The following is a 70,373-nucleotide window of genomic DNA, read 5'->3' as shown; positions in this document are numbered from 1 at the left end:
CCAACCCAACCCAACCCATCACATAAGTCTAACCCAACCCAACCCAACCCACATGGGTCGGGTTGGGTCGGGTTGAACTCATGGGTTTGAAATTTATTATTATTATTATTAAATTGAGTATAAAAAAAAAAATTAAAATATTAAAAAAACCTAAAGATTAGTATCAAGGTAACTCTTTAAAAGCAAACAACACTAATGACTAAACAACAATAGTAATTTATTAGGATTTGTGTAAACTAATTGGTTTTTATATAAGATAAGAAGAACTGACTATTTAAAAAAATTTATTAATTATATAATATATTATATATATATTAAATTAGTATTAGTAGAAGGAACTGAGGAAATACTATTCTACAACTGTTTTTTTTTTTAAATTATTAAATATATAATATATATTTAAATGTATATATATATATATATATATATAAAAGTTCCCTATAATTGATTTTAAAAATTTATTAAATATAAAAATATATTTTAAATATATATTATATATGGGTGGGTTGGGTTGGGTTTGGCGGGTTTGTAATTTTATGACCTAGACCCAACCCAACCTGCCATAAAAATTTTTTTTGTAACCCAACCCAACCCACCAAGCCTTAAAAACCGACCCAACCCGGTGGGTCGGGTTGGGTTGGGTCGGGTTTGGCGGGTCGGTGGGTTTTCTGCACACCCCTATGTCACATTATCAATGAATAGAAGACGGTGAGAGATTGGGCATACTTTCATTTCATAGTATGAAATATGTGAACACAATATAAATTAGTTGATTTTCATGGTCCCGTTACTCTTTTACTTTTATTTTTGGTTTCATGATTTAAAAAAAATAATAATCTTACCTTAAGAAGGCTACAGATATGTAGTGAAACTACTAAACTAATTTTTAATATCTCAAAATTTATATGTTCCTTTTCTCTAATTTAGTTTACTTTTTCTTTATAATATATGTACAACATTATCCAAAACCGTCTTAAATAAAATATCAAAATATTATTTGTGTGTCGCACGATCAACTTACTAGTTAAAGATAATTATAGACCCATTCAAAATTGTGTTTTTCCAAGAATATAACAATATCTCTAATCCATAGAATTCTAATCCCAATCTAAATTGAGTTCTTTCTAGAATATAACACTATCCCAATTGGGTTTAGGCTGGGTGGTCTAGTCCATCTGTGTTTCTTAGATTTTGGGTTGGGCTTTATAATTGATGAGGTGCAAACTTGCCAGTTACAGTAGGCAGATGGAACTCCCTGCTAGCGCCTGGTTCTCTCTAAGAAAGGTGGTCACCGGTGTGGTGCCTGCCACAATGTCTCCGATGCCAAAGTTAGAACAACCAAGCAATTCGCAGGACTAGAAAGTAAGAAGTATATTATCAAAATCTTAGAATCCGTACCTCTTGCTGCAAATGTGAGGGCTTTATAGATGTGAGCCTGACTGCTAGACGTTGGAGTGTAAATGCTCCTATTTCATAACGCTTCTAACCCAATTATGGGGCCTTTATTAGACTCCAACGGTCTGCTTTGCTGGTTATGTAACCGCCCAGATTACTTATTGGCACCATTGAATGACTTTCCTTTCCTCGTCGTTGATGGCTTGCTCGTCATCAAGGGGTCACCTCGTCACTACGTTGACCTCGTCAAGGTAACTTGTTCTCGTCAATCCCATCAATAATTATTAAACAACTAGTCCGAAATCTGTGCAACGCATGGAAACCTACCTGTAGGGTCACGTCCCGCAACGAACCGCAGTAGTGTTGGGTTCGCGCATGAATGGGCCCATACAATATCATTTGTAGAGAGTGGGTTCGAAAGGCTAGGCCTTGGTTACCCAGCGGTGGGTTTTTGTGGTGTTCATATGTGATTAAAGTGTCTTCACCCTTGGAGTCTTTCTCCTGGAGGTGGACTGGAAGCCCTTCCTTTTTGGCCAGTCTTCCCCGCCCCTTTTTCATATTACTTATTTTTTCTTTTATACTAGCCTGCGTTCACTTTCCTTCGTTCACGTGTAGGGTCAACATTTCCAACGCTGATACTTGTCCCGTCAGTCCAAGACCAAAGTCGTTGGGAGTGGTTGATAAAGCTAAAGCATACGGCTCTGTTAGGTGCAGAGCTAGGTATGGGGAAGGTAGTAAGGGCAGCCTTTCCTAGATATTTTAGATTTTCTTTCAAGTTTGTCCCTATACCGTTTTTGCCCCTCTTCTTGGTGGAGCTCTGGGCCAGCCGAGGACTGCACTGTCCTCGGCTGCTTCTCTAGGCCAATTTGTGCTTTACGTTATTGAGTTTGGACTATAACCTTCTTTGGCTTGGGCTTTAGGGCTCCCCATGAATAAGTGGGCCCGGCCCATAAATTGCTGGGCCCCACAATAGCCCCTCAAAACCCTGCTGTCCGACTTCCTGGTTGGAGAGGGGGGTTTTGGTAACACCGAGCCTTTATTATGGCTTATTTAATTCAGCCCTTGACTGACGCTGGCGACTCTTCACCTGCCCAGGGAATGTACCGGTCTACAAGATGTTCTCCTTGATTTGCGCACGATGCGTTTATGCCGTTTGGTTATCTAAAACGCGTCTTTAATATCTTCCCTTTACGAGACCTCCCAGGTTCAACGGTTTTTGATGGCGTGGGGGAATGAAACGGGCGTATTCATGTTTGCAGATTTCCTTGGAGATCTGAACTCATTAAGTACTCTTTTCTTCGTCCCCTATATAAAGAGAAGAAACAAGAGTTGTTTCTCCCACAGATGAATCCCTTTACTCCCCCCAAAATTTGAAACCCTTAGATTCCTTCCGGAGTTTACTTTTATTCTCCGGTTATACCTTAACCTGTAATACACTCACCGTAGTAATAAGCAATGAAAAAACTATTCCCCTCCCAGAAACACCATGTTCTAACGAAGCTCGAAATGGCTCGGTCAGGGCAAGGATGGCGGAGACTCAAGATTTGTCTCGCCTTTCTTTCAGCCAAAATCCGAAGCAGGGACTCGTCACGTCACATTTTTGGCGTGACTGAGCCGAGGACACACATCATCAGTACTACCCGCTCTCTCATGAGCATATCTAATATGGCACCAGTGTGTTAAGCGTCAGGACTGGGGCAGGGACTAAGTGCCCCTGCTTCTTCCTCTCTTCGTTCACTGGCGCCTCCTTTTGCCTCTCTTTCTTCCTTCTCATCTTTTCCCTCTTCTTCTCCTCCTTCTTTTACTCATGTCCTCCATCTTCCTCATTCATCTCCTCCATCTTCCTCATTCATCTCCTCCATCCTCTTCTTCCTTCTCCTTCATCTTCTTCTTCCTTCTCCTTCATCTTTTCTAAAGAAGGTTCTTCTCTCAATATGAGCAATACTAAGGCAGAGATTGGAGAGACTTTGAAGACGAGTTGAAAAGACATCTGACTGTTTACTTATCTGTATTGCGGATGTTATTGTTGCTTCGGCAGTTTACCTTTTGTATAGGCTTGTTTAAGCCCCTTTTTGTATGTTGTAATAATTTTTCATACTAATAAAAATTGTTGTTATTTTACTTCGCATGTTCTGTTTCTATGTTTTTACAATTTTACAAGCGCTGCTTGGCACAATAATATAGCATTTGAACCAATGACAACTAAGGCCAAAATACTTGCTAATAAAAAGATGTCACCATAACTTTAATAGAATTATTTGACACAGCAATGCCTATCTGTGAATAACGATACTTACCCAAAACAATGAAGAGATTAGAATTGGATGCTCTATGCGGTGTAGGAGATAATCATCCGAAGACATATCCCTCGCAAGAATGAACAGCCCCCATAGGCTACCAAATAGTGGGGTGTCTCGCCATCATCCTAACACTTTTATCGGCCTTAACATTTTACAGTATTTGAGCCGAAGGCTTTCCCCGTCCGAGTAGTGGGCGTCCCAATAGATTTGAGTCCGAGGACTTCGCAACGCCTTGGTTCTGTCCAAAACCTAGTTTTGTCATCTAGGTAGTTGGTTTCCCCATAGGCTTGAGTCCGAAGGCTGTAGTTCAGTTTCTCCTTTTCCTCAGGTATTTCGCGAGGTGCCGAGCAGGAGGTTGTCCTCGGCAACGGCTATTCCTCGACGTGGGCCATTGTCCCTGGGCCCCCATGCAGAACGGGCCTGGGCTGCGAATTCACTAGGCCCACAACTTAAAGGGTATTTCTGTAGTCTTTGGTCACGCGGTACTTTTTGGCGTCCCAGTGTTCGAGGTGCACCTTCCCGAGACTCCTTTAATCCCATGGTTGCAGGTGGCGTTGGAGATTGAGCCAGAGCCATCTTGTCTGTAGCGTTCCTTGGGACGCTGCATGAATTAAATGCCATCATCTTATCTTTTTAAATAAATAGGAGAGAAAGTTGCTTCACCTACGCACCAATTCTTCAGTTTCCTCCCAAATCACAACTCCCATATTCGGTGCTATCCCCCCTTAGCATAACATGTTTGAGGCGAGGGTTGGGGAGAAGAAACTCTCTCCGCCACAGAGGTGCCGTGTCCTCCTAAGACTCAGAATAGTGAGGTACGGGCAAAGGAAGCATAAATTCAAGAGAATACTCCGCTTCGACAGAGGGGAAAGGGTGTTTCTCCCTCTTTTAGTCAAAATCCGAAGCAGGTTCTGTTCATGCCAGAATTTTGGTGTGTCAGAAGAAAGATTCTCCGCCATCATCGCCTCTGCCCTGTCGCAGGCAAATTTTTGGTGAAGGCTCCTCAACTTCCGGCTCCCTGCACCTTTCCTTCAGCGGTGTGAGGCTCGAGTTGGGTTTCTTTTGCTGCCTGAGTTATGGGCATGTAAAAGCATTGAGGAAGAACAAGGTCTTGGAGCAGTAGCCAACCTCTCCTCTGATCCACTTCCTCGGCTTTATCTTATTCTCTTGTATTTTTCTTTCTTTTTGGTTATGTGGTTAGCTTTAGAAGCCAACCTCTTGTCTGTACTGCCTCTTCTGCTTTGTCTTATTCTCTTGTATCTTCCTTTTCAATTATACAGTGAGCTTTAACATAAGCTGATTCCAGCTTTTCATTGTACGCTGTACTATTTCTTTGTTTTAGTAAAAATGGAAATTTATTTACTTGTTTTGAATACTGTTCTTTTGGCAACACCACTTTGTGAATGGGTGTGCCCCAGGTGTGTGTTTCTCCTCAGCGATATTTAGAGCAAGAACCCTTGAAACACAATCCAACTAATTCTTATTTACCGACACTACCAGGCATAATAATAACAATTCATAGTAAGTTAAACTTAGGAAACTAACCGAGACAACGGTTGAACGTTCTGTAATAAGCGCGAGAATACTGTCCGAGAACGATAAATTCTAAATGATTCATCTGAGAGGGTGACCGAGCATTGAATGACTTCGATTATGCTTTTGGAAACATGTTGCTCCATGTAGTTCAGGAATCCATGGTGTCGAGGATCCGAGGGCAAACTAGAGAATCCATGTAGTTTAGGAATTAACCCAGTTGTTAATGGAGAGTTTTCCTCGGGGAGGTTCTAAGGTCTACGTTACGTAGTTTTACCTTTGTAAGTAGTTGGTTTCCCCAGAGGCTTGGGTCCGAGGACCATACAAGGCCTTGGTTCTGTCCAAAACTTGTATTCTCTTTGTAAGCAGTTGGTTTCCCCAGAGGCTTGGGTCCGAGGACCATATAAGGCCTTGATTCTGTCCAAAACTTGTATTCTCTTTGTAAGCAGTTGGTTTCCCCAGAGGCTTGGGTCCGAGGACCATACAAGGCCTTGGTTCTGTCCAAAACTTGTATTCTCTTTGTAAGCAGTTGGTTTCCCCAGAGGCTTGGGTCCGAAGACCATACAAGGCCTTGGTTCTGTCCAAAACTTGTATTTTTCTTGTAAGTAGTTGGTTTCCCCAGAGGCTTGAGTCCGAGGACCATACAAGGCCTTGGTTCTGTCCAAAACTTGTATTTTTCTTGTAAGTAGTTGGTTTCCCCAGAGGCTTGAGTCCGAGGACCATACAAGGCCTTGGTTCTGTCCAAAACTTGTATTTTTCTTGTAAGTAGTTGGTTTCCCCAGAGGCTTGAGTCCGAGGACCATACAAGGCCTTGGTTCTGTCCAAAGCTTGTATTTTTCTTGTAAGTAGTTGGTTTCCCCAGAGGCTTGGGTCCGAGGACCATACAAGGCCTTGGTTCTGTCCAAAACTTGTATTCTCTTTGTAAGCAGTTGGTTTCCCCAGAGGCTTGGGTCCGAGGACCATATAAGGCCTTGATTCTGTCCAAAACTTGTATTCTCTTTGTAAGCAGTTGGTTTCCCCAGAGGCTTGGGTCCGAGGACCATACAAGGCCTTGGTTCTGTCCAAAACTTGTATTCTCTTTGTAAGCAGTTGGTTTCCCCAGAGGCTTGGGTCCGAAGACCATACAAGGCCTTGGTTCTGTCCAAAACTTGTATTTTTCTTGTAAGTAGTTGGTTTCCCCAGAGGCTTGAGTCCGAGGACCATACAAGGCCTTGGTTCTGTCCAAAACTTGTATTTTTCTTGTAAGTAGTTGGTTTCCCCAGAGGCTTGAGTCCGAGGACCATACAAGGCCTTGGTTCTGTCCAAAACTTGTATTTTTCTTGTAAGTAGTTGGTTTCCCCAGAGGCTTGAGTCCGAGGACCATACAAGGCCTTGGTTCTGTCCAAAACTTGTATTTTTCTTTATTTATTTATTTTCCGAAGGTTAGCTCCTCGAACAAGGTGGAGGAAGCTAGCTTGATGTTTGAAGCCCCTAGACTTGCCCATGCCATTGACACTGCGAGGCGTAGCCCCTGGTGGGAACTTATGTTGGAATAACAACAATGTGTCGCCTGTCATAAAGGCATCCTCATAGACCCCCGCTAGACAAAAGCTTAACTCCACCGCCGCCTAAGCCAACGCGTAAGCCATCCCCACAGACAGCGCCAATTGTAGGGTCACGTCCCGCAACAAACCGCAGTAGTGTTGGGTTCGCGCATGAATGGGCCCATACAATATCATTTGTAGAGAGTGGGTTCGAAAGGCTAGGCCTTGGTTACCCAGCGGTGGGTTTTTGTGGTGTTCATATGTGATTAAAGTGTCTTCACCCTTGGAGTCTTTCTCCTGGAGGTGGACTGGAAGCCCTTCCTTTTTGGCCAGTCTTCCCCGCCCCCTTTTCATATTACTTATTTTTTCTTTTATACTAGCCTGCGTTCACTTTCCTTCGTCCACGTGTAGGGTCAACCTTTCCAACGCTGATACTTGTCCCGTCAGTCCAAGACCAAAGTCGTTGGGAGTGGTTGATAAAGCTAAAGCATATGACTCTGTTAGGTGCAGAGCTAGGTATGGGGAAGGTAGTAAGGGCAGCCTTTCCTAGATATTTTAGATTTTCTTTCAAGTTTGTCCCTATACCGTTTTTGCCCCTCTTCTTGGTGGAGCTCTGGGCCAGCCGAGGACTGCACTGTCCTCGGCTGCTTCTCTGGGCCAATTTGTGCTTTACGTTATTGAGTTTGGACTATAACCTTCTTTGGCTTGGGCCTTAGGGCTCCCCATGAATAAGTGGGCCCGGTCCAGAAATTGCTGGGCCCCACACTACCTATTTAGTAATAGACTAAGATAATATTATAAAATTTAGAATTGATTATGAAACTATAAATCTGCATGAATTGCACATTTCTTTTGAGTTACGATTTGATAAATAAGTCATTTTTTGAACGTGTAATGGCTTGCAAAAAATCTGGCAAACAATTTTAGATATTGCAAAAAAATAACTCAAAAATTTAGATGTTAAAACTTTTGGAAGGCCAAAAAATATTAAAGAATCAGAAGATTCTCTGGCACTACCGAAAAATTATTGAAACAAAACAAAATATATATGACTACTAGATAGAGAAATATAAGAAAAAGATGGGTTATCTTTAAGAGAATAATCCATTTTTATAACTGTTGAAATTTGCCAAACAATTCAAGATATTGCAAAAAAATGAACCCAATAATATAGATGTTCAAACTTCCAAAAGGCAATATAATTAAGGCAAAACTACATTATTAGTCCTTGAAGTTTACCCTGTGTGCGCAGTTGGTCTCTCAAGTTTCAAGTAAGTGCAAATTGTCCATCAAGTTTTCAAAATGAGCAATATAAGTCCTTCAGTTAACTTTTGTTAGTGGTGTTGCTTACGTAGCTAGACCCATTCCAATTCAAATCTTTATCCTAACCGCTACAAAAAATCTTCATTTACGGTGAAAGATCTAAATTGATGATTTTCAATGGAAGCACAAATTCATAAATTTATTTGCATTGTTTTGACTTGTAAGTTAACACTTGTATTATGAATTTTTTTTTTTTTTTTTGGCTGGGTTTGGACCCAAGAACCACTGCCACAGCTTACTTATTTATGGATGCAATGTGCATTGGAGAAAAAATCATTAACGATGAATACTGCTTTATACTAAAGATAGAGACGGGCAACAATTCGCGAGAATCAAAGAGGTCCAAACTATGAGATCATCCACCACACAATATGGGCTTTTTGATTCAATTCGAAGTCTCAAGGCTGCTTAGGATGAAAACTCAAACTGAAAAGGACGTGTTTTGGGAAACCAGCATTGAATCAATCATGGAGGTGGGTCAGTGGCTGTGCGAGAGAATGAGGGAGGTGGGTTAGTGGTTGTCAGTTGGAGAAGGATGTGTGAAGCAGGAGGCCACTGTCTCCAGCGGAGGGTGGCAGCGTCGCCAGCGACTAGGCCTTGGATCTGTTCATTGTCTCTCCCCTTTCTTTTGGTTTGTAAATCAGATTGGAAATGGAGATTTTTTTGTACCGGTTAGGATAAATATTTGAATTGAAATGGGTCTAGTTTCTTTCTTATGTGTAAATTTAATTTTGGAAATTTTTAATAAAAAAAATGCCACATCATTTAAAAAATGCAACATCATTTAAAAAATGCAAGGTCATTATTCCGTTAGACACGTAAGTAACACCACTAATGAAAGTTAGCCAAAGGATTTATATTGCTCATTTTGAAAACTTGAAGAACCAATTGCGCTTACTTGAAACTTGAGGGACCAATTGCGCACATAGGATAAACTTCAGGGACTAATAATGTAGTTTCGCCTAAAATTAAAAATCAAAAGATTCTGGGCCTACACATTATAAAAACAAAACAAAAAAATATGTGACTACACTGTTCATGACTCTAGTCATTGTTGCAAGACAGTTTCAATAAGGATGTAAAACTTTCTATAACTTTTTTTTACCCAATACTTCCTAAGTGATGAAAAAGTTGGTTCAGACATTTTGGAACACTTTGAAGGAGTAGATAATATAGGCTTCCAATGTAATCTTCAATTAATAAACAAAGAAGCATGACACCATAAGAGAAAATATAAGATAACATTTTGAACATATAGTGTATAGACCTTACCACAGCTGTGAAAAAACATCCACATAAAAAGAATTGAAGACCTTTACAACAAATGCAATAAGCTGCTTCTGATGTGAGACAGTCTAACATACGTCTCTATAATTTAAAGCTTAAGGTCATATAATCTAAAATAACATTGAATATAGCATCTTTAAACCACACAAAAGTTAGCAAACTTATTGCAGTACTCGTAGTTATACTATATAATGTAAAACACTACTCCATCACTTCTCCATAATGTAAAGCTAAAGGTCATAAAATCTAAAATAACATAGAATATAGCATCTTTGAACCACACAAAAAGTTAGCAAACTTACTGCAGTACTTGTAGTTATACTATAATGTAAAGTACTACTCCATCACCAACAAAAGTTATGTAAAATCTCATTGGGCCTGGAAGAACAATCAGCCGCAAGATCACCTCCAATAGACTTAGTTGAGAAGGGTTATGGAAAAACAAAAGCAAAAAAAAAAAAAAAAAAAATATATATATATATATATATATATATAAATAAATAAATTCACATAAAAGGGAACGAGCAAGAACAAGCGTACCAAAGAGTTTTTTCTTTCAACGGATAGAGGAGGCTACTTTAGGGTTTGGAGAAAGCAAAGAAGTGTACATGAAATAGAATATGGTGGTTTTCAAAGATTTGGTGTGGTTTTTAGTTAAAAATTAAAATGAAGTACAAAATTGTGGAGCTTCTAAAGTTTATGTGGCACGATATAAAGCAATATGAAAAGGTTAACAAAAAGTCAATAGACTTCGGTTTTATGAATCAAAATCATCTGTCCCACACTCTCTATTCCACCCCATGCTCCACAAATCAAAATGAGCCACATGTCTCTTAATTCCTAAAGCTATTTTATTTGACTTACCTAAAATAAATAAGAAAGATAAAACCCAGCAGATATTCATCCATAACCCTCCCACCACTAACCTCTGCCTAACGCCATTGACATAAATTTGCTAGTGCCGTTGACTCCATTTATAGCCACCGTACCACCACCAAGTCCAGGAAGAATTGCAGTCAATTTGAATACTCACCACCACCGTCATTGTTGACTTTGTTTGGTTCCCTTATTCTTATAATGATGAAGTGATGATTATATTCTTCCCTGTTGGTTCAACTCCAAAATTTCAAAATTTTGAATCATGATTAAGAAGGTTTCCAACTAATATATATTTTAAGGAGAATAAACATAGTTAGAAATTTCAAACATTCCAATCAAAATTAAGAAGAATAAGGGCCTGGGACCACCACCACTAGCATGTTCTATTTATCCGATCAAAGTCTTCTAAAGTGTTGTGTTCAGGTTGTGCTACTTGGGCATTTATTGCAAGAAGACGAGAAGTAGGCGAAGGTAGGGACAATGGTCTGGGAGCGAATAAGGGAGAAGGAAAAGTCAACAATGATGGTGGTGGTTATGGGCATTCAAATTGAATTTAGATCTATTTGGAGTCTTTGGACCTAGTGGCTATGACTAGAGTTTGTTAGGTTCTAAAGTTTAGGATTTTATGTATTTAGAACTCTAATTTGTATTGTTGGCAAACTATGATCAAAACAATGTGTTTAGAAGTGTTTAAAACTAGCTCAAAGTTGTATGTCAATGTAAAGTTGGAATCGAGTTTAAAGCAGGAAGCACTGTGGCTTTTGGCCTGGCTCGATTGATCGAAGCTTAGGCTCGATCGATCGAAGCTCGCGCAGAATGCTTTCTGCAGATTCATCCAACTCAGCCCTAGTTGTTTTAAAACGTTTTTAGGGTTTCTTATTTGTCCTAAGTATAAAAGGCAAACCCTAGCCACGTTTTAGTGTTGCTCATATTGCGGTTTGTGTAAATCTCTTGTGAGATCTAGAGGAGCTTTCCTTTACATAAACTTAGGGTTTTCAAGGAGGAGATATTTTCTATACCTTGATGATTAATTCAATTGCTGCCATTAAAGCTTAAAGAATACACAAGCGGGGGTGCTTGTAGCTGGTGGGAATCCAAGAAAGAAGGAGTCCGTGGATTCGGAGCTTGCACGTGGTCGTGTCAGTAAGTTCTACTGGTTGGTAGCATTAGGAAGTCAAGCGGGGGTGCTTGTAAGTCCTTTTGTATGAACTTCGATTCTTTCAAGATAGTGGATTCAAGTTTACCTTGAGGATAGCTAGGTCAAATCCTCCCCAGGTTTTTACCGGTTTGGTTTCCTGGGTGATCATATCTTGTGTTATTTATTTTCCGCTGCTTTGCATGATTTGATCTTTATTTTTGTGATAACCTAGACTTGTTTAATTGGACTAAGTAACAACTTGGCTAATTACCTAGGTTTAATCAATTGTTTAAGGGGTTTAAAAATTAACAGAGTTGACGGCGCTGGTGCACTTATGTCAATGACCTTGGGCGAAGGATGGTGGTGGGAAGGTTTGGGACGAATATGTGCTGGGTTTTTTCTTTCTAATTTATTTTAGGTAAGTTGAATAAAATAGCTTAAAATTAGGAATTAAGAGACATGTGGCTTATTTTGATAAGTAAGTCTAGTGCCACAATGATTTCCACTATTTTGACACAACCTGCTTACGTGACAAGTTATAAGTGGTGAAAATAAAATGGTGGGTCCATGATTCCACCACTTACGGGTTGTCATTTGGCAAAGTTGTGAAATTAATTGTAGTACCAAACTTACTCTATTTTGATTTGTGGATATATATATATATATATATATATATATTAAATTCAACATTTTTAAGCTATTATTTAACTTTTTGGGATAAATGGTGGTTTGCTATTATGGTATTAAGGTTTCGTTTGGGAGAAGGGAATAGAATGGAATGGAAAGGAATGAAAAAAATTATTTTAGAATATTCTTCCCTTCTCTTGTTTGGGAGTTTTAATGGAGGGAATGAAAAGCCCATTCCCTTGTTTGGGAGTTTAAGTAGGAGGGAATGGAATGGGTAGGAGGGAACACTCATTCCTCTCTATTCCCTTAAAACCTCAAATTTTCATTCCCCCCGAAATTGGGAGGGAATGAAATTAAACTTAATGATTTTTTTACTAAAACTCTCAAAATACTCCTGTATATTCAACTCTTTATTTTAAAATAGGGGTCTAATAGTAATATTGTCATAAAATGATTCCATTCCATTCCCTCTATGTTGCTCCCAAATAAGATTACTTACATTCTATTCATTTTCATTCCTTCCATTCCCTTATTATTATTCCCTTCCCTTCCCTTCCCTTTTGAACTCTCAAACGGAGCCTAAGTTTTTGGGGGATGGTTGGGTTCAATGTAGCTGTGCACTGGACATATAGAAATGTTGACACTTCACAATTATTTGACATGTGTCCATATTTCAATGGACCTAAGCCGGTTCCTATTATCCTCTCTCTCTCTCTCTCTCTCTCTCTCTCTCTCTCACACGCACGCACATACACACAAATACACACACACATATATATTGTTTGGGGAAGAAGAAAAAACAATGAAAGAAAATCTTTTGGATTTGAGATGTATACGACATTTTGTGAAGTTATCATCTTTTAATCACATTTCAACTTGTTTGTTTATTTGGATTAAAAATGAAATTAATTCTATATTTGTTTCGATATAAAACATTTTATGAAAAATATTTATTGTAACTTCTGTTATTTAGTATAGCTAAAGATGAAGTCATGATTTTAGTTGTTTTTTTGCGTGTGTGTAATAAACACTGCTCATACTATAATATAGTTCATTGTAATTAATAATTGAGCATACAGTAAAAACATAGTGACTATAGTTTTATCTCGTGGAAGTATTCTCTCTCGTTTTCTCATGCTTTTGATTCTCTACGATTCTTCTTTAATTTCAACAATTCTCTCAATTGCATTGCCTTTGCTATTTGTTTAGGTAATATATTAATGATATTACTTGACTTAGGATTTGATTTGGCAACGTTTAGTGAGTTTAAACAGTAGTAACAAATGCATTGATTTGGCACATGATGAAGTTTATGGAGTAAATTGGCTAAAATAAAAGTTTAGGGGGTTTACTAGCCACAACCTCGAAGTTTAGGAGGCCTCTTGACAATTTTCCATAAAAATGTATTATGAATATCTGCTTATGATAACTCAATACCAATGTTAAAAATAGAGAATAAAGCTTTTTTGGGAAAAATTGGCAAATAGCACTTATGTCCAAAATATTCAACAAAGTAGCACTATTTGTGAATTTTGTAGTAGAGTACCACCCTTTTGGAATTCAATTTTATGAAAATCGAGTTCCACATATAACTCGATTTTACATATATCGAGTTCCATGAGGATTTGGCCACGGTGACACCAGGTGATGTGTCATTTGTCCATAAAAATTCTTGCAAATTGAGTTCCTTGCAAATTTTTTGTAAAATTAAAGTAGAGCTCGGTATAACTGAACTTGAGTTCTTTGCAAATTTTTTAAAGTTGAACTTGATATTCAAAAATTTGAGTTCTTTACAAATTTAAAAGAAAAATAAAGTGGAATTCAAAATTTCTAACATCGAGTTCCATAGCAACTTAAACCTTGAAAACAATATGTTCTCATGTTTTATGAGTATCCTTCTCATTCAATCACTCTCCCTCTCCTTCACTCCTGTCCCTCGCTGATCTCCTTCACTTTCCTCACCATTGAAATCAAATCCATCTCTCTTTTCCTCTTCTCTCACTAGAAACCCAAGTCCTCCCCTCCACCCTCACTCAGTCCATAGCTCTTTTTCCAACAGAAAAATCCCAAATTTGATCCATTTGATCACCTCTCACATCCATTTTCTCGTCTCTCCATTTTGAGTAAATTGAATTTGATTTTTCAAACGTATGATTCTTAAACTAATTACTGTATTTTCTTTGCTAGTGGGTTTGTTTACCAAGTAGGTTGACTTTTTAAAACTTTTTAACATTGATGCTAATATGAAGCTGTAGCATACTAAATAAAAGAAATCATTGACATTGTATCGTTGTATTGTGGTTGAAAAATAATTTTTCATTTAATTTGGATGTATATTGTTAAAAATTGGATGTATATGGTTGAAAAATAATTTTTCATGTATTTTCTTTGCTTAATTTTATGTGTACTCGGTTGACTCCAAGGCTGCAGTTGTCCATGTTGCGCCTCAGCTTGGTAAGTGAGACATGGTGCTAATATGGACGTATATAAAGCATACGAATAATTATAATTTGCTGAAAATTTCGACCATCTGTGGTATTTGACCATTTTTGAGTCTCAACAATTCATATATAGATTTCTTATGCAATTCAAATTTCAAGGATAAATGTAAAACTAATGTCAAGCATGATAATCGTAACTTTGAAGATAAAGGAAATTTGGTGGTCATGGTGATGAAATTTGAATACAATTGCAAAATAATAACACATTGAATGTCCACAAGGTGGATGTTTTGTCCACCAATATCTTCTTGAATTCTTTCTAAGAAAGATGGAGATGCATAACCAATTTTTTATGGTGATGGTTTGATAATTAATTTTCCACGAGAACAGATACTACATGAATAGTCATTTGTTGAAAGATTTTTTTGATTCTTTAAGGAGTGTTCATGAGAGTTTTCAATGATTTGACATATCATTGTTGGTCCTAGATGTCCAAGACGATTATGCCAAAGCATAAAAATCTTTGGGTTAGAGCATTTTTGGTGCAATGCAACATTTGCTTCAATTGTTCTCATCGTAGTATAATATAACTCAGAAGAGAAAATATGCAGTTTCTCTAATACGAGCTTCTGGCTTGAAACTATTGAAGTAATATAAAGATATTCTTCACTGCCTTCATTATCAGTTTCAATATAATAACCATTATTATGTATATCTTTAAAGCTAAGTAAATTTCTTCTAGATTTAGAAGAACACAAAGCATCATCAATACAAAATTTTGTGCACTTAGGCAACATGAAATTTGCTCATCCAAAGCCTTCAATTATGTTTGATGAACTAGATATGGTATTGACCTTAACTTTGATTAATGTTAATTTTTGAAAATATTTCTTATCTTTAAGGATTGTATGCGTTGTTGCATTGTCTACTAGACAAAAATTTTCTCTAGTCATCTTGAAATTAAATCCATTAGTAAGATCCACGTCTCTTTCAAATATGCAAAAATATACACTGAATTATAATCTTTGAAAGAAAATAAACATATAATGAAGCAAATTTAAATCTATTATAGATAATAATCAGAATACAAAGTAGAATAATGGTATTGCACAATTAACATGTAGAGATACACAAAGATCATAAGGAGAATGGAAAGAAAAAAAAAAGAGAAAATCATATTGTTGATAGCAAATATATATCTTTGTCTTTTCTTTGGTTTCTGGTGTGTTTTACAATGGATGTATGCATATGTATATATAGAGGGAAGGGGGAAGGGGCTTAGCAGCTAAAAGCTTATCACTTATGGGACAAAATCCTTTAAATCTAAAGCAAAGGATCCCTTAGGATATTGCTTTTAGATTTTTGTCTCCTAGTGCAGTGAGTGGATGGCCGACAAGCCATTTGCATGAACAATGAATAGGTTTCTAGGTATGTTAAAATAATTCTTGATATTTTTTGAACCATAGGGTCTTCCTCGACTAATTAATTAATGAGATCATATGTTAAATGTAAATTGAACTTTATTAATTTAAATACAAACATAATTTACATAGGATAATGTGATGATATAATGAGAGGAAATATTTAATTTGTGTGATCATTTTGATCATCGATAAGATTCTCAACCTTGCAATTTATATTCTCAAAGAAGTCAGAAGCTTTAAGATGAGTTACATTTACTCCATTTCTTTCAAATGAAGCTCCATTCACTTTAGGGAATGGTGTGGAGTTAGTCAGGCATGACTGGTGATTTCTCAATAGAAACTCATTAATGTTTACTCAACAAATTAAATTAGTTCAGAATACTTCTTGAACTTAAATTCTCGATATTGACATTGCAGGAACATATTTGAGGCATGATATGTGTATCTTTTATAACATAATTTTAATTGTGAGTTGATTATTGCGACTTCAGGTGCAATTTCAAACTGTTGCAACTTTATGTGCACTTTCAATGATTGTAACTTCATGTACGCATCATATTGTGTTTTTAAAATGATCAAGTTCTTCTGGAACTTGTCTCAATCTATTTTTTGAAAAGCTTTATTTTATGATTCAATATGGGTTCTGTCAATTGTTTAACAATTCTTTCATATATTATTTCTGTTTTTAAAAATAATAAATGCCTGTTTTTCCTGTCAATTCTTTCCTTATCAATCTTTTTTATTATAGAAGTATTATTGAGTGAACAAATCTCTTTCGGGATAGGTGGTAAAATGAATCTAAAAAAATATGTCTTTTCCTAACACATTAGTTTTAATTCCTTCGTCTATTGTTAAAAAGGGGTAAAGTAAGGCCATAAAGGGATTTCCTAAAATGACTTCGGAAAAAAGGTTTTTTTATTAGAACAAAAATAGTTTCAAAACATATTCCGTCATTACAAATCTGAACATTAGGTAATTTATAATTAATTATCAACTTTTCTCCATTGGCCTGAGTTAATCTTTCAGATGATTTTTCATAATATTTTAGAGGTATTAATCCTTCTTGTATACAACTCATGTCAACTACAAAATCTATCAAAGCAACTTCTGTCAAAGAGAATTCTTTATTAATTACTAGAGTGACTTCTGTATGCCATTTTTGAAAAATAACTCTGTCAATTAAACTCAGAATGTTATGTTTATTATGATCAATTTCTTTATCATGTGAAATTTCTTTTTCTAAAGGAGAATCTGTCATTATTATGTCTGTTATAGGAAAGCCTGTCAAGTTAACTATTTCAGCAATATTTTGTTCATTTATATGTGTGTGAAATAATCCTCTTTAATTTCTTGTTTTACCATTTTTACTTCTGTCATTAAGTATTGTAGAGTTACTGGTTTTATATTTATTCGATCTTGTTTCTTTTTTGTCTTTCCTTTCTTAGTTTTTTTTTCTTCTTTTCCACAATCTATGACATGATATCCATATATTCTGCACCTAATACAAGCAATAGATGTGTCCATGAAATCTTTCAATTTTAGTAAATAATCTTTTTTGTTTTTTAAATGATTAGCTAGGTTGTCTATCAATTTCATTATTATGTCTTTTTGTTTTCTTTTCCTATTATTGACTTTAAGTGGTTTGGTTGATTTTAGTTCTTTCTTTTTGTCAACTTGATCTCTCTTTTTTATTAACATTAAATATTTCCATTAGTTTATTTATTATATCTTTTTCAAAATCTAATTTATTAATTTATTTAGCAATTTTATTATGTCTACAACATTGTTTTTTAGTGTGTCCATATTCTTTACATTTATGACAAATAATATTTCTAGTATGTCTATTTTTTTTTTTTTTGAGAGGTAGTATGTCTATTAGTCTTCTCATTTTTTGATGACTCAATAATATCTATTGTGGGGTCCAATAGTTTATGGGTCCGGCCCACACGCTTATGGGAAGCCCATCGGTCCTAAACTGAAGGAGGCCAGGGCCCAAACTCGAAACTAGGAAACATAAAAAGTGGCCCGAAGACACAGCCGAGGACGGTTTCGTCCTCAGCATGTCCAAAACCTCAGGGATAGGAATGGAACACGAGTAAGCTAGAAAGATCAGAAAATATCCTGGGGAAGTTGTCTTTAATACCCTTCCCTGACATGACACTGCCCCTAACAGAGCCGGGACCTTAGGCTTTATGGATCATCTCCAGCAATTTTGGGATTAGACTGATGGGACAGATATCTGTCCTGGAAAGATCGACCCTACACGTGGACGAAGGACAACGAACGTAAGCTAGTATAAAAGAGAATGTTATGTGACCAAAAGGGGAGGCTCTCCCATCTAGCTTCTTAAAAAAGACTTGATGAAAGAGAATGCCTGGAGAATATATGCCGGACACCACCTAAAAACCCGCCGACGGGTAACCGGGGACAGCACCATCGCTCCTCGGACATGATCCGAGGAGCCAAATCCTCCTAGATACAAAATTGAAGGGCCTGAATATCCAGCCCAAAGCTCTTTCTCATATTGGTTCACCTATAGTTCGGCCCGAAATGTCGCCCCGTGATCCAACGCTGGCCTTTTAAGCCCACTCTCTACAAATATTATTGTGAGGGACTTTCCGTGTCCGAGCCCAACATCGTTGTTGGGCCGTTAAAGATTTTGTGTCCTTACAATTGGCGCCGTCTGTGGGAAAGGCTTGCGCGTTGGCACGGATGGCGCATGAGTCAGCTCTCCAGCAAGCAGAGGTTCACGAGTTTTTCCCATCTCCGGCGAAGTACAGTTGTTGCTCCGCCATAAGCCTCTGCTAGGGGCTACGCCTTGCACTGCCAACGGAGCGGACAGCTCTAGGGGCTTGCGGCCTCGAGCCAACTCCTCCCTCCCTGGCCTAGGGGCTGACCTTCGAAAAATAAATCAGTATAGAGAAAAGACTACTCAAAAAGAGATCTTACAAGTAATGGACAGAACCAAGGCCTTGCATGGTCCTCGGACCCAAGCCTATGGGGAAACCAAGTACAAAAAAGAGATCTTACAAGTAATGGACAGAACCAAGGCCTTGCATGGTCCTCGGACCCAAGCCTATGGGGAAACCAAGTACAAAAAAGAGATCTTACAAGTAATGGACAGAACCAAGGCCTTGCATGGTCCTCGGACCCAAGCCTATGGGGAAACCAAGTACAAAAAAGAGATCTTACAAGTAATGGACAGAACCAAGGCCTTGCATGGTCCTCGGACCCAAGCCTATGGGGAAACCAAGTACAAAAAAGAGATCTTACAAGTAATGGACAGAACCAAGGCCTTGCATGGTCCTCGGACCCAAGCCTATGGGGAAACCAAGTACAAAAAAGATATCTTACAAGTAATGGACAGAACCAAGGCCTTGTATGGTCCTCGGACCCAAGCCTATGGGGAAACCAAGTACAAAAAAGATATCTTACAAGTAATGGATAGAACCAAGGCCTTGTATGGTCCTCGGACCCAAGCCTATGGGGAAACCAAGTACAAAAAAGAAATCTTACAAGTAATGGACAGAACCAAGGCTTTGCATAGTCCTCGGACTCAAGCCTATGGGGAAACCAAATACGCAAATGAAAAACCAGATACACAAAAGCATGATCGGAGTACCCTACTTCCCGTTCGATAGATCGGATGGATTGTGAGGAGGTCATCATTCTTGGGCGACATTTGCGCGTTTATCACAAGAGTAGTCAACTGCTACCCCGGTCAGTTTCCTAAGTTTGATTTATTACAAATTATCGATATAATGCCCGATAGTGCTGATAGATGAGAGTTGATTAGATTATGCTTCAAAGTAGCTTTGTTACAAATATTCTCAAAGCAACACATACATAGAGCACATTCGTTCACAAAGTTGTATTGCCCAGTAGATCAACGCTTAAAACATGTAAATCAATTTCCATTTTTATTACAACGAAGAAATAGTACAGTGTACAATGAAAAGCTGGAATCAGCCTACGTCAAAGCTTACTACATAAGCAAGAAAAAGAAAAATACAAGAAAGCTGGAGAAAGCCGAGGAGGTATGTCGGAGGAAAGGTTGGCTACAGCTCCGAGACCTTATTCTTCCCCCGCGCTCTTACATGCCCATAACTCAGGCAGCCAAAGAAACCCAACTTGAGCCTGGCACCGTTGAAGGAAAGGTGCAGGGAGTGGGAAACTGAGGAGCTTTCTCTAAATATTCGCCTGCTGCTAAGCAGAGGCGCTGATGGCGGAGAATCTTTCTTCTGACATACCAAAGTGCTGGCATGAACAGAGCCTGCTTCGGATTTTGACTAAAAGAGGGAGAGACGCCGTTCCCCCTCGGTGGAGCTGGAGTACTCTCCTGAACTTGTGCTTCCTGTGCCCATACCTTACTGTTATAAGCCTCATGAGGACACGGCGCTTCTGCGGCGGAGAAAGTTCTTTCTTCCCAACCCTCGCTTTCAACATGTTATGCCAAGAAAGGAGAACTCCGGATATGGGAAGCGTGATGTGAGAGAAAAATAAAAGGATGGGTGTATATATAAAGCAACCCCCTCTCCCTCCTATTTATTTGAAAAGACAAGATAATGGCAGTCAACTCACGCGGCGTCCCAAAGAGCACTACAGACAAAGTAGTCTTGGCTCAACTTCCAACGTCAACTGCAGCCAAGAGACTCAAGGGGCCTCGTAAAGGCGCGCCTCGATCCTTGGGGCGTCAGAGAAGTACTGCGTGGCCAGAGGTTGCAGAAATATCTCTTAATCCGCGGATTCATTGAATTCGCGACCCAAGCCCGCTTTGCGTGAAGGCCCAGGGACACCCTGTTTGGCACCTCGGGAAATGCTCAATGAAAGGGAAAACCAAGTACTGATGCAGACATTGGTCTTGGACAGAACCTAAGGCTTGCATGGTCCTCGGACTCAAGCTAAAAGGGAAAACCAAGTACTGATGCAGACATTGGTCTTGGACAGAACCTAAGGCTTGCATGGTCCTCGGACTCAAGCTAAAAGGGAAAACCAAGTACTGGTGTAGACATTGGTCTCGGACAGAACCTAAGGCTTGCATGGTCCTCGGACTCAAGCTAAAAGGGAAAACCAAGTACTGATGCAGACATTGGTCTTGGACAGAACCTAAGGCTTGCATGGTCCTCGGACTCAAGCTAAAAGGGAAAACCAAGTACTGATGCAGACATTGGTCTCGGACAGAACCTAAGGCTTGCATGGTCCTCGGACTCAAGCTAAAAGGGAAAACCAAGTACCGATAAAGACACAAGTCTCGGACTCAAGCCGAAGGGAAAAATCAAGTACATAAGATAAAACGCATAAGTCCTGAACAAAACCCAGGTTTTGCAAAGTCCTCGGACTCAGGCTTCTTGGGAAATCAACTGCCCGAATGAAGAAATTTCTCGGCTTAAACACTGGAAAAGGTTAAGGCTCGCGTATCATGGAGATGGCAGAATAACCTAATGATCGACAACTTAAGGAGGCCATTCATCCGGTGGGTAACATGTCCTCGGATAACTACTTCTTACACCTTATCGAGCATTTAACACCCATCACGGCTAATTTTAAGATAAGTCTCATTCCTTACTGGTCGGATTGTTATGTTGAATAATAATTTTGTTAAAGTTATCGTGGCATCTTTTTATCAACGATTACTTTGGCCTTAGTTATTATTGATTCAAATGCTATACTATTATGCCGAGCAGCGCTTTCACATTTGTTAGAATATATAAACAAGACATACGAAATAGAGTAACACTAACTTTTATTAATATGAAAAATTGTTACAACGTACAAGGAAGGGCTTAAACAAGCCTATACAAAAAATGAACTGCTAAAACAGTAACAACATCCGTAATACAAATAAGTAAACCATCAGGTGTCTTCTGAACTCGCCTTCAAAGTCTCTCTGAAATCTATGCCTCAGTACTGCTCATACCAGGAGAAGAACCTTATACAAAAATAATGAAGGAGAAGGAAGAAGAATTGAAAGACATGGAAGCACTTCAGCAAACTCTTGTCGCTGAAGAATGCAAGGGAAAAAGAAGATGGAGGACATGAGCGGGAAGGAGGAGAAGAAGAGGGAAGCAATGAAAAGAAAGTAAAAGGAGCAAAAGAGGGAAAAGGGGAGCCATATTAGGTATGCTCATGAGAGAGCAGATGGAGATGACAAGGGAGGTTTTCAACTCAGTCACACCAGAAATGGGGTATGACGAGTCCCTGCTTCGGATTTTGGCTAAAAGAATGGGGAGACAAATCTTAAGCCTCCGCCATCCTTGCCCCGACCGAGCCATCTCGAATTTTGTAAGGACATGGCGTTTCTGGGAAAGGAAGGATTTGTTCATGGTGGATTACTATGAGAGAGGTATTATTGAATAGGGAGTAACCGGATGGAGGAAGTGGACTCTGGGAAGAACGTGAGGGATTCGGATATGAAGAAGTCACCCTCTGTCTTCTCTCTTTATATAGGGGACGAAGAAGAGGGCATGTAACGCACTCAGATCCCCAGGGAAATCCAGAGTATAACGCGCCGCTTCGTTCTCCTACACCATCAGTAACCGTTGTATCTGGGAGGTCTCGTAAATGGGAAGATATTAAATACACGCTGCAGATAACCACGCGGCATAACGGCAACGTACTCAAATCCAGGAAAAACGGCTCGTAGACCGGTACATTCCTTGGGGAGGGGAAGAGTCGCCAGTGTTGATCAAGATCCGAAGAAAGTGAACGGCAATAAGGGCTTGACATCATCAAAATCCACCTGTCCTACCATGACGTTGGACAGCAGGATTTTGAGGGGCTAATGTGGGGTCCAATAGTTTATGGGTCCGGCCCACACGCTTATGGGAAGCCCATCGGTCCTAAACTGAAGGAGGCCAGGGCCCAAACTCGAAACTAGGAAACATAAAAAGTGGCCCGAAGACACAGCCGAGGACGGTTTCGTCCTCAGCAGGTCCAAAACCTCAGGGATAGGAATGGAACACGAGTAAGCTAGAAAGATCAGAAAATATCCTGGGGAAGTTGTCTTTAATACCCTTCCCTGACATGACACTGCTCCTAACAGAGCCGGGACCTTAGGCTTTATGGATCATCTCCAGCAATTTTGGGATTAGACTGATGGGACAGATATCTGTCCTGGAAAGATCGACCCTACACGTGGACGAAGGACAACGAACGTAAGCTAGTATAAAAGAGAATGTTATGTGACCAAAATGGGGGGCTCTCCCATCTAGCTTCTTAAAAAAGACTTGATGAAAGAGAATGCCTGGAGAATATATGCCGGACACCACCTAAAAACCCGCCGACGGGTAACCGGGGACAGCACCATCGCTCCTCGGACATGATCCGAAGAGCCAAATCCTCCTAGATACAAAATTGAAGGGCCTGAATATCCAGCCCAAAGCTCTTTCTCATATTGGTTCACCTATAGTCCGGCCCGAAATGTCGCCCCGTGATCCAACGCTGGCCTTTTAAGCCCACTCTCTACAAATATTATTGTGAGGGACTTTCCGTGTGCGAGCCCAACATCGTTGTTGGGCCGTTAAAGATTTTGTGTCCTTACATCTATCTTTTTAGTTAATTCTACTAAACTATTATCTTATTTTTTTCATAGATCTTTCAATTGATTTTAGTCTCTTATCAATTTCTTTCTTTAGTCTATCATTTTCTCTTGCACTATTATATCTCCATTCTTTATTGACTAAGTCTATTAGACTGTCTTTTTTTTCTTTCTTTTTCAATTTCTTTCATTATTATATCTTTTTCTCTTTCTATATTTATCATATCATCTTTTTCCCATATTGTTTGTATTGAACTAGTTTCTTTATTGGCTATCTTTAGAGTACTATTGTGTTGTCTTTCCATTCTTTCTATCACCACCTATTAAATAAGTAGAAAATTTGTAAGCATGGGTTAGTCTGATAGTAATTAAGTTATATGTTAAAATTAACAATTCTTAGGAGAAACTTAGGTTGTAATCTCACACAAATAACCTTTAATTTTCCTTAACAAAAAAAAAAAAAAACCTTTAATTTTCCTTGATAGAATGAGACCTGTTGTAAAATAAAGAGAATATAAAGACAAGAAGAGGAAATATGAAGGTGAAATTATATTTGAATTGCTGCTTTTATTATTGATATTGATACATTGTTATCTTTCACTTTACTATCTATTTCTCTCTATTTCACATTGTAAATTACAAAGAGATTACGTTTTATATATATATATATATATATATATATATTTCTTTTGACCAATAAGAGATTATTATTATTTTTTTTGGTTAAAACCAATAAGAGATTATGCTATATATAAAGGAAGGGGAAAGACTGAAAAGCGGACAAAGCCCAAAAAACAAGGCCTAATGTGTAGTGTGTACGGTGGGTGGCTTGTCAAGCGGCCCATGTGTACGAGCACACCCTTCACCAAATTAATTCATCATGACTGGCCTTAAAAGGTATAGCACCCCCAACTTTTACCGACAAAAGGATAAAAGAAAAAGAAAAAAGAAAAGGAGATGAAAGTGTACGTTTATATAAAAATAAAAATGAAACATGAAAAATAATTTATTATTCACCTTATTTTCAACATTATAATTTTTGTTATATTTTTTTTGATATTATTTATGAGTTTTATTATATTATTTTAATTAATTTTTTTACTTATTTACAATACTTTCAGTAATAATTTTTTTTAATTTTAGTAAAATAAACGATATTTAGTGTGAATTTAAATATCGTTTATTTTACTAAAAATTAAAAATTGAAAACTAAAAATAATAAAAAAATAATTTTTTAAATTGCTATTCACATCAAAAATACTATTTATATGCCTATTTGTATTGTTTATATCCCATAAACAATACAAATAAGAGCTGATTAAAAAAAAAAAAAAAAAAAAAGCAAAAACGTGTCGGCATGAAAACACAATCCAAACACTCTTTTTAGACCCTACACTTGACGCTACTTCCTAGCCAGTTATTCTCAATCACACAATCCCCAGATCTCAGTCTTGGCCGGTCATCTAACCTATTTCCTCTCTTTTTCCTCTTTCATTTTCACATTCACGAACAAACTCACACCCCTCTCCCAAACGTATGACCAAGATGGGAAAATACCTATTTTTTTGAAAATAATTTAGCAAAATATTTTTATATTTTTTAAAATTAGATTCTAATAATGAAATTCGATATTATTAATGTTAAGTTTTATTTAAAAGACCACGTAAAACTCGATTATGGGAATACCAAATTTTACACCAAACTCAATTTTGTTATGATAGTTTATTAAAATGGGGACATTTTATTAAATAATTTGAAAAAAAAAAAAAAGACAGATTGCTAAATTATTTTCTAGTGACGGTGGAGGCCAAGCTAATGAAGTTTTCAAATAAACAAATTTCATGACTAAAAAAAATACTTTATTTTACAAATTAATTTTTATATCAATGCATTAAACAAACCACTTAAGGTTAGAACTTAGAACATAACAACTTTAAATACAATTTTTATAGCATTATTTTTCGTTCTTTCTCTCTCTTCTTTTCCCCTCTGTTTCCTTTGCTGATGTTCTTCTTCTTCTTCTTCTTCTTTGTTTGCGCAGTAGCTTGGTAAACTCAGCAAGCTAGCTCCCTTGAGATCTGTTAGTTTTTCTCCATCATTTCGCGAAACCGACGCTGCAAATCTCTTCTTTGAATCTCCATCTTCGGAGACACCACGCGCCGTCACAGAGATCCCGTCGGCTAGTGGTTCACGAAGCCAACGCCACGGATCTCTTCGTCGGCCTCCGATGTGTAAAACCCATGAAGCCGGCGTCCGTCTTCAGCCTCACGTGCCTCCACGCGCGGCCTGAAGTTTCCCGTCGACCCACACGCTGTCGAAGACCGCCGTTGACTGCGTTGCTCCGATTCCGAAGAATCCATGCCTTCTTCCTGCACTTTTATCTCAAAAAAAAGGTTTGCTTTTGTTTCTATTTTTGAAAACACAAATGGCTAATTTCCTAACCGTTGGATCATTGTTTTTACACGTCACTCATCTTTAAAAAAAAAAAAAAAAAATCACTCATCTATTTTAAAAACTATGCGATTTTTTCAGAGTTTAATTTTGTTTTGAGATTTAGAAAAGATTTGGGTTTTTATTTGTTCTAATATTACAAATTGTTAACACTATTTTTTTTTTTTTTTAATGGAGTTTTTGGGTTGTTTTCTGAATGAACTTTAAGATTTGAGAACCGTAACATGTCTATATTTTTTGCCAAAATCCTAGGGTGCCAGTAAGTAAGTTGTTCTTAACTTTTGTGATTTTTTTTGTGTTAGTTATTAATACTCTTAAGTCTTAAGGGAATTTTTGAAAAGCCATGCCAATCTCAATGACCCACATTCTAATATCTTTGGGTTTTTATCCTATCTCATTAGGATTGCTCTTTGATGTTGTGGGTTTTCTTTTGGGGGTTGTTTTATTGTGTTTGTTTTTAATTTAATGAGGTGAAATGGAAGTATTGTTTGGCAATCATGTGAGTTAGGTTTCTTCATAAATAATATGGGTGGGTCTTTGCTATAGGATAGTCTAGTTAGACTCTAGGGCCTTGATCTCATCTTAGAGATCTTTTCAATTTATCAAGACAGTGTGACGGTAAACTTTGCGATGCGTCTTGTTATTGTCTTATTGATAGACTTGATCCTTGTGTTTTTAGGATCCGGGATTCGTAGTGATGGATGACTGGATTGGATAATTTTGTGGTGTCCGGTTGAGGTTACATTGGTTGGCTTTTTGAGGTAAGTGGCTTCTTTAACATTGAGAAAGGGGGGGGCGGGGGGTGGCAAGTTTAGTGTAAAGCTCATTGAATTTTATTGTGTTCATTAACATCATAATCTAATATTTGTTTGAAGATTTCTAGATATTAGGATATCAACACTAGAGGTTGTAAACAAATTAGTTTATTATTTTAATTTTTTTTCTTTTATAGAAATCAAACGTTGTAGTTGAATATTCCATGATCTACCAAACAAATAAAAGTCATTTTAATTATGGTTATTTTATGTTCCAACTTACTACTTACAACAACATAACAATTCAAATAATTTCTTGACTTATCCTATATAAAAATTAATTTTTCTTTCCATTAATTTTTATTGAGTTTTCATTCCATTATTTATTTCTTTTAAATTTAAGATACTTCATTATTTCTCCATCTTACAAATCTATTGTACCAAAAATTGGTCCCAAAAACTTCAGGTTAATAATTCATTAACAAACAGAAGTGTTACTCACCAGCTGGTAGGCAGGATCAGTAAACATACAATACCAATTTCAATTTTGGTATGTTCCCACTTTCCAATTACCCCCACTATGCAATATTCCATCCTTTGTAAGATCATTTACATCAGCTTAGGTAAAATTTTCTGTTTATTTTATTATAAGAACATACTTTTTCTATTTTACATACTTTTTAAAGCACCTCACATCAAATTATCTACCTTACACTACATTTTATTAAATATAATTTTTCTTGATTTTTAAAATTGTTTATCTTTTGTTATATACAACAACCATCATTCACTTTTTTTATTTATCATTGGGATACATAAAAAAAAAAAAAGAATAAAAAACTAAATGCAAAATGAATAGTATTAGTGTAAAATTTACATGGTTACGGTAGTAAATTTGTAAATTTATATAATTATACACTGACTGATGTGAATTATTTTAAAGCAAAATTGTGTAAATTTTATACATTTTTCTATTATACACCCCTTGATAGAGTCCTCTAACCATAACAGATAACCACATGTTTACCTGACCTTTATCTGGTAGCACTACTGTACCAATATTTATCTTTGTCACAATTAACATTAGTATCATTTAGCCAAGAAGCATTTTTATCATAGATTCACAATTCAAGAGAGGGGCGAGAGATTAGGGAGTGCCAAGATCTGGCTTTCATAAATTTAGAAGAGAGAGAGAGAGGGGCCTCACTCAACACATTGCAAAGACAGAGAGAGAGAGGGGATTGAGGAGAAATATTCTGAATTGAGAAGGGAGATCTATGTAATAAGCATGTATTTTTACACAACTTTGCATGGTCTAATGTGGATTAATTTTGGGCGTGCATGATTGGCTAAAATATGGTATTTTTATTATTATTAAACAAGCACTAATGCAAGTGCTCTTTATGATGAAATCAATGTAAAATTGTTGGAGAGGGGGGCCAAAACTTTTGGAAAAGGGAGCCAAATATAAAATTGTAGAGAATATATTTACTTATTTTTTATTATTTTTTGTTAGATATATATTAGTCCATTAACATAGGTCCAAGTCTAATTTTATTTTGTGTGTAAACCAAGTCTCCTACTTGTATTAGAAGTATATTAGTTTAGAGTTAAGTTTGTTATATATTTCCATGTTATGGTTCATTGTAACACAGGTTTTGTTTTACACTCTTATATAATAAAAATGTAGCCCTTATGGGTTTCTTCCTATTTTATACTTGTGTTCTTGTGTTTCTATTTTATAGTTTCCTTTTCCATATCTATTCAACCATGTTCAACATGTAATATATCATAATTAATATTTAAAAATTCTTAAGGCCAGGTTGGCACCTTTTGCTTATGTAATAAAATTTTGGATAGAGTTTCATTACTAGTCTCACTAAAACAATTGACATAAGTACATATTTTAAAAATCTAAATTGTTGGATTGCATGATCTTTTATGTTCTTAACATCAATGTCAAATTTCGTTCCAATAAGATTTTTTTTACTATTTAATTCATAAACTTATTTTTTATGCATAATTTTAGACTATAAAAATTTAAAATTTAAACATTTGTTCGATGACAACCACATTTGAAAATTGTCCTGGATATCAAAGAGAAGCCCCAAAAAAAAAGAAAAATCAGCCATACTATTTATTATACAAGTTTCCTGTCTAACTTTGTATGTTATTTTATACTCTACGGATCATGGTAGTCCAAAGGAGAGTACGTCCTTCTTAATGACTGAAGTGCATCATTAGGCGGATAAAAGAAAACTAAAGTAGTTACGCACTGCTTGTACCTTTCTTCAGCTACTTTACACACTGCATGCTTGAAATAAAAAATTCACATCAAATCATTTTTACTCATAATTTTTACTAACAGTTATAATTGAGTGTACTTTTTTTTTTTTTTTTTAATAATAAATTGATGTTCTAAGATTTACCAGGAGAGATTCAATGGCTTCCTCAAGAACCTCATCATCATCGCCATCTTCCTCATTTACACCTCAATGGACATATGATGTATTCATTAGTTTTAGAGGCCGGGACACCCGCAATGGTTTTACTGACCATTTATATACTGCTTTGAAACATAAAGGAATTTTCACTTTTAGAGATGATGAAAAAATTGAGAGAGGAAAATTAATTTCACCAGAAATATCGAAAGCAATTGAAGAATCGAGGTTTGCAATTGTCATTCTGTCAAAAAATTATGCATCTTCTACTTGGTGCCTAAATGAACTTGCAAAAATCATTAAATGTATAAAAGAGACGGGAATAACAGTTCTACCTGTTTTTTATTATGTGGATCCATCTGAGGTACGAAAACAAACAGGAACTTTTGCACAAGCTTTTGTCAAATACAAAAAAGATTTAAAGGAGCCTATAGAGAAGGTACAAACATGGAAAGATGCTCTAAGAGAAGTGGCCAATCTTTCGGGGTGGCATTTGCAAGATAGGTACTTTAATTTGATATACTATCTTTTTAAAATGTTTCAAAAAATTCTTCCTATATATGGCATGAACTATAACGGGAACAATACAATAGAATTTTGACTGAATATATATATAACCAAAATATGATTTGATGGTTTCCTCTTTTGACTACCAAAAAAGTTATAAATAAAAATTTAAAAGTAAAATTACAAAATTTGAAGTATAGAATATGATGAGTTTAAATTTGTCAAAAGAAAAAAAATATAGATTTTTTTTTAGAGAATTGATACAGAAAAATCTTAAATGTTGAATAGTGAGAAGAATAAAAAAGTTATATCCATAACATTTTCACAATACTGTACAATAAATCATCAGTAGTTTGTTGTTATTGGTTATAATTTAAATCTATCAATAAAATGATTTTTTTGTCTTACCAGTAACAACTCGTAACAACTTAGCACTTAGAATTTGTTGTAAAAGTATTGTAAAAATGTTGTGAACATAATATTTCTAAAAAAACAGAAGAGAAGGTGATTAACATATGGATATCTTTTAAAATTAAATTATCCTTAGCCCATACATATAAATTATAAAGTAGTGAAGTAGTTAATGATAATTATATAAATGAATTGAGAAAAATAAAATTTTATTGAAAAAAGAGCTTCAATTTAATTTGTTTACTAGCTTGTAAAGACACATTTAAGGATAAACTTAGATGCGTTTTAAATATCTCTACCTAATTTTAATAATACTATTGATGTTCATTCTAGAACTTTTGTCAATTCTTGAAATAATCTTGTAAGGATCACATTTTTGCTAGAGTATGTAAGTACTCATTATTATTTACTCTATTATAGTTTAAAAGAAAGTTTGCTGAATTATTTATATACTTAATTATTATGTCACAACGTAATTTTTGTTATTGTCATGTAAGTAATTTATTCAAAGATTTATATATTTTAAAAATTTATTAAAATTGGGTTATTACAAAGATATATTGAAAAGGAATATCAAAAATTTTGAATATATTAAAAATTTTCATTGAATTTTATACTTGAATTAATAATATTTTATGATATAGATAAGATAGGTTTTTTTTTTTTTTTTTTTTTTTTTTTTTTTTTTTTTTATAATTAAAAAAAAAACTTGTAATAGTTAAAATGAATTAGAAGGTATAATTTTCAGTGTGCTTCAAGTAGAATGTGTAGAAGTGGTTTTGATTAGGCTTGATGTAGTTCTAAACAGACTAGAGTAGTTTTAATTTTAGGAAAATTGCACATAATTAGAGCATATGAAATCTAATTAAAATGACATTTTACTCAAGTTTAGAACGATATTAGAATCTAATTTGAATTATTGTTGAACTTCCACTATAATATATTGTATACATAACTACATATATAGCGAGGATGGCCATAATGATAGTTGTAATACTTTGGCAAATGGCAAATATATATATATATATATATATTGAAAATATACAGATTTTACATTAAATTAAGGTGTAATGTTGTTAAGGAATGGAACGCTGAGAGCACTTGCATTAGTCAATGTATAATAGCATAATGATTAAATTTAGTATGTCTATCTCCAAAAATCACCCATATCAATAAGCTAAAATTGTGTAAATTTACATTATTGCTATAGTAATAGTGCAATTACTGTTTACATGTAAATCTATTTTTTTAATACTTTCTTTATTCATGCAGCGAGATAATTATTAATATATATATATATATATATATATTAATGAATTGTAATGTAAAGTAGATAATTTGATGTAGATGTTTTTGAGAGGTGATTATGTAAAATAGATAAAATAGGTTTTTATGTTAAAATAGATAGAAACTTTTGCATGAGCTGATATAAAGTATGTAAAACCCAGGAACCTTCAAACACAATTATCTGTGAAAATTAAGAAGTGGGCCAAGGAACAATCCATAATTGTATTGTTAAAATTAACTAAAACGCAACACTTATGAGGGTCAACACTTACGAGGGTAGTTCTTTAAATTTTAGCTTTAAGCATTCAATTACATATATGCGTCCCAGTTTCAGTTTTTACCAACTAAACTGAATTCCATATACCTACTAAATTATAATTTTGGATCCTGTCATGGCCGATTTAGAATCGCAGCTTATAATTGTTCTCTTTCTCTCTCCATTACAGGTCTGAGGCAGAATGTGTCCAAAACATTGTGAAAGTGATATTAAATAAGATGAAAACATTCTTATGGAAGTCTTGTGGAGATATTATACCATCGAAGAAGGCTCTGTTAAGAAGGAAAACAGTGGAAAACCCCAGCTCTAAGCCCTGCTGCAATACCAGTACTGAGGATGTTGTGCACGCTTGGTGGTCTTGTTTACAAGCGCAAGGCAGGGAGGTTTGGGAAAAGAGTAATATGCGAGATTCTCTTCTGGGGCGTCGTTTTGCAGATGAACCAGACCTGGTGTGGACTGGGCTTGAACAGAATCAAGATGAGGCTGAGTTTTTTGCTCGTCTACTGTGGCTGGTTTGGCTGAGGAGAAATAAAAAAATGGTTGGTGCTGAATTGGGGTCAATTGAAGTAGAGTTAGTATGGTTAAAGGACATGATATGGTTAATGGATATGTGGTTAAAGGCTCTGTTCAGGCGGAAAAAACTGGGAAGCCTCAGCTGTGAGCCCTGCAAATGCAAAACCACTCCACAACCACCAGGCAGGGAAGTTTGGCAAAAGAGTAATACGCTAGATTCTCTTTTGGGACGTCATTTTGGAGATGAACAAGAACTGGTGTGGATTGGACTTGAAAAGAATCAAGATGAGGCAGGGTTTTTTGCTAAGCTACTGTGGCTGGTTTGGCTGAGTAGAAGAAATAAGACAAGGGTGGGTACGGAAGTGGGGTCAATCAAAGCAGAGTTAGTGTGGTTAAATGATGGAAAACAGGGACAACCTCAACCACCAGTAGCAAGATGGACACCTCCGGAAACTGATGTCTTTAAAGTAAATTTTGAAGGAGCTGTATTTCCAGAATCTCAGAAAATAGGCGTTGGTATTGTTATTCGAGACAGTGAAGGGCAAATCATGGTGGCTTTGAGTGAGAAATTGAGAGGTCCTCGAATACAAAAACCGGAGGTTGTGGAGGCTATCGCAGCAAGAAGAGCTATAATTTTTGCCAGAGAACATTGCCGCCTGCATCAGGTGGTATTAGAAGGAGATTGTCAGATGTTAATGCAAGCTCTCCAGACGGGGGATTCTAATTCAGTGTTAATAGGGCATCTAGTTGCTGATGTGAGGCACCATACAGTAAGTTTCAAGAGGTGTAATTTCACGTTTGTAAGTAAAAGTTGTAATCGGGTGGCACATGCATTAGCTCAATATGCATGGAATGTTAAATCATTCCAAGTATGGATGGAGGATCTTCCTCCACCTGCTATACCACTAGCCCTAAAAGACGCACTAGTCCCTCTAATTGAGTTCTGAAGAAGATTTGCACTCCAGAACGATGTTCAAATTATAGGAGTTGGGGGATGGGCGGAATGGGTAAGACAACTCTTATTAGAGTTGTTTAGAATATGATGATATGATTCACCATATGCATGAACATTTTCCTAACTGCTTAAGATTTCTTTATTGGAGTCAGTACACTTCAAAATATTTTCCATCAAGTTTCCAACCAAATGAAATGAGCTTGTTAAACTCTTGGAATGACTTGAATTGTCAAAAGTTGGTGACTTGACATTAGCCAACAAGCCATTAAACGTTTGCATGCCCATGTAAGAAAGTGTGGCTTGATATTCAACCAAGCCCAAGATTGGCAATCCAACAAATAGCATGCGTGAAGAAATATCACAAGCTTGCATTAAATGTTGTAGATTTGTTGCATGGATTCTTGGCTGAAGTTGTCGACTTTCTTAGCAGTGGAAGTCTTGCCATTATTTTCACTTGCTTAATACCCGTGCTATGCACGGGGTACCATTCTATTCGAAGAAACCATCTCTATCTAGATGCTAAGAGTTGAATTTTTTTTCCCAATACACTAACATATTCCATAAAGTTTCAATTCCTATGAAAATCGAATGGCATTAAGGTTTGTCAGTGTTAGACTGCTATAACATTAACACAATAACATCCATCTATCAGAAATGAATAATACCAAAAACTGGAACACATATATAGCACATTAAAACACACACATACATAGTAGGAAAAAATAAAAAGGCTCATTTATTCAAAAACTGGATTTCAAAACCCTTGAACATGTAAAATTCTCCAAAAGAAACATCACAAATTAATGCTCATATAACTTTTTGAATCATCCAAATGCACAATATTAGAAGCAATTTTTAGGCTTCTTCCTACTCTCAGGGGCCTCCAAACAATTTTTTTTTTCCCTTATTCACAATCAACATGAATACATCTCATAAAGAACGAAGAACATATTTGTTAATAATCTGACTCTCAATCCAAAACAGTCCCAAGTTTACAACCAATATAGGCATCATAGCCATAACCGGAGACTGTAGCATCAAAAAATATAAAATCTATGCTTTTGTCTATAATATGAAATTCCCAGAGAGAGAGAGAGAGAGAGAGAGAGAGAGAGAGAGAGAGAGAGAGAGAGAGAGAGTCACCTGTGTAAGAAAGATTGTTTCCGCAAGACTGCAACTGTGTGGCCGTGTGGGAGAGATGAAGTTTCAAACTTTTCAATTTTTCTATTGTATACAAGTAAGCTCTGGATGTGTTGAGATGAAAATTAGAAATTTTTACCTTTTATTTGTTAAGGTAATTGTTAAAATACCTATGTGTTTATTTTAAAGTTGCTAAATGTGTAATTATTGTAATTTTTTGATATGTATTTGTGGATTGTATTTTATTTAAATAAAAATTGTTTTTATTTTATCAGGTATGGGGGGCCAAAATGGTAAAGATATTTAAGAAATTTCAAATTATTTAGGATATTTCCAAAATTTTTTACAAAAATTTTTGGGGGGGGGGGGGGGGGTTGTGCCAAGGCCCCCCCTCGATCCTCAAGTGGCTCTGCCACTAGATTGTGACAACTTTCATCTTGCTTACTCCAGACATGAATTATATTTATGGGTTGTGATGACCCTCATCTATAGATCAATTTTTTTTTTTTTTTTTTTGGTAGTTTTTTGTTTCTCTTCTTCTAAGAAAAACTAACAAAACTATGCATCTAATAGTTTCTTTGACCTAGGGTCTCTCGCAACCCTTGCCGTCTGTAGAATAAGTGCCTACTCCTTGAGTGAGGCTTTTGTTTTTTCTGTTTCCTTGTCGCAAGCTTAAACAAGATCACGTCTTTGTCCATCAGAGTGATTCTGCTATGGAGAGTGTTAGGATTACTGTGATCATTGTACATGTACTTTCTATAATTACCTTGTGTACTCCAATAGTTGTTGCCATAGTGTGATAGTTGCTGCCATAGAATTCTGTTGGAGTTAGTTACATTGATAGGTGATAGGAGTTAGTTAAGTAGGTTAGTGATAGTTGGTGATAGCTATGAGTAGTTAGTTAGTTATAGAGGGCAGAATTGAGAGAGTGGTATATGAATAACAACAACTTGTACAAAGAATTCAATCAAACAGTTTGAGTAAAAAATTGTAGCCATGGTCTTCTGATAAATCTTTGGTGGCTTTGAAGCGAATTCGGAAACACACTAATGTGAAGGGAGTGGAATTTGATAAAGCGTGCTTCTGGGTTTAGGTCTATGACTTTCCATTAGGCTGTTTGAACATGAGGGTGGCTAGCGATATTGCTTCGACGGCAGGCGAAGTGATTAATAGTGGTGTGGGTAGTGATGATTATGAGGGCAGCAATTTTATGTGGGTTAGGGTACAAGTTGATATTACAAAACCACTCACCAGGGGGAGGAAAATTGGTTTGAGCAATGGAAAGGAGAGTTGGGTTAGTTTTGAACACAAACGTTTTCCTAATTTGTGCTATTGGTGGGGCCGTATTACTCACCATGATAAAGATTGTTTAGTATGGCAGAAAAGGAAGGGGGCATTAAAGGAAGGTGATCAACAATTCAGGTCATGGCTAGGGGCATCCGCTCCGAATATCGCGAAGAAAACGTTGGTTCGTGTTGCTGGTTATGAGAAGGAAGTCATCAAGGAAACCGAGATGAACTCCGGGGGGGGGGGGGGGGGGCCATGGTGTGGAGTGGATTGGGTTGAGCACTAAAATAGTGAGCGCAGGGAGAGAAGAGCAGCGGGCCCCAACTGTTAACGGACTATAGGTAGTTCAGGAAACTTTTCCAAAGGAGCAGGTAGGGGCTGGTATGGGTTCTGAGGTCTCTTGTTCTCTGAATAATGTGGAGTTTATGCAACTTGCTATTTCCTCTTCTTAGGACTTTCAGGCACAGTTGGATGATATTGATAACGAGTTGACACGGTTTGATAATCTGGGGGAGGGCCGAGAGGGTGAGTCCTCAGTTCAGCAAGGTGGGATGGGGTCTAGGGTAGTTGGTTGAGCCTTTTTTCTGAAAAGTCTATTTACTCAGACAAAGCCATGCAAACAATCTCCATCAGTAACAAAGTTCACCAGGTTGTCGAGAACATTAAGTGTATCAAAAGAATTGAGGGAACCAATTTTATCCAAATGGAAAAGGCAGGATTTTGCCGAGGAGATGGAGGAAGAAAGTGGTAGTAGGAAGAAGCGGGTAGTTTCTTTTAATGATTTAATGGTGGAGGTTGATGATTAGCCCCACCGATAGCCATGAAACTCTTAGCTTGGAACTGCAGGGGGCTTGAGAATCCCTGTGTAGTTCAAAAGCTTGTCGATATAGTACAAGCATAAGATCCCTTGATTGTGTTTTTGTTTGAAACATGGTCAAACAAGGAGCATATGAAGTGGGTTCATGATAGGATTATGTTTAATGGTTGTTTCACAGTACCATATGAGGGTAGGGGAAAGGGTTTGGCCCTTCTTTGGAAAACAGGTCTTAATGTGTGGGTGGATAGTTTTTCAAATTACCATATTGATGCTATTGTTCATGGTGGTTCAGAAAATACATGGAGATTGACTTGGTTCTATGGCGAGCCTGATACAAGTTGTCGAAGCAAGGGATGGAATATATTAAGATTGTTGAGCTCAAAACCGAAACTCCCATGGTGTTGTTTTGGTGATTTTAATGAGTTGCTTGAGGTGTAAGATAAGCAAGGAGGGGTTCCTAGGGTTTATAATTTAATGCAAGATTTTTGTGAGGTTCTAAATCATTGTGGTTTTGTGGGTTTAGGGTACTTAAGGCCAGATTATACTTGGTATGGTTGGCGAATGGGGGAGTTGATTTGGGAGAGACTGGATAGGGGGTTGCAAACTATGAGTATATGTAGGGTTAAACATTTGAATTGCTTCACTTGAGATCATCGACCAATTCTGTTGTCTCTAAATGGAAATGGGGAGCACCAAAAATGGCATTGAAAACCTTTTCGCTTTGAGGCATCAAAAACCTGTTGACTAAATTTCTTATAGGTAGGGTAAAACATTTGAATTGCTTCACCTGAGATCATCGACCAATTCTGTTGTCTCTGAATGGAAATAGGGAGCACCAAAAATGGCATTGAAAACATTTTTGCTTTGAGGCTATGTGGGTATCTGAATCTGGGTGCAGGGAGGCTATCACTAAAGCTTGGGATTATTCTTTGGAGGAAACACCAATGTTTGTTGCTACAAAGAAGTTGAATAAGTGTAAGAAAAGTTTGGAGGTTTAGAGCCGAGTAAATTTTGGTAACGTGAAAAAGAATATTAAGTATGTAAAGGATTGTTTATGGAAGGCAGAGGTGGCTTCGGTCAGTACTGGTGATCATGAGGAAATGGTTTGGCTGAAGAAGGACTTGAATGACCTTTTGGATAAAGAAGAAAAGATGTGGCAGCAACGATCTCATATTCAGTGGTTAAAGAGTGGGAATTAGAATACTAGATTTTTCCATGGAACGGAAACTCAAAAGGAAGAGGAAGAATTTCATTAAGAGACTAAGTGATGGGGATGGGGTGTGGCAGGAGGATGAAGATGTATTTTCAGCCATGTTGACTGACTTCTATTCTCGGCTTTTTACTTCTTCAAACCCTTATGATCTTAATCGTATCTTGAAGGGGGTTCAGATAATGGTCACTGTAGAGATGAGAGTTGAACTTGGTAAACCCTATACTAGTGAGGAGGTAAGTACAGTAATCAGGGAGATGGCCCCTTTCAAAGCTCTAGGTCTGGATGGTATGCCTCCCTTATTTTTTCAGACTTACTGGATTGATGTTAGTATGGATATTACTCAGGCTGTTCTCTCTAGTTTAAATTCTAGTTCCATTTTGAAATCTATTAATCATACCTTCATTACTTTAATTCCTAAAGTTAATAATCCAGAAAAGGTATATGATTTTAGACCTATAGGCCTCTGTAATGTGATCTATAAGATTATTAGTAAGGTGATTGTTAACCGCCTCAAGCCTATGCTTAATTCTATTATCTCAGAGACCCAAAGTACTTTTATTGCAGATAAATTGATAATTGATAACATCTTAATTGCTTTTGAGTCTCTGCATCATATGAAGACTAGTTGCATAGGGAAGAAAGGGTTCATGGCTATGAAGTTGGATATGAACAAAGCTTATGATAGAGTAGAATGGTGTTTTCTTGAAAGAATTCTTCTCAAATTAGACTTTTAGGATTCGTGGGTGGATTTGATTATGGAGTGTATTACCATAGTGTCCTATTCTATCCTTGTCAATGGAGAACTGAAGGGTATGATCACACCTTCAAGAGGCCTAAGACAAGGGGATCCTCTCTCCCCTTATTTGTTCCTATTTTGTGCAGAATGGTTAAATGCTTTGCTATGCAATGCTGCTACAGGAGGTGAAATCTAGGGGTTTTCTTTATGTCGAAACAGACCCAAACTAACCCATTTATTTTTTGCAGATGATTATTTAATCCTGTGCGATCTACTTTGGATGAGTGTAATAAAATCAAGGAGTTGCTTATTATGAAGCTGCTTTGGGTTAGATGATAAATAAGGAAAAAAAAAAAACTCTAGTTTTTAGCAGAAATACAGATGAGGCTTTGTAGGAAGCTATCAAAGTGACACTTAATGTTTCGGCCATTAGGCATTATGAGAAATATTTGGGGCTTCCTTTATTTGTTGGCAAAAATAAGACTACATGTTTTATTCAAGTTAAAGAGAGGATTTGGGCTAGGATGCAGGGGTGGAAGGAAAAACTCTTATCTCAGGCGGGCAAATAAGTTATGATTAAGGCAGTGATTCAATCTATCCCTATTTATTCTATGAGTGTTTTTAAGCTCCTGGTTGGTCTTTGTAAAGATATTGAGGCAATGATCTGAAAGTTTTGGTGGGGTAATGGTGATTCAAAGAAAATTCATTGGGTTAATTGGAGTTCTCTTTGTTCTTCTAAATCTATTGGGGGTATGAGTTTTAGGGATTTCCAAAAGTTCAATAATGCTATATTGGCTAAATAGGTGTGGCGTCTTATTCATCACAAAGACACTTTACTTTATAGAGTGTTTAGTGCCAAGTTTTTCCCTAATGGTTGCATTTTGGAGGCTCCTGTTCATCCAAAGTGCTCTTATGTGTGGCAGAGTATCTTGCAGGCTCGTGAAGTCATCCATAAAGGTGCAATTTGGAGGGTTAGGAATGGTGAAAAAATTGATGTTTGGCATCATCGTTGGCTGCTTGATCCCGCAAATAGTAGAATTGTATCTCTGAAAATTGGTCCATCTGTTTCCCGGGTCAGTGATTTATTCTTCCCTAACTCTAGGATTTGGGATCCTAGAAAATTGGCTAGCTGTTTTCTCCCTTGGGAAACCGAGATGATTGGAAGGATTCATGTGAGTGAGGGCTGGGTTGAAGACATTTTGATATGGCCTTTAACTCCAGACGGTGTGTATAGTGTGAAGAGTGCCTATCGTATGCTAGTTGAAGTTGAAAACCTCTCTTTGCCGAGTTCTTCTTCACCAAGTAATGCGCAGCTGGTGTGGAAGAAAATTTGGAAGCTTAGAGTCCCAAATAAAATTTGACATTTTTTGTGGTGTGCTGCGAAAGATTCTCTCCCTACCAAGTTGAATTTGAAAACTTGGCATATTCCTATCAATGATTTTTGTGATGGTTGCGGTGATTACCAGGAATCCTTCATGCATTGCCTTTGGCTTTGTGATCAAGCCCGTTCAGTTTGGCTATCTGACCCGGGGTTTCTGTTCTTGGTTAAGAACGATTGCAGGTCATTCTTTGAGCTCTTGGAGGTTTTGTTTAGTGAAGGGTCTAGTTTTAGGTGTGCTCTGTTTGCTACGGTAGCACGGTGCTTATGGCAGAGGTGGAACAAACTAAGGGAGCAACAGCAAACCTGGCAGCTGCACGAGATTGGGGACAGAGCTAAGGTGCTTGTTCAGGAGTTCTGGGATGCTAATCATAGGGAGCAGCAGCTGCCTGCCCGTCGTCCTCCTGTTCACTGGTCCCCTCCACTTGAAGCTAGCTATAAAGCTAATTTTGACGCTGCCATTTTTGACGGAACGAGCTTTGTTGGGATAGGTGTGGTGTTTAGGGATCATTCAGGTAGCATTATTGCTGCCTTAAGTCAGAGGATTGAGTCCTTCATTTGGTTGAGTTGGTTGAAGCTTTGACTGCGAGGCGAGCTGTGATGCTGGCTAGGGAGCATAGTTTGTTTGATGTCATTTTTGAAGGTGACTGTCTCCGAGTGGTTCAAGCTCTAAAGGTGTTTTGGTCATTGCAATACATTGTTTGGGCAGGTTATTGAGGAGTCTAAGAGGCTCGGTTGTTCCTTACGACAGTGTCAATTTCAACATGTTCGCCGGGAAGGGAATAAGTTGACTCATGGTTTAGTTAGAAGAGCAGTTTCTACTGTAGATACTATTGTATGAGTAGAAGAGAACTACCTTGTGATTTGGAGTTTGTCTTCCAATCTGATTTAGTTTAATTTTTTTAATAAAATTTCGCTTACTTTCTTCTAAAATAACAAAACTATGTGTCTTGCTTGTGATATCTATTAATGGTTGAATGTAAAGCCAAAACAAGTATATATCTAAGTTTACAAAATCACCATAAGACTAAATTACGAAATAATTGATTATTAATATAACAAATACGAAACAGTACCCTTTAGTAAACAAGTATATATCTAATTTTTTCAATGGCATTGCTTTTGTACTAAGAATATCTGCCTATGATAACTTAATACCGATGTTAAAAATAGATTATAAAGCCCTTTTGTTTTAGTCATTAGATCCTTTCCACTGTACCCTTTAGTAACCAAGTAAAACAGATAAGAATGGCTTGCTACAAACGCAATAGACGTGGGGTTAATTTTTAAGGGTTAGTCTCGAATTTACTTGAACACTAATTTCAATAGAGGATCCTCTATTTACAATTATATAGATGGAACACTAATTTAAGATCACAAAACCAAACCCATTTTTGATTTTCGTCAAAACAATAAAACAATGAAACTAAATAACAAACAGATGCAATTTCCTAAACATATTCACTTCCCTACCCCAATTTTCTGGTTACTAACCATGTAAAGCATGAGATGATATAGGGTAAACAAAACAGGTTAGTTAAAAAATAATTTTATAAATATATTTGCAAGTCTTCATTGCTTCTATAGATCAGTTCCTCTATTGGGTTGTGACGACCTTCATCTTGATTACTCCAGACCTGAATTATATTTATGGATAGTGTTTGTGCTTTGGTTTCTCTTCTTCTAAGAAAAACTAACAAAACTATGCGTCTTGCCTGTGATATATATTAATTATTGAATGTAAAGCCAGAACAAGTATATATCTAAGTTTACAAAATCACCACAAGACTAAATTACGAAATAATTGATTACTAATATAACAAATACGAAACAGTAATTAAAAAAAAAAAAAAAAAAAAACAGAAAATACAATAGCATAGCATAATGTAAGCAAATCATAGCCTAAGATCGAAGTGGCAGAATAATTAGGCAGCCTTCTCATTCTTTTAAGGGAGAAGAAGGAATGGGGGTTGGCCAACAAGGAAGAACAAAGTTGAAGACGTTTACTGCCTTGTAAAACGGGGAAGGCCTCTGAAAATCACAAACCATTTCCACTGTTTTTCTCTTCAAGTTGAGTGATACAACCATAGTTGCAAGAATCAAATACACAACATCCCTGTCATACGGATGATAGCCTAGCAATGACTCTATAGATATATGTTTTAGGCATTCTGTTAGCCCAGGATTTTCCGCACCCATTTGGTTGAAATACACCTTGTGTTCTAAAGACCATTTACATTCTGTATCATGGTCCTTCAACTCCCAAACAAGTAATTCATCATCAGCATAAGGAGGACCTGCAAGTTGGCATATTCTCAAGGCACCATTACAAACACCAAGGCGCTGAATTCTACGGTTCGGTGCACAATCTTCGGGTTTGTAGATGACTCGACGGCATTTGCTGGTGTACGGATCAAACCCAACAAGGTGCCCATCCAAACTCCACCAGAAAAGCAAACCTTGATAGGGAACACCAGCGTAGGAATGCGCATAGTCAGAAAAGTGAAACCCTGGCGGACACGACACTACTGACTCACTCCATTTGCCTGTGTCGGACGAGAATATATCTACCTTGAATTCTGTTGATTCACACTCAAATTTAGGAATGTACATCACCCTATAACTGAATTGCTGCTGATCATGGTAGCTGCGGAAGATGAATCCAATCTTAGCATTGCTAGGACGACGTAGGGGAGGAAGCGTTATCGACTGCCTGGTAATTGGATTTAACACATAGTATACAGCATCGCAGACCACCGCACTGAACATTTTCAACTCCTTTTGGGTGCATAAAAGCAAGTCATGACACGAAGCGTGAACAATGTCAAGCGAAACTGAGCGGTTTTTAATGTAATATTGGTTTATTAAAGAGGCTAGAGATTTGAATTCGGGTTCCTCCGATGTCATGAGGACCTTCCTCACACCATCGGTGTAGTGGCTGATGAACAAGGTAGAGGGTCGTTGCAATATTGAAGAAGAGCGGAGCCTGTGAACAATGTAAGCGAAAGAAGGAGCAGAGATTAGAGAGCACCATCGGCGTGAGACGCACTTGCATTGAAATATAGATTTCAGAGGCAGCTGGGTCAAGATTTCAATCAACAAACAGTCGGGAAGATCATCTATTGACAGACGTTGAAGAAGAGAGGAAGAGCATCGCACAACATCCATGACTAATCACTTAGAAAGAGATAGAACCGTAGAGCAAGAGCAACAGTGTTTGCGTATATACTCAAAATAAATTAAGTCCAAGCAGATAATTATAGACCCAGTCGAAATTGCGTTTTTCCAAGAGTATAAACATTAGCTATTATTTAATTTTTTTGGGGATAAATGGTGGTTTATTATTATTATTATTATCATATTATCGTATTAAGTTTTTTTGGAAACGTTGGGTTCAATGCACTTGTGCATTAGACCTAATAAACTGCTTGTCGAAACTTCACAATTATTTGATGCGTGCCCAAATTTCAATGGACCCAAGTTGGTTCTTATTATTTTTATATTATTACATTATGTCATGTCTTATAATTGAGTTTAGAAGCTGTGATTGAGTGGCTGTACCAAATTGGAATAATTTTTAGATAAAAAAAATATTTTATTTGTTCTTATCATCAATTTCTTTAAATAAAATAATAATAAGTGTGTTTTAATAAAACATGTAACCTATAATAAGTGTTTTCTAAAATTTTAGAAAGAGATTAAATTTAGTTTTTTGGTGCAATATAACTACAACCTACAATTATGTCTATCTAAAATATTATCAACAAAGCCTAAAATTAATATGATAAAATTACTAAAAAAAAATAGAATTTAAATATAAAAAAATACATAAAAGCAAATAAGACAGAACATAGAATTTAAAAAGAAAAGAAAAGGTACGTGTAGAGTATGGGTATACTATACATTTTTTTTTTTTTAAATTTTAAATTTGCAACAAAAACACGGAAACATTTACCATAAAATTTATTGATATTAATACTATAATCTTCTTTGTATTATGACCTTTAACTTTTGCCCCAAGTGATATTTTATCCTTAGAACATCCTAATAAAATTAATTATTTTAGACTAATGCTAAGGTTATTACAAATTTCACTACATAGGTATTAATGTAACAATAATCAGAATTTTTTTTTTCAAACACTCATTTAGTATCGTGTTACAATCGCACAAATCTCATTCATTGGAACATCAACTTGTAAATTTTTAGTAGTAAATTAGCGATAGTTTTAGCATTTTTTTAAGTGACTAACAATATAATTATGGCATTAGGAACCATAAGGCACGTACTTACAGCAAGTTTCGTTTTTTGAAGCATACAACAACATTGCAAATTTGGGATTTTGTTTGGCAGCATTAGTTTTTAATTTTGGGTTTAAGATTTTAATTTTTTTATTAGAATGTTTAAATAAATAGATATTCTTTAGCAATACGTTTCAGTGTTTCACTATAATTTTTTTTTTAGAATGCACTATAAACTTTTCAGCTTGTGTTTTATAGCAATACGTTTTAGTTAGTGATTTACTTTATTTATTTATTTTTTTATAACAGTGTTTTACTTTATTGTTATAACTAATAAGATATGAGATATGTTCAAATATTTCTCAAAAAAGAAAAAGAAAAAGAAGAAGATATGTTCAAATATATGTGATAAGGCTTGACTATAGATTGGTTTTATATTTTTGTTATCTTATATCCATATTTGAGCATTCGAATGTTACGGTTTGTGCGTGTGTGTTTGTTTCTAAAAAAAAAAAAAAAAAAAAAAAAAAATGTTACGGTTTGTTTCTCAAAAGAGGAAGATGCAAGCAAGTAGAATGATAATTAGATGGTATCAGAGCACTATCCTCTAAGAGAGAAGGTATACGAGTAGGCCAACATGGGAGAACCAAAGTGAAAACATCATCAGCAGGGTGAGAAATGCTTCTTGTGAATTCTTCAGGAAAGATCACTTCTATTGTTTTTCTCCTCATGTTGCTTGATATGACCATTTGATATTGTTTGCAGATAAACTCATGATACCCCAATATTTAATTATCAAATAGATGATATCCCCATCGTTTGGATGAAAGGCTAGTGATAGCTTCGGAGGATGTGGTCTGTCTATGTATTGTTTGAGGTGAGAATATTTATCTTTCCGAAACCATCTTGTCAAAATGAACCTCGTGCTCCAAGCACCATTTCCCTCCCTCATCATCATCATAGTCCTTGAGCTCCCAAAGACGTAAAATCCTTTCTGGATTCTTAAAAATCTGACATACCCTCAAGAAACCGCGACACACTCCAACTTTTCAGGGTGCTCAAAGAAACGATAACGAGCATTGTTGTATATATGGATCAAACCCAATAAGGCGGCCATGCTTACTATCCCACCAGAAAAGCAAATTCTTATAGGAAACACCATGGCAATGAAATTTACCCTGACAAAACACCACCATTGACTTCCTCCATTCACCGGTTTCTGATATAAATATATCCAACTCAACTTTCTTTAACTTGCTATTGAATCCACAAATTAGCACCACCCTATAACTGAGCTGGTCAAGATTAATGTCATAACGGTATATAAACCCGCCAACCCAACCCTCACCCTCATATGAATCCAATATGAGTTGCCTAGTAATTGGATTTACTACATTGTAGTTGTGCATGGACTATGCTGCATAAGAGCAAGTCATTACTCGAAGCTTCAACCATTACTGGAATGAGCGAGGAAATGAATATATAGTTTCGGGTATGTAAGTGTTAAATATTAGCAACGCGATGTGTTATACCATGTTGTGTATGCTAGAGTAGATGCGGAAGAGGAAGCATAGAGGAGGAACATTGAGAACACGAGGATTACGTGGTTCAGCCTTACAGCCTACATCCACGGAGGAATCCCTTAAGGGCTACATCTTTATTGTATAAGAGTGTAGTACAATAATCTCCTATGTTACAATGAACCCTAACATGAGTATATATAGGCGACTAAACCCTAGACTACTAGTACAAGCAGGATTGGGCTTGGGCCTATTACATTGGGTTAATATATGTCTAATATATATCTCTAACACCCTCCCTCAAACTCAAGGCAGAAGCTCGATGAAGACTTGAGGTTGGATAAGCATGAGAAGATCACTTGGAGATGCCTTGTTATAATGCCTTTGAAGAAACCACAATGAAGAATGTGCCAATTGACCAATTTCGGAGTCTCAAATGCAGAAACGGAGCCCAAAATCGGAATCTACGCGAAAAACTGAGCAAGATAGGCCCTTTTGGAAATTTTGACTTTTGGTCAAAGGTCAACGCAAAAAGTCAAAGTCAACTGGTCCAGAGTCAAAGTCAACAGTCAAAGTGCTCACGGGTCAGATCCGGGTGGTCCGGGTCGGGTCGGTCCGGGTCAACGACGTGGTGTTGACAAGACGACACTGCTGACGTGGCTGATGACGTGTCTCTGATGACGTGGACTAGGGCATGCGTGGCATGCTGACGTGGATAGGTGACGTCATCCGGTGATGTCACACGCCATTATCAGTAGCTCTTCGGCGCGTGTTCTATTCCACCGGCGCGTGTTTGGATTTTCCGAAGGCGCGTGTAGGCGCGTGCAAGGGAGATTGATGCTCGGACTTCGGTGGTTTGGCAGATCGGCGAGGTATGAGGCCGTCATGGCGGTGCGTGTAACCATAGGAGAATCTGACCCTGTGAAATCGATGGCGGCGCGTGGAGAAGTCGCTAGAAACTGCGCTAGCGCGTGGTGGCGCGTGCAGAGTCGTATGACCACCAGATTCTCAGGCTAAGTAGATCGGTGGACGAAAAGGCCGTCTTGGCGGCGCGTGTGACTGAGATCTAGCCTGGGAGTCAAGAATCTTCGGCGGTGCGTGTGAGAGTTCCAGGAGCCATTGGTCGTGCGTGGTGGCGCGTGCGGCTGTCGTTGGAGGTCGGGTTTCTGGGTTTTGGTTGCGATATGCCGTGGAGCACGTTTGTGGTGTTGGCTTCGTCAGGCGAGGCTTGATTTGCGCAGATCTGATAAGTTAAGTCACGGCTTTGCTTGAGTTTGTGGATCTTGGACACAGCACTGCGCTACGGTGGTTGCGAGATGCCGTGGATTCTAGATCTAGCAGAGAAACATGTGTGACTTCAGATGGTGGTATGCATATGAGAATCTTCTTTGCTGTGTAGAGATGTTTGTTTGATGCCAAGAACGAAGTTTGGCTCTGATACCATGTTAAATATTAGCAACGCGATGTGTTATACCATGTTGTGTATGCTAGAGTAGATGCGGAAGAGGAAGCATAGAGGAGGAACACTGAGAACACGAGGGTTACGTGGTTCAGCCTTACGGCCTATATCCACGGAGGAATCCCTTAAGGGCTACATCTTTATTGTATAAGAGTGTAGTACAATAATCTCCTATGTTACAATGAACCCTAACATAAGTATATATAGGCGACTAAACCCTAGACTACTAGTACAAGCAGGATTGGGCTTGGGCCTATTACATTGGGTTAATATATGTCTAATATATATTTCTAACAGTAAGGATTTGAGTTCGGGTTCCTTGGGAGTTATGTAGCGTGTTTTTTTTTTTTTTTTTTTTTTTTTTTTTGAATATTTGCATGAGAAAGGTAAAGGGTGCATCCATGGAAGAGTGGTGGCTAACAAAGCGGTTAAGCAAAAGAAGAAGTAGAGATTAAAGACAACCAACGCTTCGATACGGACTTGCATTGAAACACAGATGTTAAAGGCAGTCGAAGTAGGATTTCCACCAATACCTCGTCATGAAAATCGTTCATAGTTCTTCTGCGTTTTCGTGACAGAATGGACCTTTGTTTGCGAGGAAGAGAACATATGGTAACAGATCCGCAGGTAACTCTTTGATCCTCCTCCGTGTGCGTTTCCATGAGCATAGCATCAAATCTATGGCAATATCAATAGAGACGATAGTAGAGCTTTAGTTTAGCCTTAGATGATAGAATACAATACTACTAGTTTGTTTATAAAAGGGAAAAGAGGATTTAGAGGTAAACTTAAGCCGCTAATCCTAATTGGGATTGGAATAATACTTCTCAAACTTGAATCGATTCAGCCCATAAGGGGCCACTGGGATTGGTTTGGCAATATTCTGCCTCATTGGATCACCCAACTAAGTGATAATAATCATAATATATCACATCTCTAAAAACAAAAGGTGATAATATAACAAACTTTAATCTAATTGAAACTCTAAGAGATTGGGGTTCAACACATCAAACGATAGCTTATATCTGTGGTTCAATTTTGACCTCTCTCCCATAGATTATGTACCTATCAAAACAATTTAAAAAAAATAAAATACAACATTATTTCAATTCAATCTCAATTATAAAATTTTTAAAATAAATTTACATAGAATTTCATAATAAATAAGTAGAATTTAAACCTAGCGTCGACTTTATGATGATTGCTCTTATCGTAAAGTTAAGACACCTGTTGAATGCTATGATGATTAATCTTATTATTAAGTTAATATATCAATTGATTTTTGGTGTAGGATTGTTTTTGAATTCTAGACATCTTATTGAGTGATTAGAGACTTTAACAATTGAACTAACTAGAGACTTTAAATAATATTCTTCTACCATTAAAGTGTGATCAAACTTGAATTACACTCTATTTGGATATACAAATTAAATATCCAATATTGGCGCTATATTGTTAGCCCATGTAGAGTTAATCATAATACGGTTCATTTCGTTGTAATTAACAATTGAGCATATAGTAAAAGTATAGTCGCTAGAGCTTTATTTGAGGAAATATCCTCTCTTTGTTCTCTCACACTTCCGATTCTCTCTTCAATTCTCCTGTAATTTCAACAATTTTTTCAATGGCTTTGCTTTTGTATTAAGAATATCTGCCTATGATAACTTAATATCAATGTTAAAAATAGATTATAAAGCCCTTTTGTTTTAGTCCATAGATCCTTTCCACTGTACCCTTTAGTAACCAAGTACTGTAAAAGTTAAAACTGATAGAATGGCTTACTACAAACGCAATAGACGTGGGGTTAATTTTTATGGGTTAGTCTCGAATTTACTTGAACACTAATTTCAATAGAGGATCCTCCATTTACAATAATATAGATGGAACACTAATTTAAGATCACAAAACCAAACCCATTTTTGATTTTCGTCAAAACATAAAACCAATGAAACTAAATAACAAACAGATACAATTTCCTAAACCAATGAAACTAAATAACAAACAGATGCAATTTCCTAAACATATTCAATTTCCTCTATTGGGTTGTGACGAAAAGCCTTCACGAAAGTCCTTCATCTTGATTACTCCAGACCTGAATTATATTTATGGATAGTGTTTGTGCTTTGGTTTCTCCTTCTAAGAAAAACTAACAAAACTACGCGTCTTGCCTTTGATATCTATTAATGGTTGAATGTAAAGCCAGAACAAGTATATATCAAAGTTTACAAAATCACCACAAGACTAAATTACGAAATAATTGATTATTAATATAACAAATACGAAACAGTAATTAAAAAAAAAAAAAAAAACAGAAAATACAATAGCATAGCATAATGTAAGCAAATCATAGCCTAAGATCGAAGTGTCAGAATAATTGGGCAGCCTTCTCATTCTTTCAAGGGAGAAGAAGGAATGGGAGTTGGCCAACAAGGAAGAGCAAAGTCGAAGACGTTTACAGCCTTGTAAAACGGGGAAGGCCTCTGAAAATCACAGACCATTTCCACTGTTTTTCTCCTCAAGTTGAGTGATACAACCATAGTTGCAAGAATCAAATACACAACATCCCTGTCATACGGATGATAGCCTAGCAGTGACTCTATAGATATATGTTTTAGGCATTCTGTTAGCCCAGGATTTTCCGCACCCATTTGGTTGAAATACACCTTGTGTTCTAAAGACCATTTACATTCTGTATCATGGTCCTTCAACTCCCAAACAAGTAATTCATCATCAGCATAAGGAGGACCTGCAAGTTGGCATATTCTCAAGGCACCATTACAAACACCAAGGCGCTGAATTCTACGGTTCGGTGCAAAATCTTCGGGTTTGTAGATGACTCGACGGCATTTGCTGGTGTACGGATCAAACCCAACAAGGTGCCCATCCAAACTCCACCAGAAAAGCAAACCTTGATAGGGAACACCAGCGCAGGAATGCGCAGAGTCAGTGAAGTGAAACCCCGGCGGACACGACACTATTGACTCACTCCATTTGCCTGTGTCGGACGAGAATATATCTACCTTGAATTCTGTTGATTCACACTCAAATTTAGGAATGCACATCACCCTATAACTGAATTGCTGCTGATCATGGTAGCAGCGGAAGATGAATCCAATCTTAGCATTGCTAGGACGACGTAGGGGAGGAAGCGTTATCGACTGCCTTGTAATTGGATTTAACACATAGTACACAGCATCGCAGACCACCGCACTGAACATTTTCAACTCCTTTTGGGTGCATAAAAGCAAGTCATGACACGAAGCGTGAACAATGTCAAGCGAAACTGAGCGGTTATTAATGTAATATTGGCTTATTAAAGAGGCTAGAGATTTGAATTCGGGTTCCTCCGATGTCATGAGGACCTTCCTCACACCATCGGTGTAGTGGCTGATGAGCAAGGTAGAGGGTCGTTGCAATATTGAAGAAGAGCGGAGTCTGTGAACAATGTAAGCGAAAGAAGGAGCAGAGATTAGAGAGCACCATCGGCGTGAGACGCACTTGCATTGAAATATAGATTTCAGAGGCAGCTGGGACAGGATTTCAATCAACAAACAGTCGGGAAGATCATCTATTGACAGACGTTGAAGAAGAGAGGAATAGCATCGCACAACATCCATGACTAATCACTCAGAAGGAGATAGAACCGTAGAGCAAGAGCAACAGTGTTTGCGTATATACTCAAAATTAAGTCCAAGCAGATAATTATAAACATTAGCTATTATATAATTTTTTTGGGGATAAATGTTGGTTTATTATTATTATATTATATTATGGTATTAAGTTTTTTTGGAAAGGTTGGGTTCAATGCACTTGTGTATTAGACCTAATAAAATGCTTGTCGAAACTTCACAATTATTTGATGCGTGTCTAAATTTTAATAGACCCAAATTGGTTCCTATTATTTTTATATTATCACATCATATCATATCTTATAATTGGGTTTAGAAGCTGTGGTTGAGTGGTTGTACCAAATTGGAATAATTTTTAGATAAAAACAATATTTTATTTGTTCTTATCATCAATTTCTTTAAATAAAATAACAATAAGTGGCCAATGGAGGCTTGGCTCAGCTGGGTATGGTTCGTTCGATTTGCCTAACACGCTCAGGTTTGATTCTCGCTACTAGCAGGAGTCCGTTGGTGGGCATCACATCCTTAAACGTGTGCACCCTCTTCAGGGGTTTAATATAACCATAAACACCCCTAATTTTTTTTTTCTCAAAAAAAAAAACAATAAGTGTTTTAATAAAACATGTAACCTATAATAAGTGTTTTCTAAAACTTTAGAAAGGGATTAAATTTAGTTTTTTGGTGCAATATAACTACAACCTACAATTATGTCTATCTAAAATATTATTAACAAAGCCTAAAATTAATACGATAAAATTACTATAAAAAAATAGAATTTAAATATAAAAAAATACATAAAAGCAAATAAGATAGAACATAGAATTAAAAAAGAAAAGAAAAGATACGCGTAGAGTATGGGTATACTATACATTTTTTTTTAAAATTTTAAATTTGCAACAAAAACACGGAAACATTTACCATAAAATTTATTGATATTAATACTATAATCTTCTTTGTATTATGACCTTTAACTTTTGCCAAGTGATATTTAATCCTTAGAACATCCTAATAAAATTAATTCTTTTAGACTAATGCTAAGGTTATTACAAATTTCACTACATAGGTTTTGATGTAACAATAATCAGAATTTTTTTTTTCAAACACTCATTTAGTATCGTGTTACAATCGCACAAATCTCATTCATTGGAACATCAACTTGTACATTTTTAGTAGTAAATTAGCGATAGTTTTAGCATTTTTTTAAGTGACTAACAATATAATTACGGCATTAGGAACCATAGGGCACGTACTTACAGCAAGTTTCGTTTTTTGAAATTTGAAGCATACAACAACATTGCAAATTTGGGATTTTGTTTGGCGGCATTAGTTTTTAATTTTGGGTTTAAGATTTTAATTTTTTTTATTAGAATGTTTAAATAAATAGATATTCTTTAGCAATACGTTTCAGTGTTTCACTATAATTTTTTTTTAGAATGCACTATAAACTTTTCAGTTTGTGTTTTATAGCAATACGTTTTAGTTAGTGATTTACTTTTATTTTTTTATTTTTTTAATAACAGTGTTTTACTTTATTGTTATAACTTATAAGATATGAGATATGTTCAAATATTTCTAAAAAAAGAAAAAAGAAGAAGATATGTTCAAATATATGTGATAAGGCTTGACTATAGATTGGTTTTATATTTTTGTTATCTTATACCCATATTTGAGCATTCGAATGTTACGGTTTGTGTGTGTGTTTGTTTCTCAAAAAAAAAAAAAAAAAAAAATGTTACTGTTTGTTTCTCAAAAGAGGAAGATGCAAGCAAGTAGAATGATAATTAGATGGTATCAGAACACTATCCTCTAAGAGAGAAGGTATACGAGTAGGCCAACATGGGAGAGCCAAAGTGAAAACATCATCAGCAGGGTGAGAAATGCTTCTTGTGAATTCTTCACGAAAGATCACTTCTAGTGTTTTTCTCCTCATGTTGCTTGATATGACCATTTGATATTGTTTGCAGATAAACTCATGATACCCCCCATATTTAATTATCAAATAGATGATATCCCCATCGTTTGGATGAAAGGCTAGTGGTAGCTTTGGAGGATGTGGTCTGTCTATGTATTGTTTGAGGTGAGAATATTTATCTTTCCGAAACCATCTTGTCAAAATGAACCTCATGCTCCAAGTACCATTTCCCTCCCTCATCATCATCATAGTCCTTGAGCTCCCAAAGACGTAAAATCCTTTCTGGATTCTTAAAAATCTGACATACCCTCAAGCAACCGCGACACACTCCAACTTTTCAGGGTGCTCAAAGAAACGATAACGAGCATTGTTGTATAAATGGATCAAACCCAATAAGACGGCCATGCTTTTACTATCCCACCAGAAAAGCAAATTCTTATAGGAAACACCACGGCAATGAAATTTACCCGGACAAAACACCACCATTAACTTCCTCCATTCACCGGTTTCTGATATAAATATATCCAACTCAACTTTCTTTAACTTGCTATTGAATCCACAAATTAGCACCACCCTATAACTGAGCTGGTCAAGATTAATGTCATAACGGTATATAAACCCGCCAACCCAACCCTCACCCTCATATGAATCGAATATGAGTTGCCTAGTAATTGGATTTAATATGCGGGGGAGAGTCACGCTTTGCTTAGTAATTGGATTTACTACATTGTATTTGTGCATGGACTATGCTGCATAAGAGCAAGTCATTACTGGAATGAGCGAGGAAATGAATATAGTTTCGGGTATGTAAGGATTTGAGTTCGGGTTCCTTGGGAGTTATGTAGGTTTTTTATTTTTTTTATTTTTTTATTTTTTTATAAATTTTGTATTTGTATTTGCATGAGAAAGGTAAAAGGTGCATCCATGGAAGAGTGGTGGCTAACAAAGCGGTTAAGCAAAATAATAAGTAGAGATTAAAGACAACCAACGCTTCGATACGGACTTGCATTGAAACACAGATGTTAAAGGCAGTCGAAGTAAGATTTCCACCAATACCTCGTCATGAAAATCGTTCATAGTTCTTCTGCGTTTTCGTGAAAGAATGGACCTTTGTTTGCGAGGAAGAGAATATATGGTAACAGATCCGCAGGTAACTCTTTGATCCTCCTCCGTGTGCGTTTCCATGAGCATAGCATCAAATCTATGTCAATATCAATAGAGACGACAGTAGAGCTTTAGTTTAGCCTTAGATGATAGAATACAATACTACTAGTTTGTTTATAAAAGGGAAAAGAGGATTTAGAGGTAAACCTAAGCCGCTAATCCTAATTGGGATTGGAATAATACTTCTCAAACTTGAATCGTTTCAGCCCATAAGGGGCCACTGGGATTGGTTTGGCAATATTCTGCCTCATTGGATCACCCAACTAAGTGATAATAATCATAATATATCACATCTCTAAAAACAAAAGGTGATAATATAACAAACTTTAATCTAATTGAAACTCAAGAGATTGGGGTTCAACACATCAAACGATAGCTTAAATCTGTGGTTCAATTTTGACCTCTCTCCCATCGATTATGTACCTATCAAAACAATTTAAAAAAAATAAAAAAAATAAAATGCAACATTATTTCAATTCAATCTCAATTATAAAAATTTTAAAATAAATTTACATAGAATTTCATAATTTATTTTAGATGATTTTTTCTTAATAAATAAGTAGAATTTAAACCTAGCGTCGACTTTATGATGATTGCTCTTATCGTGAAGTTAAGACACTTGTTGAATGCTATGATGATTACTCTTATTATTAAGTTAAGATATCAATTGATTTTTGGTGTATGATTGTTTTTGAATTCTAGACATCTTATTGAGTGACTAGAGACTTTAACAACTGAACTAACTAGAGACTTTAAATAATATTCTTCTACCATTAAAGTGTGATCAAACTTGAATTACACTCTATTTGGATATACAAATTAAATATCCAATATTGGCGCTATATTGTTAGCCCATGTAGAGTTAATCATAATAGGGTTCATTTCGTTGTAATTAACAATTGAGCATATAGTAAAAGTATAGTCGCTAGAGCTTTATCCGAGGAAATATCCTCTCTTTGTTCTCTCACACTTCCGATTCTCTCTTCAATTCTCCTCTAATTTCAACAATTTTTTCAATGGCATTGCTTTTGTATTAAGAATATCTGCCTATGATAACTTAATATCAATGTTAAAAATAGATTATAAAGCCCTTTTGTTTTAGTCCATAGATCCTTTCCACTGTACCCTTTAGTAACCAAGTACTGTAAAAGTTAAAACTGATAGAATGGCTTACTACAAACGCAATAGACGTGGGGTTAATTTTTATGGGTTAGTCTCGAATTTACTTGAACACTAATTTCAATAGAGGATCCTCTATTTACAATAATATAGATGGAACACTAATTTAAGATCACAAAACCAAACCCATTTTTGATTTTCGTCAAAACATAAAACCAATGAAACTAAATAACAAACAGATGCAATTTCCTAAACATATTCAATTTCCTCTATTGGGTTGTGACGAAAAGCCTTCTCGAAATTCCTTCATCTTGATTACTCCAGACCTGAATTATGTTTATGGATAGTGTTTGTGCTTTGGTTTCTCCTTCTAAGAAAAACAAACAAAACTACGCGTCTTGCCTGTGATATCTATTAATGGTTGAATGTAAAGCCAGAACAAGTATATATCAAAGTTTTACAAAATCACCACAAGACTAAATTACGAAATAATTGATTATTAATATAACAAATACGAAACAGTAATTAAAAAAAAAAAAAAAAAAAACAGAAAATACAATAGCATAGCATAATGTAAGCAAATCATAGCCTAAGATCGAAGTGGCAGAATAATTGGGCAGCCTTCTCATTCTTTTAAGGGAGAAGAAGGAATGGGAGTTGGCCAACAAGGAAGAACAAAGTCGAAGACGTTTACAGCCTTGTAAAATGGGGAAGGCCTCTGAAAATCACAGACCATTTCCACTGTTTTTCTCCTCAAGTTGAGTGATACAACCATAGTTGCAAGAATCAAATACACAACATCCCTGTCATACGGATGATAGCCTAGCAGTGACTCTATAGATATATGTTTTAGGCATTCTGTTAGCCCAGGATTTTCCGCACCCATTTGGTTGAAATACACCTTGTGTTCTAAAGACCATTTACATTCTGTATCATGGTCCTTCAACTCCCAAACAAGTAATTCATCATCAGCATAAGGAGGACCTGCAAGTTGGCATATTCTCAAGGCACCATTACAAACACCAAGGCGCTGAATTCTACGGTTCGGTGCAAAATCTTCGGGTTTGTAGATGACTCGACGGCATTTGCTGGTGTACGGATCAAACCCAACAAGGTGCCCATCCAAACTCCACCAGAAAAGCAAACCTTGATACGGAACACCAGCGCAGGAATGCGCAGAGTCAGTGAAGTGAAACCCTGGCGGACACGACACTATTGACTCACTCCATTTGCCCGTGTCGGACGAGAATATATCTACCTTGAATTCTGTTGATTCACACTCAAATTTAGGAATGCACATCACCCTATAACTGAATTGCTGCTGATCATGGTAGCAGCGGAAGATGAATCCAATCTTAGCATTGCTAGGACGACGTAGGGGAGGAAGCGTTATCGACTGCCTTGTAATTGGATTTAACACATAGTACACAGCATCGCAGACCACCGCACTGAACATTTTCAATTCCTTTTGGGTACATAAAAGCAAGTCATGACACGAAGCGTGAACAATGTCAAGCGAAACTGAGCGGTTATTAATGTAATATTGGTTTATTAAAGAGGCTAGAGATTTGAATTCGGGTTCCTCCGATGTCATGAGGACCTTCCTCACACCATCGGTGTAGTGGCTGATGAGCAAGGTAGAGGGTCGTTGCAATATTGAAGAAGAGCGGAGCCTGTGAACAATGTAAGCGAAAGAAGGAGCAGAGATTAGAGAGCACCATCGGCGTGAGACGCACTTGCATTGAAATATAGATTTCAGAGGCAGCTGGGACAGGATTTCAATCAACAAACAGTCGGGAAGATCATCTATTGACAGACGTTGAAGAAGAGAGGAAGAGCATCGCACAACATCCATGACTAATCACTCAGAAAGAGATAGAACCGTAGAGCAAGAGCAACAGTGTTTGCGTATATACTCAAAATTAAGCCCAAAGCAGATAATTATAGACCCAGTCGAAATTGTGTTTTTCCAAGAATATAAACATTAGCTATTATTTATTTTTATTTTTTGGGATAAATGGTGGTTTATTATTATTATTATTATTATGGTATTAAGTTTTTTTGGAAAGGTTGGGTTCAATGCACTTTGCATTAGACCTAATGAAATGTTGATCGAAGCTTCACAATTATTTGATGCGTTTTCAAATTCTAATGGACTCAAGTTGGTTCCTATTATCCTTATATTATCACATCATATCATATATTATAATTAGGCTTAGAAGCAGTGGTTGAGTAGTTGTACCAAATTGGAATAATTTTCAGATAAAAACAATATTTTATTTGTTCTTTTCAATTTCTTTAGATAAATTAACAATAAATGTTTTAAACAAAACATACAACCTATAATAAATGTTTTCTAAAATTTTTAGAAAAAGATTAAATTTATTTGTTTGGTGCGATATAACTATAACTTACAATTGTGTCTATCTAAAATATTATTAACAAAGCTTAAAATCAATAAGATAGATTTACCTATAAAAAGAATAGAATTTAAATATAAAAAAATAAAAGCAAATAATTATTTGCTTTTAAAAAAAGATACGTGTGTAGAGTATGGGTATACATTTTTTTAAAAAATTTTAAATTTGTAACAAAAATACGGAAACATTTACCATAAAATTTATTGATATTAATACTATAATCTTCTTTGTATTATGACCTTTAACTTTTGCCAAGTGATATTTAATCCTTAGAACATCCTAATAAAATTAATTCTTTTAGACTAATGCTAAGGTTATTACAAATTTCACTACATAGGTATTGATGTATCAATAATCATAAAAAAATTTTTCAAACACTCATTTAGTATCGTGTTACATTTGCACAAATCTCATTCATTAGAACATCAACTTGTAAATTTTTAGTAGTAAATTAGTGATAGTTTTAGCATTTTTTAAAGTGACTAACAATGATAATTACGGCATTAGGAACCATAAGGCACATACTTACAGCAAGTTTCTTTTTTTGAAGCATACAAAAACATTGCAAATTTGGGATTTTTGTTTGGCAGCATTAGTTTTTAATTTTGGGATTAAGATTTTAATTTTTTTATTAGAATGTTTAAAATTTTAATTAATTAATAAATAAATATTCTTTAGCAATACGTTTCAGTGTTTCACTATAAATTTTTTTTTTTGAATGCACTATAAACTTTTCAGTTTGTGTTATAAAGCAATACGTTTTTTTTTTTTTTTTTGAAAACATAAAGCAATACATTTTAGTTAGTGTTTTACTTTATTTATTTTTTTATAACAGTGTTTTACTTTATTGTTATAACTTATAAGATATGAGATATGTTCAAATATATGTGATAAGGCTTGACTTTAGATTGGTTTTATATTTTTGTTATCTTATATCCATATTTGAGCATTCGAATGTTACCGTTTGTGATTATTACGGGCTGTGATTATCACAGAATTTTAACTTTTAGATTGTGATTATTATAGAATTTTAACTTTTAGGTTGAAAATAATGCGTTTATTACTATATCTTTGGAAATAGAAGGATAAAATGGTTTCAAAAAAAAGAAAAAAAGAAATAGAAGGATAAAATTAAACGAGTTATTTTAATTGTTATGTATGTATTAGCATAGTTAGTAATATATGGTACGTGTAAGATACGGTAATTATACGAATGGGTATAACTTAGCAAGTAATTCTACCGTACCCCCTCCTTTTTTTGGGGGTACGATATCCACTAGTAGGCAATCTGCTATACTAGGTTACCAAATCCTCACATTTGACGGTTTCATCCTCACATTATGTAGTTCCAATATCACATGTGACAGTTCTTTTGTCACATTTGGTGGTTCCCATAATTTTTCTCATATTTGACGGTTTCATCCTCACATTGTGCAGTTCTAACATCACATTTGACAGTACTTTTGTCACATTTGGTGGTTCCCATAATTTTTCTTATATTTGACGGTTTCATCCTCACATTGTGCAGTTCTAACATCATATTTGATAGTACTTTTGTCACATTTGGTGGTTCCCTTATTTTTTTCTCACATTTGACAGTTCCATCCTCACATTATATATTTCCAATATCACATATAACAGTTCTTTTGTCACATTTGGTAGTTCCCTTATTTTTTCTCACATTTGACGATTCCATCCTCACATTATGCAGTTCCAACATCACATTTAATAGTACTTTTGTCACATTTGGTGGTTCCCTTATTTTTTCTCATATTTGACGGTTTTATCCTCACATTGTATAGTTTCAACATCACATTTGACAATACCTTTGTCACATTTGTTGGTTCTCTTATTTTTTTTTCTCACATTTGACAGTTTCATCCTCACATTATATAGTTTCAACATCACATGTGACAGTTCTTTTGTCACATTTGGTAGTTCCCTTATTTTTTCTCATATTTGACTATTTCATCCTCATATTGTGCAGTTCCAACATCACATTTAATAGTACTTTTGTCACATTTGGTGGTTCCCTTATTTTTTTTTTCTCACATTTGACTATTCCATCCTCACATTGTGCAATACTAATATCACATATGACTGTACTTTTGTCACATTTAGTGGTTTTTTAATTTTTTCTCACATTTGACTGTTCCATCATCACATTGCGCAGTTCCAACATCATATGTGATTGTTCTTTGTCACATTTGATGGTTCTCTTATTTTTTTTTTCCTCACATTTGATGATTCCATTGTCATATTTAGCAATACCAACATCACATTTGACCAAGGTTGTCAAAATCGGGATCTTACGTAAGATCGTGAGAGGTAGGCTGAATCGTAAGATCCTACATATTTTTAGATTTAAAGCAAAAAACACATTGATAATGACTTTGTATGTTGAATAATCACGTAAATTGTGAATTTATCCATAAAAAAAAACAAAGATTTGCATCATAAGATACAATTTACATGTCATACATAGCTATGTCTATACTAACGAAACAAATATATTTAAATTTTGACCTAATGTATCTAAAAATTTAAATAAATGTTTAATTAGCAACCAAATACCAAAATATTTATCAACACATACGGAAATATTTTCCAAGTTCCAAGTTTAAAATCTAAAATAAGTTATCAAATGGAAACTAGCTAAGTAAAATATGAAATCCAAAAGCAAGATGAATATTAAGGTGAAGTGAATATTTGATTATTCCCATTCTGGAGTTCTTATAACCACTGTCCTAATCATCATCATCCATTTCATTATCTATGTAGACATTGTATATTTGTATACTAAAACTGCAAAAGAGATCAAAATAAAACTTCACACTCAACTATTTAAGTTATACCACTCAGCAACAATTATAGAACATGCTAAAAAAAATCAATCAATCAATATACAAATACAAGCATACTAATAAAATTATATATAAGAAAAACAATTTAGTAATATTAAAACACAAATTAGTGTATTGATCACACAAATTTAACAATATTATAGCTTAAAAGATAGCAAAGCCATATAAATTCTTCATTTGGAAATGATAAAGCATTCATTTATTTTGATTACAAGTGAACTAGAAACTACAAAACATTTGCTTAGGTTCACATAATTATATAAAAATAAATAAAAGTCATACCATCACAACATAGAAAAATAAAGACCCTTAAAACTTCATCAAAACCAAAAATTTATCCCATAAAAAAAAAATTGATGTTTTGGTAGGACTGGTAGAATCAGTAGGATCCCATATGATCCTACCATTTTTACGATCCTAATACAATTTTAAACATTTTGGTGAGATGGGATCGTAAAATCGTGCGATCCTACAATCTAGATCGTGATTTTGACAACCATGCATTTGACAGATCTTTTGTCACCTTTAGTGGTTACCATAATTTTTTTTCTCACATTTGACAGTTCCATTGTCACATTGGGTAGTACTAATATCACACAATATTTTTACATTTGTGCCCACCACTGAAGTCCCTTTTATACTTACTTATTTCTTTATATATATGCTTGTAGCAAAAAATGATTGATGAAGATGGCAATCCCACACTGGAATGGTTTGAAAATACATATAGGGACGATGATAAGTATATGTTATAATTGATGTTTTGTGAACGTGTAATTTTACTCAACACACTTGTGTATTTTACATTAACACATACTAATACATTGTTTATTTGTACTTGTAGAGTTATATCCCTATGAATGACAATAATAGTCACTAGTACTTATGTGTCATTGACTTTAGTTCAGAAAGATGTATACATATATTGGACTTTTTGCCAAGCACAACTGGGCAAGACATGTGAAAAAAAACGTGATAATAGTGGTATTGTTTCTTTCTCTTTGTGCTTAATAATAATTTTGATTTATGATTTTGTTAAGTTTTGTACTTAATAATTTCTTTTTGCCAAGCACAACTAGTTAAAAAGTTTGCGATACAAGTTTGCATCAAATCTAGTGCTTTCAAAAGAAAATGAACGTTCCAAAATTATAGAAAATGCTAAAAAAATTCCACTACATGATTATTTTCGGTTACCAAAATGACAATGATTTGTATAAAATGATGACTGAGAGATTGTTTATGATTTAGTGAATTGTTTTTATATTTAATGAATGGGAGATTGAATGTTTATCTTTAGCGATTTAGTGATTTTTTTTTTCTCTCTCTCTTGAAAGGGAGACTGATTTTTTTATCATTCAAAAATAAAATTATTATATGAGAAGCATTATTTATTTATTTTTTTTATATGTAAAGAAACAGCATGGAATCCATGATTAAAATTTCTTCAATAATTAAGCACAAGTTACTTTCTCAAAGTTCATTGCCAAAACATAGATAAGTTGGTGTTTTCTGGCATTCAACTTGAGCCTTAATTTTAGGCTCGTTTAATAAACAAGTCGAGCCCAAGCAAAAAAAATTGACATGCATGAACATGCAAGGTTTCAGGGAAATATCTATCAGTGAGTGATAATGAGAAGCTAGTAAGGGAAAACTTGCATCTACATCAATGTGCCCAACTGTTTCTCTCTATTTGACATGCATAAACATGCAAGATTTCAGGTAAATATCTGTTATTGAGTGACAGTGAGAAGCTTGCATAGCCTGAACATTGATTAAATTCAATACTTGTAACATTAGAACTCACATTTTTTTGGATTTAGAACTTTGCCTTTCTAATTTTTTAAAATTATCATTTATTAGAATAAGTATCACAACATGCATCCAAATTATTAGAAATGCAAATTGGAATTTTATAACTGGCATGGTGTAACTCAAGACAACATCTTAATGTACAATTTAGGAAGAGGGATAAAACATGACGTGACAGTGAAGCATCAAGCAAATATTTGTGACTAGTGCCTCCAAGATGCCATTGATTTTGCAGAGAATAGGTACTTTACTCCTAAAAGAACAAAATCATGTGCAGGATCATAAGGATGGTCTTTGGAAGGAATCTCCATAATAACTAGAATTAGCTTGTTGTAACTATCTACCAAAGGCCTTATCACATTTGCATCCTAAAGATACAACACTTGCAAAAAGCGATCTGAAAGCTTTAGGCCTTTCTTCTCCTGATTAACCGAAAGGGTATCAATTTGAAACTTTACAAAGTCTAGGCCATCAGACCTCACACTTGAAACAACCAAACCATCAGACCTCTAAATCACAAAGACCAACCTAAAGCAAAATAAACCCCTACTCAAGAACAGGGGAAATCCAGCACAAATTTAGAGAGTCTTACCTATCATTTTTTTTTTTAAACAGTCTTTAAGTCTAGGGGTTGAGATATATGGTTGTCAAAGAGTTTGGATTGCTCTAGTTAACAAAGAGTAGTATAGAACATTATTGCAGTAATAGGAACACAAATCTAGAATATTACAAAAGAAAATTAGGTCTTATAATTTAAATTGTAAAGAGAACATATAAATCCAAACATGTGTAGGAAGGCGATTTCTCCCAACAAGCAATATGAATCATAAATTCATAATACTTTTCTTATATGTCCTAGTCAATATAATTCATGAACTTTAGAAAACTGAAGAACATATAAATTCTTGGCATAGATGGATATGGCATCTTTGCTATTGTCGAGATGATAATTTTAATTAACCAAATAAAGTAAAATGAAAAAAGAGAGTAGAAGTTTATAGAGTTAATTTAATTAACCAAATATAGATAGCACCATCTTTTATTGCTAGAACGTCCTCCTCCCTACCCACCCTGAACACAATACCCATAATACAAAATTAGACTCCGGCCATATCAAATAGAGAGAGGGATCAATGATTAGAGGTGCAATAAACTTTAATCAGTTGATCTAAAAATTAGTTGAATCCAAAAAACTAACAAACAATTTGGGGAAAGAAAACAAACATGCTAATAATTAATTCAGAGATTTCACAACTTGCATGAAATTAGGGTTTTGTCATTTTCATCCTTACCTTCAACAATAACAAACCGATTTTGATCAAACAAGTTTAAGAGAGAAGAATTTTGAGGGAGAGAATGCAAGAGAGAATGGGGTAAGTCTGTTTTTTTTGAGAATCTTTCATCGAATGCAAGAGAGGGAAGCAATTTGAGAGAGAATGCAAGAGCAAAGATTTTTTTTTTCTTTGTGTTTTTTTTTTTTTTCCTTTTCTTTTATACATTACCTACTTGACCGGTGACAAGTATTCCATTAAAAATAAATAAATGGCCAAGATTAAAACAAGGAAGATCTACGGTCAAAATTTACATGGATACCGTACCCCCTGAAAAAAGCATGGGTACCGTAGAATGACCCCTTAACTTAGCATCTTTCATAAAAAGTATGTTTCAAAAATTTGGTAGAAATATACGGAAACGGAAAAAGAACAATACGTATATAGTACGAGTATAATACTTCTAGTTTTTTTTTTTTAATTTTTAAAGTAACAAAAATATGGAAACATTTTTCATATGATTTTTTTGAGATAACTATAAATATTAATTTTATTTTTTATTTTTAAAGTAACAAAAATATGGAAACATTTTTCATATGATTTTTTTGAGATAACTATAAATATTAAATCATATCTAGGTATTTCTATTGCACATTAAAAAAAAAAAAATCAAGTCTAGGTAGGTATGATCAAGAGAGGGAGAGAGAGAGATGCAAATACAATAATAGGTGAAAGTGATTTTTAAATAAAGGGTAATAGAGAGTAGAATGAGATGGAATGGAACCCGCAGCCTAGCTCACTCCATCACTTTAAATAACACAACTAGTTAGTGAGTGATAATCTTCAGAAAAAAAGAAAAAAGAAAAAGAAAAAGAGATTTGCCTTACCTCCAACGTTCTTGTGTATTGGAAATGACACGTGTAAGACGTGTTTAAAAATAGTCATGTGTCGACCTTGTACCCTATCCAATGCACAAGCATATTGAATGGAAGCCTTATCCCATAGAATAAGAAACTCAATTTTAGATTTGCGAGACAAATTATTTCTATATATTGATTGAGTATACTTTCTTAATTCAATAGCAACATGGGGGTATAGATCATTGGTGCGGAATTAAGTACTTTCTAAAGATAAAAGATGAAGATTTATTCAATGTTAGCATTCATGTGGTACAAAATTGCTAAATAGAATTCAATTTACTACTTAACTGGATGGAGAAGGAGCATGTCAAATATGCTAAGCAACCAAAGCACACTTATGCCATATTTGATTACCCTTGGGAATCGCCTTGGATGCCCTTGATGAGTAATTTGGTAAGTGAACAATTGCCTTATCCAAATCATTGTGACAACTTTTTCCCATTTTCTTAATAAGCTGCAGGCAGCATTTTTTAGATATAGGTAATTTCTCAAACATTCCAAGAAATATTTCTTTCGCACACTCATCTTCTACTCTCCTAGCTCAATGCAACAAGTGCACGGGGTACCCTGGTACGTGCTTTGATGGGCTTATCTTTTTTTGAGCAAGTGAGGCCATGACTCGGCTTGCTAAGATCAAAGCTACCATGATGAAGATGTTGAACTTTGCCATGGTGAAAAACTAGTACTAGCTAGCTAGAGATTCCTTAATTTCTTGGTTGATTAGATTGAGATTTTGGGATGGTTTTCAAGAGTGAGTGATGGGTATTTTTATATGGGTGAGAGGAGGTGATGAGATGATCTTGGATTTAAAAAACGGTTTTTGAACTTTAATTTTGCATGAGATTCTTTCATTCAACGTGTCCAAAATTTGATGGGGGGTTTCTATTTGCAATAAATAAATAAAAACGTTTCTTTCATTTATTTTGTTCTAGAGTTATAAAAAAGCTAATAATATTGTATTTTCAAGTATTTTTACACAAATTCTGAAATAACAATTTGTTTTATATTAAAAAGTTAATTTTTTTTTCTATTTGATTTCAAATACTCTCAATTACTTATTAAAAAAAAAAAAAAATCTCAATTATGTTCGGTTTCTTTAAAGAAAAGAAAAAAAAAGGGGGAAAAAAGAAAGAAAAACTATTCTATCAACATCAAGCACGATTTTTTATTTTTATATATATATATATATATTTTATTCTTTTTTAAATCTAAAAAAAAAAAGTGAATTTAAAAACAACGTTATAAACTTCAATTTTTTTTAAACCACGGAAAAAATAAAGAAGAAAAACTATTCTATTAACATGAAGCACGTTGTTGTTATTGTTGTTTTTTTTTAATCTCAAAGAATAAATTAAAATAAAGTGATAAAATTCAAAACCCTTAGTCATACGAATTTAAAAAAAAAAAAAAAAATCTCAAACAAAAATAATCTAATTTAAAAAAAATGATAAACTTTAAAATCTTTGGTTATAGATAAACTTCTCTCCTACTTCACGAATTCAAATTCAAACCAAACAGTTTCAAATAGTTTCCTCCATGCAGGCCTCTCGATAACTCACGTTCAAATGACTAATACAACCTTAACCACAACATTCTAATGGACTCTTAAAAAAAATAACTAAACTCTTCTATAAAATATCCATCCCAAGAAATTGATAAAGAAAGAGAAAAGCGACAAAAAACCTTTTTTCTTACTTAAATTTTCTAGCTAACCAAAAACAAACAAATTTGTCTATATGTAGCTAGTGTTTGAGTCTCTATGATTATTTGCTTCAAATTTTATTACTTACTGATTTTTTGGCCTCACTTGTTCATGCTAATTAAATTGCTAATTTTTCACAATTGGAGATTCTTTGATGGCTAACCGAATCATTGCAAACTCTGATGTGGTCCATGATAGAGTAGCTTCTACTTGCATTAATACAACCTAACTCTCCGGTTTTGTAATTCATTTGACGATCTCCAGTTGCTTTTTTACCTTTTATTTTTCCTAAAATTTACTAGTCAGTGACTACATTTTTTTTTTTCACCCAAATATAGCATTGTAATCAGTTTTATTCTTTTTCTTTACCTCTCTCTCTTAGAGTAGCACTTTTTTCCATTGAAAAAAAAAAAAAAAAATTGTAGTCTCCTTTTTCACTTTCAGATTCCTAGTAAATTCTCACCCAAACATTGAGCAAATGGAACAAAGAGACAATAAAGAAAGCTTTGGTTTCTATGGCCCATGAAGTGGAGAAGCTACGTGTGTGAGTTTAGGGTTTTATTTTATATTAACTATCATTAGTGTATAGCCCCATGCATATGCACAAGTATAATTAAAAAGAATCACAATTATATGGTTCAAATTATATATATATATATATATATATATATTAGAAGATGTTCAAATTATATATGGTATTAGCTTACACTTTTTTTTAAACCATATATTTCTAAAACACGTAATGATTTCTAATTATATATATATAAAACACGTAATGGTTTCTAATTATATATATATATATAAAATTTATAATTTAATTGGTTTTAGAATCTTCGGTTTTTGCATCTAATAATTTACTTGCCATAAAAATTTAAATTTAAATGGACACATAGCAGAAAATTAGACTTCAATTGAAATCTAATTTAGAATCTAATTGGATTTGAGTTTAAGTTAATTCATGTAGGACACTAGAATCATAAGATAGACCTTATATCATTTCCACTATATTGGCAGTAACCAACTAAAAGAGATAAGAATGGTTTACTACAAATGCAATAGACATGAAGGTTAATTTTTTAAGACTTCAATTGAAATCTAATTTAGAATCTAATTGGATTTGAGTTTAACTTAATTCATGTAGGACACTAGAATCATAAAATAGACCTTATATCATTTCCACTGTACTGGCAGTAACCAACTAAAAGAGATAAGAATGGCTTACTACAAATGCAATCAGGGGCAGAGCTATGAATTTTTGTTTGGGGGGGCCAAGTTGCAGTACTAATATATTTATGAAGACAACCCCCCTTCCCCACACACACATATACACATGCTTTTTTATTTTTTATTTTTTATTATATACACATACTTTTTTATTTGATAATGTAAAGTTGAATTTATTCAATCATTTTGTTGGCTTTATTCCTTATCAAATTTGCTTGTAATTCAGCATTTAGAAACCCTGTATTTAGGTGGGAATCAGGTAAGGGTAGTGTGTGAGAGAGTGTGAAGAAAAGTTCAAGAGTATGCACTCAAGAAGAGCCTCGCGATTGGATCTCGCGATTGGCGAGTCACCAGAATGGCACACATGTGAAGCATGTAGGGGGAGCTAAATGGTTACGCCAGTTGTTGCACTACAGGACAAAACTTCCAGTCTGGCCAGGCAGTTAGCTAGTAATTCAAACTTGCGAACTCAAGTAGCTAGAATGCCCTGTTTGGTTGTAACTGACTCTTCGTATTCCTCATACACCCTACTGTAAATACCTTTATACCCACGAAATGTTGAGAGCTTCTAGAGAGAATTTTGAGAGAAAAACCTTAGAGAAAAATAAGATTGACTCATCCACAATCTTCATCATTTGATTCTCCAAATTCCTCTACTCTCACCCTTTCCATTGACATATCCTTGAGAGGTACATTAGCCAAATCCTTATCTCACCATACCTATATCTGTGAGAAAGTTTTTTGGTGCTTGGGAAGCAGTTCAGAAGGGACCAATTCATTTTGGTTAATGCAATGGGCGATTGTGGGATCCGGTAAGCTAGAGAAGACAAGGTTTGGCGTAACCCTGTTGAAGCAAGAAGCTTGGAGGGCTTAGGTGCACTAGGTAGATTAGGCTTGGAGGGTCCTCTGCTATTCATGTATCCCAGCTTTATTCTCTAGTGGATTATTGACCGCTTGGAGGGTGGCAGAGAGGTTTTTTGTCGAGGACTTCAGTTTTCCTCTTTGATAACATATCGCTGTGTTGTCTTTGTATTTGCATCTCTCTTCCCTTAATCTTTGCCTTTCAATTACTGCTGTGGTTGTGATTAATTTCGGTTTAGATTGTTTTACCAATTCTGTTTTAGCTTATTTTCATATTCTGCACATACATTGTTTGATTATAAGCTTGTGTTGGTAATTTGTGAATTAGGGGTCTAAACGTTCATAGGTGTTTTACACACTATTTGAACATTCAATTGGTATCAAAGTGGGTGCACCTGCTGTGGTTTAATTACCTAAGTACGATCCTTGACCCCATTGAGATGGATCGTTCTCAATCTCTCAATGCTCCACCATATTTTGATGGAAGCAACTATGCATTTTGGAAAGTCTACATGAGGGCATTCCTATATTCAATCGATGAGACTGTTTGGGATGCGGTAGATGTTGGATGGACTAGGCCGGAGGCTGCTAAATCCACATGGGATAAGGCAGCTCTTGTGGTAGCTAATGCTAACAGTAAAGCTTTAAATGCAATCTTTTGTGGTGTGTCTCTAGATGAGTTTCACAGGATATCTCACATTACAATTGTCAAGGAGGCGTGGAAAATATTGGAGACCACGTATGAAGGCACCAAGAAGGTGAAGGATACTAAGTTGCAGATGCTAACCACTCGATTTGAAGAGCTAAAAATGAGTGAAGATGAGTCATTTGACTCATTCTATGGCAAGGTGAATGAGGTGGTTATTGGCAAGTTCAACTTGGGTGAAAAGACGGAGGACTCAAAGATAGTGAGGAAAATCCTTCGATCATTGCCAGAGAGCTTTCGTGCAAGGTTACAGCAATTGAAGAGAGCAAGGACCTTGATGATATCAAAGTTCAAGAACTAATTGGCTCACTTCAAACTTATGAGCTGTCATTGCCATCACAAAGGAAGAGCAAATTCCTTGCTCTCAAGACGATTAATGAGAGGGTGGAAGCTCACAACTCATCGGATGAGGATGAGGTCGAGAAAGATGTGGCATATCTTGTGAAGAATTTTCGAAAGTTCTTGAAGTTCAAGAAGAATGGAAAGTTTGTTGAGAAGGGAAAATTCCCAAATTTCGGAAAGAAGAAAAAGGATTTCAAGAGGAAAGATGGGAAGGAGTTTCAATCCTCTCAAGGAATCACGTGCTTTGAATGCAACGGGCATAGACATCTCAAGAAAGAGTATCCCAATTATTTGAGAGGGAAAGGCAAGGTGTATGCCACTACTCTTAGTGATTCAAACTCTTCTAATTCAGATTCAGATGAAAGCTGTGATGGAGAGGGAAACTTCTCTGCATTCATGATCATTGCTTCCGTGGAATCTTCGGATGATTTGAGTGTGCTAGTGGAAGAGCTTGGTGAACACATTGAATTGGAGTCAATGGGGATAGTAGACGAATCCGATGATGAGGAAGATGAAAGAATAGTGGGACTGCAAAAGACCTACAATTCCCTCCTTAAGAAGACTGGTGAATATGCAAAAGTGGCTAAAGCAGCCATTAAGAAAATGAAGAGAGCAGAGCAAGACTACAAGAGTCTTTTAGTCCGATACAAGGAGACTAAGTGTGAAGTCGAGACCTTGAATGGATAGCTGATCGAAATCTACTCAAAGATAAAATTTCTTGAGCTTGAGGTGATTCAAGCTAATGCTAAAGTAGAGCAGGTCTCCTCCAAGAAGCTTGATGAAGTGCTTGCTCATCAAAAACCTTTCTCCGACAAAAGCCGATTGGGATACACTGGAGAGAGCAGTTCGAGTGTCAAAGTGTCCAAGGATATGAAGTTTGTGAAAGCTAAGGAACCAGTGGTAGAAACTTCAGGTGTTGAGAAAGTGAAGCTAGAGAAGAAGCGGAATGTGACTGACCAACGGTTTTTTCTAAGCCACCTAACCAATTAGTGGTCAAACCTAAGGCTCAAGGGAAATCACTCCCAAAGTCACAAAGAGGTCCGAGAACTCAACATTTCTGCCATCACTATGGAATTCAAGGACACACCAGACCGAATTGTCGTAAGCTTTGGGCATTAAAGAATGGCAACTATCAAAGGCCAAGTGGACAAAGAAAGGATAAAGGGACCCCAAGCAATCGAAAGGGGGAGAAGCTGTGTCAAACATTGGAGATGTAATGAAGATGATTGATGCATTCACTACCTGCTTGACAAGCTTCAACAAAAGGTTTGAAAGTCAAAACAATAGTACCCAATCCTTTAGGGATATCACCCCAAACGCATGTGCCGTGTGGGTGAAGAGGGGTACTCATGCATAAGCATTACAACATGTCTATGCATTAATACTTCCTATGCTTTGTGACTTTGATTGGTTGTGTGCTTTTTGTTATCGTTCCCGCATGTGTTGAAAATTGTGTTTGTTTGCTATTTGCTTTGAATGTTTTTACATTTTTTTGGGTCAATCTTTACTTGTTTTTGTGTCAAAAGTCCAAAAACATATATAAAGTAGAAAATCCAAAAAGTTTGATCAACATTATTGTGTATTGTCACATGCATGTTTTGCCTTGTACCTTTATACTAATGGCTTTGTGCATTT

The 70,373-nt window shown here is 35.7% G+C and overlaps 4 protein-coding genes across 10 annotated transcripts; 1 reads left to right on the top strand and 3 right to left on the bottom strand.

Moving 5' to 3' along the window:
* The first annotated feature begins 24,924 nt into the window (after positions 1-24,924).
* On the top strand, positions 24,925-33,224 carry LOC126725117 (uncharacterized). 7 transcript variants are annotated; one of them, XM_050429644.1, is made up of 5 exons: positions 25,346-25,800; positions 26,538-26,619; positions 27,080-27,163; positions 29,046-29,558; positions 31,706-33,224. In XM_050429644.1, the coding sequence occupies exons 4-5, from the start codon at positions 29,056-29,058 to the stop codon at positions 32,994-32,996; spliced, it is 1,794 nt and encodes a 597-aa protein (XP_050285601.1). In that variant the 5' UTR covers positions 25,346-25,800; positions 26,538-26,619; positions 27,080-27,163; positions 29,046-29,055; the 3' UTR covers positions 32,997-33,224. The 7 variants fall into 7 exon arrangements, with proteins under 7 accessions (XP_050285599.1, XP_050285598.1, XP_050285601.1 ...); XM_050429645.1 differs by having other exon boundaries at positions 29,037-29,558; XM_050429642.1 differs by lacking the exons at positions 26,538-26,619; positions 27,080-27,163 and adding an exon at positions 24,925-24,941 and having other exon boundaries at positions 25,449-25,800.
* An 8,289-nt stretch (positions 33,225-41,513) lies between these two features.
* Positions 41,514-42,743, bottom strand: LOC126727785 (F-box protein At5g07610-like). Its single transcript, XM_050433699.1, has one exon. It carries the CDS (start codon positions 42,741-42,743, stop codon positions 41,514-41,516), a length of 1,230 nt encoding a protein of 409 aa, XP_050289656.1.
* A 6,439-nt stretch (positions 42,744-49,182) lies between these two features.
* Positions 49,183-50,412, bottom strand: LOC126727784 (putative F-box protein At1g46840). Its single transcript, XM_050433698.1, has one exon. It carries the CDS (start codon positions 50,410-50,412, stop codon positions 49,183-49,185), a length of 1,230 nt encoding a protein of 409 aa, XP_050289655.1.
* Positions 50,413-55,244: 4,832 nt separating this feature from the next.
* Positions 55,245-56,474, bottom strand: LOC126727783 (putative F-box protein At1g46840). The gene has a single exon (XM_050433697.1). The coding sequence runs from the start codon at positions 56,472-56,474 to the stop codon at positions 55,245-55,247; it is 1,230 nt and encodes a 409-aa protein (XP_050289654.1).
* Between the last annotated feature and the right edge of the window lie 13,899 nt (positions 56,475-70,373).

Source organism: Quercus robur, chromosome 5 (genome assembly GCF_932294415.1).
Source record: "Quercus robur chromosome 5, dhQueRobu3.1, whole genome shotgun sequence".
Lineage (NCBI taxonomy): Eukaryota > Viridiplantae > Streptophyta > Magnoliopsida > Fagales > Fagaceae > Quercus > Quercus robur.
The sequence above is the reverse complement of the archived record's forward strand: the minus strand, read 5'-3'. Positions and strand labels throughout refer to the sequence as shown.

Bases quoted from the DNA above. Each gene is read 5' to 3' on its own strand.
- LOC126727785 (XM_050433699.1), bottom strand. From the start codon at position 42,743: ATGGATGTTGTGCGATGCTCTTCCTCTCTTCTTCAACGTCTGTCAATA.
- LOC126725117 (XM_050429642.1), top strand. From the start codon at position 25,766: ATGCCTTCTTCCTGCACTTTTATCTCAAAAAAAAG. The intron at 25,801-29,045 runs GTTTGCTTTTGT...AAGATTTACCAG, and splicing joins ACTTTTATCTCAAAAAAAAG to GAGAGATTCAATGGCTTCCT. The intron at 29,559-31,705 runs GTACTTTAATTT...TCTCCATTACAG, and splicing joins GGGTGGCATTTGCAAGATAG to GTCTGAGGCAGAATGTGTCC.
- LOC126727784 (XM_050433698.1), bottom strand. From the start codon at position 50,412: ATGGATGTTGTGCGATGCTATTCCTCTCTTCTTCAACGTCTGTCAATA.
- LOC126727783 (XM_050433697.1), bottom strand. From the start codon at position 56,474: ATGGATGTTGTGCGATGCTCTTCCTCTCTTCTTCAACGTCTGTCAATA.